This window comes from Carcharodon carcharias, chromosome 19 (assembly GCF_017639515.1).
Source record: "Carcharodon carcharias isolate sCarCar2 chromosome 19, sCarCar2.pri, whole genome shotgun sequence".
NCBI lineage: Eukaryota > Metazoa > Chordata > Chondrichthyes > Lamniformes > Lamnidae > Carcharodon > Carcharodon carcharias.
Window position 1 is genome coordinate 101,360,979 of NC_054485.1, and position 59,236 is coordinate 101,420,214.

At 50.5% G+C, this 59,236-nt stretch overlaps 1 protein-coding gene and 1 pseudogene across 2 annotated transcripts; one reads left to right on the top strand and one right to left on the bottom strand.

The window, feature by feature from the left end:
• Positions 1–20,667: 20,667 nt before the first annotated feature.
• Positions 20,668–20,810, top strand: LOC121292065 (annotated as a pseudogene).
• Positions 20,811–25,731: 4,921 nt separating this feature from the next.
• On the bottom strand, positions 25,732–55,019 carry LOC121291106 (protein FAM102A-like). 2 transcript variants are annotated; one of them, XM_041212164.1, is made up of 12 exons: positions 54,880–55,019; positions 54,509–54,683; positions 43,706–43,826; positions 43,128–43,157; positions 39,883–39,999; positions 38,657–38,703; positions 35,989–36,143; positions 34,143–34,250; positions 31,898–32,090; positions 31,280–31,401; positions 28,447–28,516; positions 25,732–27,553 (listed from the first exon to the last, which is right to left on the bottom strand). In XM_041212164.1, the coding sequence occupies exons 2-12, from the start codon at positions 54,652–54,654 to the stop codon at positions 27,514–27,516; spliced, it is 1,149 nt and encodes a 382-aa protein (XP_041068098.1). In that variant the 5' UTR covers positions 54,655–54,683; positions 54,880–55,019; the 3' UTR covers positions 25,732–27,513. The 2 variants fall into 2 exon arrangements, with proteins under 2 accessions (XP_041068098.1, XP_041068099.1); XM_041212165.1 differs by lacking the exons at positions 54,509–54,683; positions 54,880–55,019 and adding an exon at positions 50,321–50,363.
• Between the last annotated feature and the right edge of the window lie 4,217 nt (positions 55,020–59,236).

Here is a 59,236-nt window from a genome sequence, read left to right on the forward strand (position 1 = left end):
CTGAGGTGGCTGGGTGTCAAATTTCTGTTTGAAAATAAGGAAGAGCCTGGGGTGCCTTTACCGCATTAAAGGTGCTATATAAATGCAGGTTGTGTATATTTAAGGCTGAGAAAAGCGAACTTTGGATTTCCCAGGGATTCAAGGAAGAAGATGGGGCGGGGGTCGGGGGTCGGGGGAGGGGGCGGGGGTCGGGGGTCGGGGGCTGGGGGAGGGGGCGGGGAGGGGGCAAGGGCGAGGGGGAGGGGGTCGGGAGTTGAGGGAGGGGGCGGGGGGAGGGGGTTGGGGGAGGGGGCGGGGGGGAGCGGGAGGGGGCAGGGGGGGTGGTGGGAAAGTGGATGTGAGACAGAAGAGCTACCATGAACGTATGGAGCAGGCTTGAGGGGTCCATATGGTCTGTTCCTGCTCCTATTTCTTACGTCCAGACATGTTGAGACATTCTGAGGTTGTGAAAGGTGCTACATGAATGAAACTTTGTACATTCAAACATGGCAGCCCATGGGGAGACTGGCAACACCCAGGGACAGCAGTCAGAGATTAAGATGGTATGATAAGGCCAATGGGAGTTTAACATTCTTTTCCGATGGCTATAGCTGCTGAGGTATATGCACCGTTCACAAGGGTGGACAGGGTGGGCCTTCTCCGGGCAGGAGACAGGACAACAAATGGGGCTGTTCCACTGTGTGGGCATCACAGGACAATCCGAAGCTACCCGCTCGCAAACTCCACACCGGTGAGGAGGGTTAGCATTTACATTTCAGCCCAAGAACTGGCTGGTGGCAGAGTATTGGATTAGAGGGTAAAGCCAGGTCCTATGGCTGGTATGTGCTAGTTAACCGCTTTCAGTTATGACTCTGGTACTTAACAACCTTGGTCCCATGGTCAGACTAGGGTGGGCTGGTGGGATCGGGGAGCCAGGGAATATTAACAGGCTTTCTTGCTCCTGATTGAAATCCGGTGGGGCCCCACCACACCCTGCTAGGAACTGTGTCAGTCTGTTTTGAGTGTTTGTGTGTATGTATATGTATGTGTGTCTGCATGTAGGTGTGTATATGTGTGTATGGGTATGTGTCTGTGTTTGCATATTTGTGTGCTTGTGTGAGTGTGTATGTGTGTGTACGTGCGTGTGTGTATGCGTGGTGTGTCTGTATGTGGTGTGTGGATACGTGGTGTGTGTGTCTGTGGTGTGTGTATACGTGATGTGTCTGTGTGTGATGTGTGTATGCGTGGTGTGGGTGGTGTGTGTGTGGGGCATGTGTATGTGGGTGTGTGTACGTGGCATGTGTATGTGGGGGTGTGTATGTGGGGGTATGTGTGTGTCTGGTGTGCGCATGTGGGTGTATGTGTCTGTTTGTGTGTGCGTGGGGTGTGTGTGTATGTGGTGCATGTATGTGGGTGTGTTTGTGTGTCTGTGTGGTGTGTGTATATGTGGTGTGTATTGGTGGTTGTGTATGTGGGGTGTGCGTGTGTGGTGTGTGTATGTGATGTGTGTATACGTGGTGTGGGGTGGGTGTCTGTGGGGTGTGTGTGGCATGTGTATATGGGTGTGTGTGTCTGTGTGTGTGGTGTGTGTATACATGGTGGGTGTGTTGTATACGTGGTGGGTGTGTGTGTGTGTGGTGTGTGTATGTGGTGTCTGTGTGTGTGTATATATACATGGTGTATGTGTATATATTGTGTGTGTCTGTGTTTTTATATACATACTGTGTGTGTGTATATACGTGATGTATATGTGGTTGTGTGTCTGTGGTGTATGTATACGTGGTGTGTGTGTTTATGTATACATGGTGTATGTGTGTGTGGTGTGTCAGTGGTGTGTATACGTAGTATGCGTGTATGTGTGTGGTGTGTGTATGTGGTGTGTGTATACATGGTGTGTGTGTGGGGTGGGTCTGTGGGGTGTGTAAGAGGCATGTGTATGTGGGTGTGTGTGTCTGTGTGTGTGGTGTGTGTATACATGGTGGGTGTGTGTGTATGTGGTGTGTGTATGGGGTGTCTGTGTGTGTGTGTATATATACATGGTGTATGTGTATATGTTGTGTGTGTCTGTGTTTTTATATACATGCTGTGTGTGTGTATATACGTGGTGTGGGTGTGGGGTGTTTGTGGTGTATGTATACATGGTGTGTGTGTGTATATATGTGGTGTGTGTGTTTGTATATACGTGGTGTATGGTGTGTCAGTGGTGTGTATATGTACTTGTGTGTGTATACATGGTACATGTGTGGTGTGTCTGTGGTGTGTGTATGTGGTGTGTATATATGTGGTGTGTGTGTGTGGAGTGGGTGTCTGTGGGAGGTGTGTGTCTGTGTGTGTGTATACGTGGTGTGTGTGTGTATAGGTGGTGTGTGTTTGTGATCTGTCTGTGGTGTGTGTATACATGGTGTGTATGTTTGTGGTTTGCGTGGTGTGTGTATGTGGGTGTGTGTGTGTGTATATAGGTGTGTGTCTGTGTGTGCGTATATGTGGTGTGTGTGCGTGAGGGGATGTGTGTGTGTGGTCTATGTATGAGTGCCTGTGATGTGTGTGTGTATATGTGATGTGTGTGTAGACGTGGTGTGTGCTTGTATGTATGATGTGTCTGTGATGTGCATATGTGTTGTGTATGCGTGGTGTACGTATATGGGTGTGTGTATATGTGTGTGTGTGTGTGTGTATGGGGCGTGTGTATGTAGTTGTGTTGTGTGTGGTGTGTATGTATGTGGTGTGTGTGTGTCTGTGTGTGGGTTGTGTGGTGTGTGTATATGTGTGTGTACATGGTGTGTGTATACATTGGGTGTTGGGGGGAGAGGTGGGCAGTGTGTTGGGGGGAGAGGTGAGCAGTGTGTTGGGGGGAGAGGTGGGCAGTGTGTTGGGGGGAGAGGTGGGCAGTGTGTTGGGGGCTGTTGGGGAGTGTGTTGGGGGCTGTTGGGGAGGGGTGTGTGAGGGTGGGGGTTTGTGTCTGAGGCATCGGAAAAAGGAGGGTAAGATTCCATCACCGTGTCTGACATTCCCCACCCTTCCTGCCACTCCCTCCATGATCAAAGATCAGACAGTGAGAAATAGCAAGGTGGTGAATAGGCCTTTCAGCTCCTACAGTTCCTGTACCCCCAACTGTCCCACTACCCACCTCACCCCCCAACTATCCCACGCCACCCCGCCCCCCCCCAACTCTCCCATTCTGGTTAAAAAGTTGCCATAAGAAAATATTTTTGCTTTTTCCAGTCCCTAAGCTCTGGAATTACCTCCTCTGACCCTCTCCACCTCCCTGTCCATCGCTAAGACACACTTTAAAACCTTCCCGCGTCTTAACTCACAGCAAGTCCCATCTCCCTCTCATCCCTGTGTTCACTGACCTACATTGGCTCCCGGTCAAGAATCGTCTCGATGTTAAAATTCCCAACCATGTTTTCGAATCCCCCCACCCCCCACCATGTCCTCACCCCTCCCTATCTCTGCAACCTCCTCCAGCCCCGCAACCCTCCGAGGTACTGCGTTGGTGGCAGTGCCTTCAGCTGCCTGGGCCCCAAGCTCTGGAATATTCCCTCCCTAAACCCCTCTGCCTCACTTTCCCTCTTTAAGACATTCCTTAATACCTACCTCTCTGACCAACCTGTTAGTCACCTTAGAGCCTAATAGCTCCTCCTGTGAGTCAGTATTGTACTTTATTTGATAATGTTCCTGTGAAGCACCTTAGGAGGATTCGCTATCTTAAAGGTGCTAAATAGTGTTTACTAATATCACCACCTTCAACACCTCTTTGTCCTTTTGTCTGTGACATCTTTTGATTATCTCCACCTATGACTGGCCCTCTCTCCAGCTCTACTTGTCCCACTCCCCACCCCACCCTTCCCCTTAAACCAGCTTATATTTCACCTCTCTTCTATTTTTCCTTAGTTCTGTTGAAGAGTCATACGGACTCGTAATGTTAACTGTGTTCCTCTCCGCAAATGCTGCAAGACCTGCTGAGTTTTTCCAGCTATTTTTACTTTTGTTTTGGATTTCCAGCATCCGCAGTTTTTTGCTTTTATCTTAGTGTTTAATTGACTGCCACTCCTCTTCAAGGAATACCTACCTTGGAGAAGTATTGCTCTTCTCTCCGACAGGATTTCTGTATCTCTGTTTTGCCAGAGACGAAGTCCGAATGGTTAATGATTTCTCCACCACACTTGCCTCTCTGCCAGAGACCAAGTCCAAATGGTTAATGATTTCTCATAGCCAAACATGCCTCTCTGCCAGAGACGAAGTCCGAATGTTTTGCCTTCCAATTCTCTCCTGGTGTTTGACAAGGTGTTTACTAATATCACCACCTTCAATACCTCTTTGTCCTTTTGTCTATGGCATCTTTTGGTTATCTCCACCTATCATTGACCCTCTATCCAGCTCTACCTGTCCCACCACCCCTTAAACCAGTTTATACTTCACCTCAACAAAAACAGAATTACCTGGAAAAACTCAGCAGGTCTGGCAGCATCGGCGGAGAAGAAAAGAGTTGACGTTTCGAAACGTCAACTCTTTTCTTCTCCGCCGATGCTGCCAGACCTGCTGAGTTTTTCCAGGTAATTCAGTTTTTGTTTTGGATTTCCAGCAACCGCAGTTTTTTTGTTTTTATACTTCACCTCTTCTATTTTTACTTAATTCTGTTGAAGAGTCATGTGGACTCGAAACGTCAACTCTATTCCTCTCCGCAGATGCTGCCAGACCTGCTGAGTTTTTCCAGGTATTTTGATTTTTGTTTTGGATTTCCAGCAATCAGCAATTTTTTTTGCTTTTATTTAAGTTTAAGTTGCTGTTGAGTCACCAAGCGAGAAGGGAGGAGCAATGCCACGTTTCAGCCAATAGATGGCAATCCCGTGCAGCAGGAGCTCTGAAGCCGCAGGGGATGGGGAACATGACTGGATGGGGAACATGACTGGATGGGGGCTGATGACACGGAGAGGGAAATATTCATTCAAAACCCTCTCCCAGCGGAAATTTTTTTAAAAAAATCTCTCGGTGTATTTATCAGTGTCCCTCAGGCCTCAGCTGGGCAAAATTCCAAAAATTTCAAGAGCTGACCCTGATCTGGCAGCTCCCAGGAAACCACATTGGGAACGTTCTTATCCGGCACCCTCCCAGAGACTGACAGGGTCTCCCGACTCTCCCCGGGGAGGACTCGCCTCCTGTGGACTAGCGGCGAGACCGCTGCCCCCAGTTTCCTGCCCACATCCGGGGATCCGAAACCTTTCCACCAATGTCACACGGTCCCGGGACCTTCACTCGCTCCGTCCAGTGGGGGGAACGATGGAAGCAATTTGGCCAGGGTCACTTGTGGCTGGCTGGCTGCTGCTTTGACCTCCGAGCCCGAGGTGGTGGGTTTGAGCCGTGTCCCAGGGGCCTGACTGTAAAAGCTACACGAGTGCTGTTGGGGTGCTGCACTGGCGGAGGTGCTGGCCTGCGGGCTAAATGCTAAACATGGCCCCACCTGCCCCCCTCAAGGTGCCCACAAAAGACCTTGCGGCACCATTTGAAGAAGAGCAGGGGAGTCCGCCGCTCTGCCCTGGTCCAATATTTATCCCTCAACCCAGCATCAGTAAAAACCAACAGTCTGAACATTGTCACATTGCTATTTGTGGGAGCTTGCTGTGCACCAGGCAGCTGCTGCGCTTCCACCTGACACCAGTGACCATCCTTCAAACTTACTTCATTGGCTCTAAAGCACTTTGACAGATCCTAAGGTCATGAAAGGTGCTACATAAATGCAAGTCTTTCTCAGCGCAATGTATCGGCACCCCAGCCACCACCTTCACTCCCTTCACCCACCGACGCACAGTAGCAGCACTGTGTACCATCTACAAGAGGCACTGCAGGCTCCTTAGGCCGCACCTTCCAAACCCACAACCTCTACCATCTAGAAGGGCAAAGGCAGCAGATACAATAGAACACCACCAGCTGGAAGTTCCCCTCCAAGAGACTCACCATCCTGACTTGGAAATATGTCGCCGTTCCTTCACTGTCACTGGGTCAAAATCCTGGAACTCCATCCCTAACGGCACTGTGGGTGTGCCTACACCACATGGACTGCAGCGGTTCAAGAAGGTAGCTCACCACAAGGGCAATTAGGGATGGGCAATAAAAGCTGGCCTAGCCCAGATCCCGGGAATTAATAAAAGCAATATAAAAGTTGAACATTTTGGATCAGTCTTGTCCAACCTGTGGCCTGGATTATGGCCCCAAAGCTGCAGGGCCTGGGGGAGCAGGTAGAGAACTTGCTGTGGGACCCGGGAGAGAGAGAGAGAGGCTGCAGGGCCCGGGGAGAGAGAGAGAGAGAGGCTGCAGGGCCTGGGGAGAGAGAGAGAGGCTGCAGGGCCCGGGGAGAGAGAGAGAGGCTGCAGGGCCCGGGGAGAGAGAGAGAGAGGCTGCAGGGCCCGGGGAGAGAGAGAGAGGCTGCAGGGCCCAGGGAGAGAGAGCGAGAGGGGCTGTGGAGCCCGGGGAGAGACAGACAGCAAGGGGCCTGGATACTGGGAAGAGAAAGAGAGGCTGCGGGGCCTGGGAGGAGAGGAGGACAGGCTGTTGGGCCTGGAGAGAGAGGAGGACAGGCTGTTGGGCCCAGGGGGAGAGGAGGACAGGCTGTTGGGCCCAGGGGGAGAGGAGGACAGGCTGTTGGGCCTAGGGAGAGAAGGGCAGGTTGTAGGGCCCAGGCGTTTGGGGAAAAAATGCCATGGGGTCCATGTTGGTGAGTGGCAGAGTGAAGAGACTCGGTACCACGCAGGGAGTGTGTGAGAGAGAGAGGGAGTGTGTGTGTATGTGCGTGAGAGAGAGAGAGAAAGAGGGAGAGTGTGTGTGAGAAAGAGGAGAGAGTAATGTGTGTGTGTGTGAGAGGGAGAGTGTGTATGTGAGAGAGATGGAGTGTGTGAGTGAGGGTGTGTGAGAGAGAGGAAGGGAGAGAGTGTGTGTGTGTGAGACTGTGTATGTGTGTGAGAGAGTATGTGTATCTGTGTGTGAAAGAGTGTGTGTGTGTGAGAGAGAGATTATGTATGTGCGTGTGGTTCTGTGTGTGAAAGAGTGTGCATGTCTGTGTGAGAGTGTGTGTGTCCGTATGAGAGGGAGAGTAGATGTGTGTGCCTGTGTGTGTGTGTTAGAGATAGAGAGAGTGTATCTGTGTGAGGGAGAGAGTGTATGTGTGTGTGTGAGGAGTGAGTGTGTGCTTATGTATGTGTGTGTGAGAGCGAGAGAGGGTGTGTGTCAGTGTGTGAGAGGGTGTGTGCCTGTGTAATTGAGAGAGAGAAGGCATGTGTGTGTCAGTGCGTGAGAAGGTGTGTGTGAGAATGGGTGTGTGCATGTGTCTGTGTGTGTGAGAGAGAGGGTGTGTGTATCTCTGTATGAGAGAGAGGGGGTGTGTCTGTGTGTGAGAGAGAGAGGGTGTGTGTGTGTGTGTCTGTGTCTGTATGTTTGAGATAGAGAGGGTGTGTGTGTGTGTGTCTGTGTCTGTATGTTTGAGATAGAGAGGGAGTGTGTGTGTGTGTCTGTGTCTGTATGTTTGAGATAGAGAGGGTGTGTGTGTCTGTGTGTGTGAGAGAGAAAGGGTGTGTTTGTCTGTGTGAGAGAGAGAGTGTCTGTGTATCTGTGTTAGAGAGAGAGGGTGTGTGCTTGTGTCTGTGTGTGAGAGCGAGAGGATGCGTATGTGTGCCTGCATGTGATAGAGGGTGCAGGTGTGTGTCTGTGTATGAGTGAGAGAGAGGGTGTCTGCGTATGTGTCTGTGTGTGTGAGAGAGAAACAGGGTGTGTGTGTGTGTGTGTGTGTGTGAAGGAAGGAGAGGATGTGTGTCTGTGTGTGAGAAAGGGTGTGTGTGCCTGAGTGAGAGAGGGATTGAGAGAGAGGGTGTGCGTCTGGGTGTGTGTTGGAGAGCATGTGTGTATGTGTGTGTGTGTGTGTGTTTGAGAGAGAAGATATGTACGTGTGAGAGAGAGAGGGTGTGTGTATCTGTGTCTGTGTGTGAGAGAAGGTGTGTGTCTGTCTGAGTGTTTGAGAGAGACAAGGTGTGTGTGTGTGTGTGTGTTTGAGAGAGAAGATATGTATGTGTGAGAGAGAGGGGTGTGTGTGTGTCTGTGTGTGTGAGAGAGAGGGGTGTGTGTGTGTGTCTGTGTGTGAGAGAGAGAGTGGTGTGTGTGTCTGTGTGTGAGAGAGAGAGTATGTGTGTGTGTCTGTGTGTGAGAGAGAGGGGTTGCGTGTGTGTGTCTGTGTGTGAGAGAGAGAGTATGTGTGTGTGTCTGTGTACGAGAGAGAGTGAGTGTGTGTGTGTGAGAGGGTGTGTGTGCCTGTGTGCAAGACAGAGAGAAGATGTGTTGTGTGCCTGTGTGCGAGACAGAGAGAGGATGTGTTGTGTGTCTGTGTATGAGAGAGTGTGTGAGAGAGACAGTTCTGCGCGTGTGTGAGAGAGAGCCAGTGTGTATGTGTGTGTGTGTGAGGGAGAGAGAGGGTGTGTGTGAGGGAGAGAGAGAGTATGTGTGAGGGAGAGAGAGGGTGTGTGTGAGGGAGAGAGAGTGAGAGAGAGACAGAGTTGCTTGTGAGCGAGAGAGTGTGTGTGTGTGTGTGAGGGAGAGAGAGGGTGTGTGTGTGTGTGTGTGTGTGTGGGAGAGAGAGGGTGTGTGTGTGTGTGTGTGAGGGAGAGAGAGGGTGTGTGTGTGTGTGTGTGTGAGGGAGAGAGAGGCTGTGTGTGTGTGTGTGTGTGTGTGTGAGGGAGAGAGAGGGTATGTGTGTGTGTGTGTGTGAGGGAGAGAGAGGGTGTGTGTGTGTGTGTGTGTGTGTGTGTGTGTGTCTTGCTCACCCCCAGTATCAGGACTCTCAGTCACCCTCATGCCCACACACCAACACATCCTCTCTCCTGGGTGAGCAAGTAAAGATCTTGAGGCTGTGAGTGAGCCAGACACGCACTCTCTCACCCCCTTACACTCCAATGGCCATTTTTATTGTTTTTTTTTTAATTAGCAATTTACTGCTTTGATGTGGCTTTATTATTGCTCAGCAAGCTGTTTCCTTTCTTCATACTCAACCTTTTTGTGGAATTCATGTATCTTTCCGAAATCTGCTGCTTAGTCACTTGAGTGAGAAAAAAATGGAAATGTGCCCCCTCCTCCCCCTCCCCCCCCACCCCCCCACAAACACACACACACACACACACACAGGTCGGACGAGCCTGTTTTGGGTGAATCCCAGTAATCGGATAGCCCTCGGTTAATTGGCCGATTCACTGAGACAGCCTCCACTTTCAACCATTCACAGAGAGTTTACCGTGAGACTGGAGCAGTGCATTCTCTTAACAAGAGACTACAGGCTGCTGCAAATTGGGGGAGAAAAAGGGGAATATTGGAAATAGTCAGCAGGTACAAATATTACCTTTCCAGCTGAGAGCATACAGATCAGAAATAAACCAAGATTTCTCCACTCGGAGAAGTTGATGGATTCGATGAGCATGTTTTAAGGCAAACTCCCCTCAACCATTCATCCTCCCCCAAATCCACCCCCCCAACACCCCACACCCCCCAACCACCCCCCCACACATCCAACCCCCCAGCCACCCCATATCCCACCCCTCCCACACATCCCATCCCACCCCACATCCCACCCCCCCAAACACATCCCACACCCCAACACATCCCAATCCCCCAAGCACCCCACATCATACGCCACACACCCCCACATCCCACACCCCCACACCCCCATATCCCACTCCCACACCCCCACACCCCACCCCCCAACACATCCCACCTCCCCCAACCACCCCACATCCCACCCCCCCCCCACACCCCCACACATTCCACCCCCCACCCCCACATCCCACCCCCCCTCACATTCCACCCCCCCTCACCCCCACACATCCTACCCCCATACCCCCACATCCCACCCCCCCCACACCCCCGCACATTCCACCCCCCACACCCCCTCACATCCCACCCCCCCAACACATCCCATCCCCAACATATCCCACCCTGCAACCACCCCACATCCCACCCCCCACACCCCCTCACATCCCACCCCCCCCAACACATCCCACCCCCAACATATCCCACCCTCCAACTACCCCACACATCCCACCACCCCCAATGGCCCCAACCCCCCACCCCCACCCCCACGGCTGTTGGGTCCTCTTGGTCTGATTGTTGCTGATGGATTTGCTGCCGTTGGGCAGTCTCCAGAGCCCACTGGGTTACAGCCCATAATCTCCAGATGTTTGCCTTGGCAACGTCACCACAAGTAAGAGTCATCACACGCAAATGAGTTCTGGTGAGGAAGAAGCTGGCCCATCCTATGACGTGTACAGACAAGCTACTGTAGGAAGTCACCCTGGCGATCTGTGATCTCAAACGGCCTGTTTAAAGCAGGAACTCCTGATCCAGGGTCATCATTTATCAGAGAATTGAACAGTGAGGGAAGGTCCCCTGATGCTGCACAGCCAAGTGTGGGACAGTGAGTCAGACATTGTCCTTTCCCCCTCTGGGACTGGGTGGGACAGTGGGTCAGACACTGGCCTTTCCCCCTCTGGGACTGGGTGGGACAGTGGGTCAGACACTGGCCTTTCCCCCTCTGGGACTGGGTGGGACAGTGTGTCAGACACTGTCCTTTCCCCCTCTGGGACTGGGTGGGACAGTGGGTCAGACACTGGCCTTTCCCCCTCTGGGACTGGGTGGGTCAATGGGTCAGACACTGTCCTTTCCCCCTCTGGGACTGGGTGGGACAGTGGGTCAGACACTGGCCTTTCCCCCTCTGGGACTGGGTGGGACAGTGGGTCAGACACTGGCCTTTCCCCCTCTGGGACTGGGTGGGTCAGTGGGACAGACACTGTCCTTTCTCCTTCTGGGACTGGATCGGGCAGTGGGTCAGATAATTTCCCCTCTGGGACTGGGTGGGACAGTGGGTCAGATACTTTCCCCTCTGGGACAGTGGGAGATTGTTTTTAACCTCCCCTAACTGAGTTATGGACCTATCACACTCCAGGTTTCCGGTCAGTGTGTGAATCACAGGAATTCCCACAGTGGGAGCAGATTCCTTTTCTGCAGCACAGGCTGCTGGGGAGGTACAAACTGATCTCCCAGCTCAGCCAGTCACTAAGTGGATTCTGCAAAGTTGTGTTGAGCTCTGCAGGTGAGCCCCCTATTTTGGGCCTGTGGTGCCCCAGCTCCAGCTCCCAGAGAGTGAAACAAGGAAACCCCGGCTGGCAATGCTCATTGAATGAGGTTAGAACCTTAGAATGGTTACAGCAGACTGAGGCCATTTGACCCGTCATGTCTGTGCCAGCTCTGTGTAAGAGCAAATCCAGCCCCACTCCCCCACCCCATTCCTGTAAATCGTTTTCCTTAGGATAATTATCCAAAACTCTTTTGAAATGATTGAATATGCCTCCATCACACTCTCGGGCAGTGCTTTGCACAACTGAACCACTCACTGCCTAAGAAGGTTTTTCCTCATGTCACTTTTGGTTCCTTTGCCAGTCACCTTAAATCAGCCTCCTCTGGTTTTTGACCCTTCAATCAATGGGAACAGTTTCTCCCTATCTACTTCACTAAGGGGAGGGAGGGAGGGAAGGAGGGAAAGAATGAGGGAGGAGGAAGGAGGATAAGGAGGAGAGAGGAAGGGGGAAGGAGGAGCGAAGAGGGAGAGGAAGGAAGGAGGGAGGAGGAAAGAGGAGGGGGAGGAGGAGGAGGGAGGAAGGAGGAGGAGGAGGAAGGAGGAGAAAGAGAACTAGAGAGGGAGTGAGGAAGGAGGAGGGAGGAAGGAGGAAGGAGGGAGGAGGAGGGAGGAGGGAGGAAGGAATGCAGAGGAAGGAGGGAGGGAGGAGGAGGGAGGAGGGAGGGTGGAAGGAGGAGGGTGGAAGGAGGAGGGAGGAAGGAGGAGGGAGGGTGGAAGGAGGAGGGTGGAAGGAGGAAGGAGGGAGGAGGGAGGAAGGAGGAAGGAGGAAGGAACGAGGAGGAAGGAAGGAGGAAGAGGAGGAGGAGGGAGGAAGGAGGAGGGAGGAAGAGGAGGAGGGAGGAAGGCGGAGGAGGAGGGAGGAAGGAGGAAGAGGAGGAGGAGGGAGGAAGGAGGAGGAGGAGGAGCTGTGATGCAGTGAGTTGGATCCCTGCCTCTAAGCCAGAATGAGCGGGTTGTTTTATGAGGACAGGCTGGACTTGTTTCCACTGGGGTTTAGAAGAGTGAGGGATGATTTGATTGATTTACACAAGATCCTGAACGGCCCTGACAAGGTGGATGTGGAAAGGACGCTTCCTCTTGTGGGCGAGTCCAGAACCAGGGGACACTGTTTTAAATTTAGGTGTCGCCCATTTAGGAGAGAGATGAGATGAGGAGAAATGTTTTCTCTGAGGGTTGTGCGACGTTGGAACTCTCAGCCTCAGAAGGCAGTGGAGGCTGGGTCACTGAATATTTTTAAGCCGGAGGTAGATAGATGCTTGTTAGGCAATGGAAGTTTATCGGGGTTAGATGGGAAAGTGCAATTCAAAACACAAGCACATCAGCCATGATCTTACTGAATGGCAGAGCGGGCTCAAAAATGGCCGCCTTCTGCTCCTATTTCGTATGTTCATATGTTCCGGGTTCAAGTCCAACTCCAGGACCTGATGAGCATGAAAGGTGTGTTTGTAACGTGGCCAAGCCGGTTGACTATCAACCTGTAAATCCTTCCAATATGCCTGTGGCAGGCAGTCAGAGCAGGAGTGCCTCCTGGTCAGCCACACTTGATGTAGAGTGGTGCCTCTCAAGCTATACAGGCTCTAGCAACAGACTAGTGACTTGTTCCAAGAAAAACTAGCTACGGAAACAGGAATGTGCTGTACCTGCCTCACGTGCCACTAGATGGGGACAAAAGCTCCAAGCCTACAACTCTATCCAGGCCCATGATTTTGAATTTCTCTATCAAATATCCTCTTGGTCTTCCTTTTTATTTTAAAGAGATCAGCACCAGCTTCTCCGACCCATCCACCTAACTGAAGTTCCTCATCCCTGGAACCATTCTCGTAAATCGTCTCTGCTCCCACTCCAATGTCTTCACGTCCTCCCTCCTGTGCAGTGCCCAGAATTGGACACAATACTCCAGTTGAGGCTGAACCAGGGTTTTACAAAAAAAAAACAGGTCATTCAGCCCAGCAGCTCCGCAGTGATGTTATGTCCACACAAGCCAGAAGAAAAATCAGGTGCGAAAAATTGGAAGAGAATTCAGCTCACTCTCTTCCCGCAATATATCACCCAGCTCCATTTTCAACATTATTGAATGCTCCCCCAACCTCAATGGCAAACATCACTCCGACTGCCATCTCAAACCATCTCAAAGCTGATTTCCAGCCACTTCCATTCCTGAGCCCATGTTCTGGATTTATGGCATTCTGGGAATCTTTTCAAAAATAGGGTCGGCGAGCTGGTCATGGACTGGCTATTCCCGGGAAACTGTATAGCTGCCTGGAAAATTCCCATCCCCCCATAACTGGCCCACTGTGGCAGACAGGGATGCCACGTTCGGGGGTCAGTGTGGTTGAGGTTGAGCTAATGAAACCAAGTTATGTAGTTAGCTGCAGCGGGTACCTGTGCAGACAGTGGGGAGGCAACACTGGGACCTCATCACCACGCAATTCCCAATCACTGTTGTCCAAGCGATTTCTCAGAACTGAACTTCTTCATCCCTGCAAACATTCGCGAGAATCTTCTCTGCTCTCAGTCCAATGTCTTCACATCCTGCCACATGTGTGGTGCCCAGAATTGTAGGAACACAACAAAGAAAACTCAAGACACCTTATCTCAAGGAGCCAGATGTGCTCTTTGGGGTCCACTGCATGGATAACCCCAGCTTTAAAATCAGTTTGCTTTGTAACCCTTTATTCAGAAACCTGAAAAAAAACTCCCGTTCAACTGTATATTCAGTCCCTCCTCTCCCTCTCTTTTCCCACCTGCAAAACACTTACCCTCTTTTCCAATTGACAATTTTTCCTCAAAGATGCATTTAGCGGATGTGGGAGTCACTGGCAACACCAACATTTGTTGCCCATTCCTAATCGCCTGTCTTGCCAGGCCATTACAGAAGGCAATTAAAAGTCAACCAAATTGCTGTGTGTCTGGAATCACATGTAGGCCATGTTTTGTGATGTACTTATAAGGGGATGGATTTTAAACTGCTATCCATCACTGTCCACCAGGAGACAGGATGTGATGTATAATCCCAAGTGCTCTGTAGACAGAATACAGCAGCGGTCCTAAAGGTCAGATGGGTCTCCATAGCCTCCTAGTTCCCAATGTATACATCTAGCCTTAGCTTCAAATAAAGCACCCTCATTACTGTTTTACCAACCCTTTTTGTATGACTGGGGCATTTGCAGCATGTAGAACACAACATGGTGGCAGCAGTGAAATTATAAATCACATCTAGTCTCGTGGTAGATAGTGATGGACAGCAATTTAAGGCACGCTCCCTTAAAGGTACATCACGCAGGCCAGACCAGTGAAGGATAGCATGAAAGGGTGGTAGAAGCAGAAACACTCATCCCTTATATAAAAAAAACGCACTTGGATAGACACTTCAGGGCTATGAACGATGAGCCGGAAAGTGGGTTTGGCCGAATTGCTGTTTCCGGCCAGACACAAACACAACAGGCCGAATGGCTGTAAATTTTCCATGTGCCAATTTCCATCCCTAAAGAAAAAAAAGTCAATGAACCAGTGGTGTTTTTACAACAATCTGGTAGCTCAATGGTCACCATTACCAAAGCTGGATATATTATTTTAAAGACTCCAGATTTTTTTTTAATTAACTCAATTTAAAATCTGTCCAGCTGCCAGAGTGGGATTTGAACTCATGTCTCTGGATCATTAGTCCAGGCTCCTGTATGATTATTCCAGTACCATAATCAACGTGCTACTTCTCTCCTTTCTGCACCTTTCAAAAGCCTTGTCCCACCTATTGCTTTCAGAAGTTCCTTCCCCCTCTACTACAACCTAGTTTCCAAACGTTAAGCTGTCTAAAAATATGGTGTCAAGACAGGAAAAAAAGTGACTTTTGTTTAATATTGGACACCAAAACCGCACCAAAAATTAAACATCCCTCAGCCCCTACCCCTAACTGTGGCAGGATAAATCGTCCATTATGCTCCCATCAGAAAGTTCAGCCGAGGATTCATTCACGGAGCCAGCAAGTCAGTCAGTTCATCCACTTCTGCTGGAAGGCGATACTATTTCATGTCGGCGAGAGCCTTTTAGGGCCCAGGAGGCCATTCAGCCGATCGAGTCCATGCTGACTCTTGGCAGAGCGATCGTGTCAGTCGCACCCTCCCGCTCGATCCCCGCAGGTTTTATTTCCTCCAAGTGCTCATCCAATTTCCTTTTGAGATCATCGATTAACATTTCCACCAGCCTCGAGTGCACGTTGAGTTTCAGGTCATTCCCAATCACAGTGTTGAAAAAGAAAGTTCTCACTCACAATACCCCCACATCTCCTGCCCAAAATCTTAAACCTGTGTCCCCAAGTCTTTGGATCATCGGCCACTGGGAACAATTTGGACTCATTTACCTTATCTAAGCCTGTCGTAGTTTTATACGTTTTTAATCAAATCTCCCCTCAATCTCCTTTGCAGCAAGGATAAAACCCCATCTTTCCCAACCTAAACCCCCCCCCCCCCTCACCTATCCATGGAACCATTCTGGTAATACACCCTCTCAAAGATCCTCATATCCTTCCTAAAGTGTGGTGGTCAGAATTAGACACAATACTCTAGTTGGGGCCGAACCAGAGTTTTTTAAAAACCTTCCAGCTTTCGTACTCAATAGCTAACTTGTTACCTGCCCCCACCTTGTTTGTTTTTCTTCACCCACCTTACAAAGCCTTCACACTCCTCAGAGCCCCCCCCCCACTCCGAACCCTCCCACACCCCTCACCCCACCCGCACCTTCCCCATTCTGGATATCTCACAGAATCACAGAATTGTTATGGTGCAGAAGGAGGCCATTCGGCCCATCGTGTCTGCACCGGCTCTCTGAGCATTGTAACTTGGTGCCACTCTCCTGCCTTTTCCCTGTAACCCTGCACATTGTTTCTATATAAATAATCATCTATTGCCCTCTTGAATGCCTCAGTTGAACCTGCCTCCACCACAATTCCAGGCAGTGCATTCCTGACTCAAACCAGTCGCTGTGTGAAAAAGTTTTTTCTCACATCACATTTAATTCTGTTGCAAATCACTTTAAATCTGTGACCTCTCGTTCCCTCAATGAGTTTCTCCCTATTTACTCTATCGAGCCCCCTCATGATTTTGAACAGCTCAATCAAATCTCCTCTTCACCTTCTCCTCTCCAGAGGAACAGTCCCAACCTCTCCAAACTATCTTCATAACTCAAGTGTCGCAAGGTGTTTTCCTGGAACCATTCTTGTAAGCCTCCTCTATGCTTTCTCCAATGCGATCACAACCTTCCTATAATGTGGCGCCCAGAACTGTACACAATATTCCAGCTGAGACTGAACGAGTGTCTTATATTGAGGGAACAGCGCCCCTAATTGGAGAATGCCAAAATTGCAGTCAACCTTCTAGGAAAGTGGCTTCTTTCCTTTTAAGGCAATAGGCAAATATTATAAATATAGGGCACCTTTTCTCCAAGTAGAGGGATGGTTAAGTATGTTCTACAAGGCATGAGAAAAACTGACCTGTTTAATGGAACAATATTATGAACATGGTGGCGCTATGAGAGGTAGTGCTTGATGTCGGCTGGCAGCGCGTGAGAGTTTTTTTAAGTATACCAGCGCACCCCAACTTTGCCCACAACCCGAAGAGGCCAGTGTACCACAGCCCCAGGAACGTGGGAACAGTGAGGCGCTCAGCGCACCCCAGCTCCAGGAAGCCGGGAGCAGCAACGCCCCAGAGGGGGTGAGGATTGGAGAAGCTTCTCCAACAGAGGACATTTCAAACCCCGCTCTCTGCACGGACCCCCAGATGTCACCCGAGCAGAACACCGCCAATGGGGAGGTTCAGGACGCTTTCCTCAGCCCATCCAAAGTGAAGCAATTTGAGCACACCACGGGCATGAAGGAGCAGACCAAAGGTCTGGAACTCTCAGAGACAACAGGTTTGGTAAGCAACTAAATACTTTAAAATGGGTGTAAAGTTTGTATCCATAAATGTGTGTAGCATTAAATCTACTACGCGATGTGTTGCGACCTTGGACTACCTTGCCAATGTCAAAGCTGACCTGTTGTTTCTGCAGGAGTGTGCGATACCGCACCTCAGCTCCTACAGGCAATGGTTATGATGGTGGTCCCATGGGCCATCGATCTGGTCAGGAGGAAACGACTCTCGTTCCTCCGGCCTGGGTATTCTGCTGCGGGGAGGCTGCTTCACCGTCTCCCAGGTTAAGGAGGTGGTGGGCGGGCGCCTCCTCGTAGCAGACGTAATGTACAAGAATGCTCCACTCTGGTTTATTAAAGTCTACGCCCCGTCACAAGGGGCTGAGCGGCTGGAGGTTTATCAGCAGCTCCCACTGCTGCTGGTGACCTCCAGGCCGGTCATTCTGGGCGGTGACTTCAACTGCATCATCAATGCGGCTGGACGATCCGGCAGGGCTGACAGCAGATTGGACGCTACGTCCAGATCCCTGATGGAAACAGTTAAGGATGCCAAGCTGCACGACGTCTTCAGCAACCCTGCAGACGGAGCGCAGCGTCGATACACCTGGTCGCGGCCAGACGGGTCCGTCTGTTCCAGGATAGACTTCCTGTTTGTGTCCCGTGCATTCACAGTCAGATCCACCGACATCAAGCCGGTGTTCTTCTCTGACCACTGCCTCCTACTGGCTGACTGTCACTTACAGAAGGACCAGAGGGTGGGCAGGGGGGCACGGAAGCTAAACGTGAAACTGCTGACCCCAGAGAACTTTGAGGAGCTCAAGAGGGGTTACAAAGGTTGGAGAACTGTGAAACCCCACTTTGAGTCCCTGACACACTGGTGGGAAGCGATCAAGGGAAACATCAAGAGGTTTTTCATCCTCAAAGGCACCCAGAAAGCTATAAAGGAACAGAGGGAAATGTCCCGACTCCAGAAAAACATGCAGATCTGCTCCGGCTGCAGTCGATGGGGTCAATGTCAAGGGGGAACTCCAGGAGGTGAAGAGCCAGCAAGCCTCGCTCTTTGCCTCGGAGGCCTCCAAGATCATCTTCCATTCCAGAGTCCGCTCCGTGGAGCAGAATGAGACATGCTCACGTTTCTTCTTCCAAAAGGTACACAGAGAGAGCTCTGTGATCAGCAGCCTGAAGGAAGAAGATGGCTCAGTTAAGTCATCACAGTCCGACATTTTGAGGATCAGCAAATCCTTTTATGCCGGATTGTAAAATGTGAAGCCCACAGACAGCACGGCCTCCCAGTCCTTCCTGTCCTCTATCACGGAGGTCTTAGACGACAGTACACGGGAGAGTCTGGACAAAGCGCTAACTCCTGATGAACTGACTAAGGCCCTTGAGTCCTTTGAGAAGAGTAAAACTTCCGGAAGCGACGGCTTGCCGGTGGAGTTGTATTCGGCTCTGTGGGACTGGATCGGCCTGGACCTGCTAGAAGTGTACGAGAGTATGCTCCTGGCCAGCAGCATGTCAGAATCCATGAGGAAAGGCATCATCACCCTCATCTACAAGCACAAGGGGGAAAGGGAGGAAATTAGAAATTGGCGACCCATTTCACTGTTGAATGTGGACTATAAGATTCTGTCCAAGGACATCACCAATCGGGTCAAATCGCTCTGGAATTGGTGATCTACCCTGACCAGACCTGCACTGTGCCGGGCAGGAAGATCTCTGACAGCCTCGCGCTGCTCAGGGATACGATTGCCTATGTACAGGACAGGGATGTGGATACCTGCCTCATCAGCCTGGATCAGGAGTATGCCTTTGACAGAATATCGCACACCTACATGGTTTGGGGAGGGAATTCGCAATTGGATCCAACTGCTTTACACTAATATCAGTAGCGCAGTCTCTATCAATGGGTGGGAATCAGATAGCTTTCCGATTAAAGTTTTTATTGGAGTCAGGCAGGTCTGCCCTCTCTCGCCTCTTCTTTTCATGTGTTGCATAGAACCCTTTGCAGAGTCCATCAGGAAGGATCCGGACATAAGAGAAGTGATGATCCCAGGCAGTAGAGGCACTCAGACTAAAGCCTCCCTGTACATGGACGATGTCACTGTCTTCTGCTCGGATCCCCTGTCGGTGCACAGACTGATCCACATCTGCGACCAGTTCGAACTGGCCTCGGGAGCCAAGGTAAATCGTGGGAAGAGCGAGGCCATGTTCTTTGGGAACTGGGCTGACCGATCCTTTGTCCCCTTCACTGTCAGGGCTGACGGCCTGAAGGTGCTGGGGATATGGTTCGGAGGGACCAGGGCACGCGTTAGAAACTGGAAGGAGCGAGTATCTATGGTGAAAAGGAAACTGGGCATGTGGGAGCGACGCTTCGTCTCCATTGCGGGTAAGAACCTGGTCATCAGGTGTGAGGCACTCTCACTGTTGCTGTACGTGGCGCAGGTAAGGCCCATTCCACACTCCTGTGTGGTGGCGATCACCCGAGCCTTCTTCCGCTTTGTCTGGAGATCGAAAATGGATCATGTCCTCAGGGACACGATGTACAAGCCTCTAGATAAAGGGGGAAAAAACGTGCCCAACATCGCCCTCACACTGATGGCCACCTTTGTGTGCAGCTGCATCAAGCGGTGCGTAGACCCTCAGTACGCAAACACCAAGTGTCACTACGTGCTGAGGTTCTACCTGTCCCCAGTGTTGCGAAGGATGGGTCTGGCCACACTGCTGCGGAACGCTCCAAGTAGTTGGACCGTGCTGTACCATCTGTCCCTCGTGGAAAAATTTATGCAGAGAAACACCTTTGACCACAAGTCCATCAGGCAGTAACGTCTTAGAGACCCTGAGGGAAAAGAAGAGGGTGGATCCTGTGGGATGGTTCCCCGAGCAGACTGTCAAAGTCATTTGGCAGAATGCCTCATCGCCAGAACTTTCCAACAAGCACCAAGATGTAGCTTAGTTGCTGGTGAGAAAGGCCCTCCCCATCAGATCCTTCCAATACGCCAGGAGTCTCACCCCCTCAGCATGTTGCCCTTGAGGTGGCTGTGGTGGGGAAGAGACCGTTGTTCACCTCCTTGTAGATTGTGTCTTTGTAAAGAAGGCCTGGAGAGAGATACAGTGCTTTCTGTCGAGGTTCATCCCGAGCAGTTCTGTGACAGAGGACTCTGTGCTCTATGGGCTGTTCCCAGGGACACACACCGAGACAAACATCAACTGCAGCTGGAGGATCATCAACTCAGTGAAAGACGCTCTTTGGTCTGCCCGAAACTTGTTGGTCTTCCAGCGCAAAGAGTTGTCCCTGACCGAGTGTTGCAGACTGGCACATTCCAAGGTCCAGGACTACGTGCTGAGGGACACACTAAAGCTTGGGGCAGCTGCCGCAAAGGCGCAATGGGGAAGGGTCGCTGCCTAAGACCTTTCTGCCCACAATGCATCGAGGGACTGGGAACTGTGTAGAGCCCTTTGGGCTGTACAGCTCAAAATGAATGTCTGTAAATGATTGTAATATTCATTGTTTGTACTGATACACCTTGTGATTCATGTTGTAAAAGTTAAACCTGATTGTATTTTTGTGATGGTGATTTTGAAATGGTTTGAAATGTTGTTGAAGATATTTTATGAATAAAGTATATTTTTGCAAAAAAAAGGTTCTCCCAGGATGAGGCTAGCCCATTGCACTTCGGGTGTGCTGACGCCTGCGATGTCCCCAAATGCGGGATACTCGACTGCAAAATTTGTGGTAGTGGGGGACTGCGTTCGTGCTCTCCCCTGATTTACAATTCAAAAAAGAGATTTCAACTTTTTGTTCAAGCATGTTCTTTATTATACCTTATCCAATACAAGCAATATAGGCCACAGAATACTCTTTCCAAATCTAGACTCTTTTGTTTTCCCTCCCGCAGCTATCCAGGCCCCCACTCTTTTCCTCCCTGCGATTATCAACAGGCGATTATTCCATCTCCGCATTATTTTATCGCTGCCATTTTTGTGGCCGCCAAATTCCACGCGCCATTTTTAACCCTGCATTTGCCCACTCCAATATTGTCTCTCAAACCCGAATATAATACCCAACCCACCATCAAAACAGTCCCTGCACTCCTTCCAGCACAACCCTCCACCTCCCAACCCACCCGTATCTCTCTGGACTTCTGTATAATATCATCAGTCAGCTATTCATTCATTTACATTCACCATTTAAAACATGCAGCTGTGAACCCTCACTACTTCAAACATGTACAAACACCCTGTCCCCATGTTCATTCTAATTACCCCCCTCTGAAATCAACAGCAGCCTCCCAGCCCCTCTGTATAATCTTCCCCTTCAACAGCCCCCTCTGTGATTCCTACCTTCTCAAACTCTGCCCCCCTCTCCCCATGTGTAAAGTCTTTCCCTGCCCCTTCTGCAGCTCACTTCCCCTGCTGTGGATTTATCTCATGCCTCATGCCTCTGTAGTTGCCTTTATTCAACTGTAATACCGTTATTCAGATGTAATACCGTTACATCTGATTCCAGCTTTTTCCTCTCAAATTGCAGGGTAAATTCTATCTTATTATGGTCACTTCCTCCCAAGGGCTCCTTCACCTTAAGCTCCCTTATCAAATCTGCCTCATTACACATCACTAAATCTAGAATTGCCTGTTCCCTAGTGGGCTCCACCACAAGCTGCTCCAAAAAGCCATCTCGTAGACATTCCACAAATTCCTTTTCTTGGGATTCACTACCAACCTGATTTTCCCAGTCTACCTGCATATTGAAATCCCCCATGATCACTGTAACCTTGCCTTTCTTACACGCCTTTTCTATCTCCTGGTGTATCTTGTACCCCACATCCTGACTACTGTTCGGAGGCCTGTACATAACTCCCATTATGGTTTTTTTTTACCTTTGCGGTTCCTCAACTCTACCCACACAGATTCTACATCATCTGACCCTACGGCGTTTCTTCCTATCGATTTAATTACATTTCTTACTAACAAAGCAACCCCACCCCCTCTGCCAACCTGCCTATCTTTTCGATAGGATGTATATCCTTGGATATTTAGCTCCCAGTCCTGATCCCCTTGCAGCCATGTCTCCGTAATGCCCACCACATCATACCTGCCAATTTCAATCTGCGCCACAAGCTCATTTACCTTATTTCGTATACTGCGTGCATTCAGATACAACACCTTCAGTCCTATATTTACCATCCCCTTTCTCATTGTCGTCCCTTTATCTGATGTGCTTGAAGTTAGATTCCTAGCCCTTTCCAAATACTCAGAATTGACTGGGAGAAGAGCCTAACAGGAAAGAAATGGAACAGCAACGGCAGGAGTTTCTGGGACTAATTTGGGAGACACAGCAAAAATTCATCCTTAGGAAGGAGAAGCATACTAAAGGGAGGATGAGGCAACCATGGCTGACAAGGGAAGTCAGGGACAACATAAAAGCTAAAGAGAAAGCATACAATGCAGCGAAGAGCAGTGGGAAACCAGGGGATTGGGAAGCCTACAAAGACCAACAGAGGACAACTAAAAAAGAAATAAGGAGGGAGAAGATTAAATATGAGGGTAAACTAGCCAGTAATATAAAAGAAGACTGCAAGAGTATTTTTAGATATATAAAGGGTAAGAGAGAGGCAAAAGTTGACAATGGGCCACTGGAAAATGGCGCTGGAGAAGTAGTAGTGGGGAACAAAGAAATGGCGGAGGAACTGAATAGATACTTTGCGTCAGTCTTCACAGTGGAAGACACGAGTAACATCCCCAAAGTTCAAGAGAGTCGGGGGGGCAGAGGTGAGGATGGTGGCCACTACCAAGGAGAAGGTGCTAGGAAAACTGAAAGGTCTGAAGGTGGATAAATCACCTGGACCAGATGGATTACACCCCAGAGTTCTGAAGGAGATAGCTGAAGAGATAGTGGAGGTGTTAGTGGTGATCTCTCAGGAATCACTGGAGCCAGGGAGGGTCCCAGAAACTGGAAAATCACTAATGTAACCCTCCTGTTTAAGAAGGGAGTGAGGAAAAAGACAGGAAATTACAGGTCGATTAGCCTGACCACGGTCGTTGGTAAGATTTTAGAGTCCATTATTAAGGATGAGATTTCAGAATACTTGGAAGTGTATGGTAAAATAGGGCAAAGTCAGCATGGTTTCATCAAGGGGAGGTCATGCCTGACAAATCTGTTAGAATTTTTTGAGGAGGTAACAAGTAGGTTAGACAAAGGAGAGCCAATGGATGTTATCTACTTGGACTTCCAGAAGGCCTTTGACAAGGTGCCGCACAGGAGGCTGCTCAGTAAGGTAAGAGCCCATGGTGTTAGAGGCAAGGTACTAGCATGGATAGAAGATTGGCTGTCTGGCAGGAGGCAGAGAGTGGGGATAAGGGGGTCCTTCTCAGGATGGCAGCCAGTGACTAGTGGAGTTCCGCAGGGGTCAGTGTTGGGACCACAACTTTTCACTTTATACATTAATGATCTAGATGAAGGAACTGAGGGCATCCTGGCTAAGTTTGCAGATGATGCAAAGATAGGTGGAGGGACAGGTAGTATTGAGGAGGCGGGGAGGCTGCAGAAGGATTTGGACAGGTTTGGAGAATGGGCAAAGAAGTGGCAGATGGAATACAACGTGGGGAAGTGTGAGGTCATGCACTTTGGTAGGAAGAATAGAGGCGTGTACTATTTTCTAAATGGGGAGAGAATTCAGAAATCTGGAGTGCAAAGGGACTTGGGAGTCCTAGTCCAGGATTCTCTTAAGGTTAACTTGCAGGTTCAGTCAGTAGTTAGGAAGGCAAATGCAATGTTGGCATTTATTTTAAGAGGACTAGAACATAAAAGCAGGGATATGCTGCTGAGGCTTTATAAGGCTCTGGTCAGACCACATTTAGAACATTGAGAGCAATTTTGGGCCCTGTATCTCAGGAAGGACGTGCTGGCCCTGGAGAGGGTCCAGAGGAGGTTCACGAGAATGACCCCAGGAATGAAAGGCTTAACATATGAGGAACGTTTGAGGACTCTGGGTTTATACTCGATGGAGTTTAGAAGGATGAGGGGGGATCTGATTGAAACTTACAGAATACTGAAAGGCCTGGATAGAGTGGATGTGGGGAAGATGTTTCCATTAGTAGGAGAGACTAGGACCTGAGGGCACAGCCTCAGAGTAAAGGGAAGACCTTTTAGAACAGAGATGAGGAGAAACTTCTTTAGCCAGAGAATGGTGGATCTATGGAATTCATTGCCACAGAAGGCGGTGGAGGCCAGGTCATTGAGTGTATTTAAGACCGAGATAGATAGGTTCTTGACTGGTAAGGGGATCAAAGGTTACGGGGAGAAGGCGGGAGAATGGGGTTGAGAAACTTATCAGCCATGATTGAATGGCACGGCAGACTCGATGGACCGAATGGCCTAATTTCTGCTCCTATGTCTTATGGTCTTATAGAAAATGACCAACGGGAATCCCGTTTAACGGTCATCTCCCAGGTAACTCTCATCATCTCTGCCTCAACTCTTACGCATTTACAATGCTTCTGAACACAATCCAGCAGCCAACATTGAAGGTTCCAGATCCCGAGTGAAATGAAATGATCATGTCTGGTTTTTAAAAAATGTTTTATTGAAAATTATCCATATTTTAAAAAAAAATCCACACAGAAACCACCCCGTAAACATGGAGACAGATTACAGTCACTGTACGAGAGCCTGTAGAAATATTCAGCACCAGTGGAGCCCACACAGGCTGCTCCACTTCACAGAAACAGGTTTAAAATATAAAAATACATACCATTTAAAGGGGCTGCTAACTCCATAAGAAAGGGTCCCCAAGTAAACGCTCAAGAAAAACCTGATGCCTAAATTGCTCAAGAGTCATCACCTCATTTGCGCCAGAGGAAGATAACCTCACAGGTTTCCTAGAAACACTCCCTCCCATCCACCTCCTCCGAAGGTTCGTTATGTTTTCTTCCTGAAACTGCCACAGCCCCTTTAAGAATGGCACCTTTCCCATCATTTCCCCCCCACCCCCCCCTACCTTTGGAAGGTAAAAGTAACCAGCTCGCTCAACTAGCACCTCTTTAATTGCCCCTCTTGGCTGTAATTTTTTTTTTAAAAAACATATTTTATATCTTTCGCACGATGTTTATAAACATTTAGCACCGATCCCACCATCCAGGTATTTGATATTTGGGTAAAAACAAAAAAACTGCGGATGCTGGAAATCCAAAACAAAAACAGAATTACCTGGAAAAACTCAGCAGGTCTGGCAGCATCGGCGGAGAAGAAAAGAGTTGACGTTTCGAGTCCTCATGACCCTTCGACAGAACTTGAGTTCGAGTCCAGGAAAGAGCTGAAATATAAGCTGGTTTAAGGTGTGTGTGTGGGGGGCGGAGAGATAGAGAGACAGGGAGGTGGAGGGGGTTGGTGTGGTTGTAGCGACAAACAAGCAGTGATAGAAGCAGATCATCAAAAGATGTCAACAACATGTTGACATCTTTTGATGATCTGCTTCTATCACTGCTTGTTTGTCGCTACAACCACACCAACCCCCTCCACCTCTCTGTCTCTCTATCTCTCCGCCCCCCACACACACACCTTAAACCAGCTTATATTTCAGCTCTTTCCTGGACTCGAACTCAAGTTCTGTCGAAGGGTCATGAGGACTCGAAACGTCAACTCTTTTCTTCTCCGCCGATGCTGCCAGACCTGCTGAGTTTTTCCAGGTAATTCTGTTTTTGATTTGATATTTGGGAACAGATTGGAGAGAGCACGGGCTGGAGATTAGAGATAGTTTTTATATTTTTTAAAAAAGAGTATAGTTTAAATACTGGGCCAAGTATTGGAAAAGTGCATCACAGAAGCATCTCTCCATATCTTCACAAATTAAAAATAAATTGCTATCTTGCCCTTTGACCTCCTCAATACCAAACAGTTTTGCCTCACAAAATGGCTTCCCAACATCTTTTAATCGATAATTGATGAGTATTTGATTTCAAAATTTTCTTTTAAAAAAGGATGAGAAAGATGTACAGCTTGGGAACAGTAGCTAGCACTCTCAACCCAAGTTCATTTTTGCCTTTGTTTTTAAAATATATAAACCATCTGGTGAGACCTTTAACTCACTCTCTCGAAGATTAGATCTCATCTCCCAGCCTCCCCTCCATCTCCCTGCTGCACTTTAAAACACATTACACTGAACCAAGAAAAAGGCCAAAAACGTGGGTCAAGGGATCTGAAACAAGCCTGGAGTCTTTGGGAATTGGGGTAGAGCCTTTCTGGACACCACTGAGAGCACAATCAGGAGGAAGAAAAGCCCTGGAGACATTTTTCATTTAAAAGAAATAAGAGTCTGGTATTCTTTTTCCATCTTCTTTGGGCCTGGTTTACAATTTATTTATAAAAACATTGGAGATGGGAGGGGAGGAGGCAGAAGAGTTCGAGGGACACATGCAAGCCAAGTTGGAAACCCAAGTCCTAAATGTTAGGAAGCAACATTAACATGTTGATCACTCATGTTAGGTTTGTAAAACTACCCCAGCTTGCACTGAACTTGCCCCTAATATGACATCTGAACGGGGTTGAGGTAGCTCTGAGTAACACCTTCCCCATTGGTCATATCAGAACAGAATGACAAGATGGCTATTCGGGCCAACTCTAACCAGTAGTCTAGGATTTGCCAGTCCCCCAGAATGAGCCTGGGATCAAACATGCATCTCCAAGACACTTCGCCCACCAACACCTTGGGGTAAAAGTCACAGGGGGCATCAAAGAGAGATTTCTTTTCCCCCTCATTTTCCTCAAACACGAATTAGCCCTAAAAGTACTGGGAGATGGGATTGTGTTAAACAACATGACAGACACTAGTAACCGTGCAGCCAATCTCCTCTCGACCATTCAGGAAATTGGCACCAATTCCCTGTCATCCACATCGCTCCCCCCACTTCCGCCTCCCCCCTTCCTGAACAAGCAGTCCAAACAAAACAAGAGTTCGATAAACATTAGAGTCAATTCCCTTGAGTCATAGAGAAGCACTTGGTTCCCGGACCAAATCCCATGTTCAGGGCTAAATGGTCCCTGTTGCGTTTCATTAAAAGATATAAAATAAATAGAAGGGAATAATTAACGATTATCATTGAGCTAAAGGTCTGAACCTATGCAATGCCCAGAACGCCCAGTACCACTTATTAACATGTACATCCATTAATACTCATCGCCAACGTGTGTGCCCCCAAAGATGCATCTTGATGTCAGGAACCGTTTTAACCCAAAGCCAAGGATGGCAGGGAATCCAACCACACAGTTCACTGGGAAAGATGGATGTCATCTTTCTCCTAATAATTCCTCAATATGAATTATTTTTTTTTATAAAAAAATTGACACTGATTTTCCCCAGTGAGAAATGCTCCTCCATGTATAGTGCCAGCCAGCAATTCCTGATCCTCTGGAATATTCTCTACTGGAATGGCAGGAGTCTGCAACCTGCTGCTTCGTCCTTTTATCTCTAGCTCAATGGCCCTCGATAACAACGGGCTTGTAGTCACACCATCTGCGAGACAGAGAGAGAGAGAGAGAGAGAGAGAGAGAGAGAGAGAGTGAAAGTGAGAGTGAGTGTGAGGGAATGTTCAATACTAGGCAGGCACGAGGCCTATTTTCCAATGGCAAAGCCACAGGCTGCCTCCAGCTTAAAAAAAAACTATCGCTCTAGCTCCGACCCCGTCATTGAGAATTCCTGCAGGGACTTTGTTGGTGAAGTAGGATGAGGTTGGGGGAGGGGAAGGGATGGGTTAAAATAGATGGGAGGATAGTCCCACTCCTTCCCCCACGTCTCGATCTGTCCCGCTAAATTACAGGTCCAAACCGAGGGGTGGCCCTTCCCCACCCCCTTTCTCTAGAATATTCTGATGGAGCTCTTCCACAACATCGGAGGACTCCCTCGTCATCACCACCCACCCACCACCGTCCCACCCAAAACCCTTCCACCCCTGGCTGCTGCCTCAGACTGGCACACATTTCACCACAGCGCTGTCAGCCATTTCCTGACAGAAGTTGGCAAAGCAGCCCGAGGCATTGGCACATTTAAAAAAATAATAAATCGGCGCATTCTGCCAATTGTGGCTCACCTCAGCGGTTTCCCGCTCAGTGACAAAGCAAAATGGACTCCCCAGAGCGGGAATAAATGTTATACCCAACTCTCCCCATCCCTTTCAATGAATTTGATTATTCATTCTCATCTCTCATCTTTCAGGATAAAGCGCTTTCCAGTGTTTATCCTTAAGCGTGGTCATTGTTAGAACAGAGGGAAATGTGGCCAGAGACCCAGCGCCTCTGACACTACAGCACTCTAGGAGTGGATCTTGAACCGACTACCCTCCCACCCCACTCCCTCCGACCTCCCCAGTCATGACTGTCTCTAAGGCCAACGTCTCCTTTCCTCTTTACCTGTTGTCACTCTGCAGGCCACCCAGTCTGGTGGTCCCATCTCGACCCACATAGAGCTGCAGTCCACTGTCTGAAACAACAAAAAAACAGGAAGGAGACAAAGAGAGAGAGAATATCAGTGTCTGGCCTAGGAGTTGAGGCAATTGCTTAAACTACAACATGCATTTACAAGACACCTTTAAACACAGAAGACATCCCAAGAAGCTTCAGAGGAGCCTTAAGTCAAAATGTGACACTGTGCCACATAAAGGGATGTTAGCTGGTCAGATGGTCAAACGCTTTGGTCAAAGGAGGCAGACTTTAACAAGTGGTTCAAAAAGAGGAAAACGAGGCAGGGAGGCAGAGAGGAGTTTGGCAGGGAATCCAGAGCTTGGGGCCTAGACAACTGAAGGCATGGTCGCCAATGGAGGTGTGAAGAAACCAGGACTGTAAATAGTTCTAGTCTTCATGTCAGGGAGAAAAAAAAAATAGATTACAGACACCCTGGAGAAGGTGAAAAAATGTTTTATTTATTCATTCACAGGATGTGGGCTTCACTGACTGGGCCAGCATTTATTGCCCATCCCTAATTGCCCTTGAGAAGATGGTAGTGAGCTGCCTTCTTGAACCGCTGCAGTCCATGTGGTGTAGGTACACCCACAGTGCTGTTAGGGAGGGAGTTCCACTGACCCAGCAACAGTGAAGGAACGGCGATATATTTCCAAGTCAGGTGGCTTGGAGGGGAACTTCCAGGTGCTGGTTCCCATGTGTCTGCTGCCCTTGTCCTTCTAGATGGTAATGGTCATGGGTTTGAAAGGATGACAGCGAAACCTAGTGGAAAGTTTGAAAGGTTGGGCTCTCTTTCCAAGGAAGGAAAAGGCCAAGGATGCTGACCTGATCATGATCTGTAAGATTCAAAGGTTATAAAAGTTAGAAATCTGACAGGGAATTCAGGAGGAACTTCTTTACCCAGAGAGTGGTGAGAATGTGCAACTCATTACCACAGGGGAGTTGAGGCAAATAGTGTCAAGGGGAAGCTAGATAAATGAACAAGGGAGAAAGGAATAAAAGCGCTTTCCACAGGGCTGTGTTGGGGCCCTTGCTGTTTATTGTCCATATACAAAAACAGGGATGTAGTGGTGAAACTGTGTAAAATGCTGGTTAGACCACAGCTGGGATTTTGTGCACAGTTCTGGTCACCACATTACAGGAAGGACATAATTGCTCTGGAGACAGTACAGAGGAGATTTACAATAATGTTGCCAGGGCTTGAAAATTGCAGCTACGAGAAAATTTGAATAGGCTAGGGTTGTTTTCCTTAGAACAGAGGAGGCTGAGGGATGACCTGACTGAGGTGTACAAAACTTTGAGGGGCCTAGATAGGAGCGACAGGAACGATGGAGGGGTCAATTACCAGGAGACACAGATTTAAGGGTATCAGTAGAAGGATTAGAGGGGACATGAGAAGAAACCTCTTCAAACAGATGGTGAAGGGCATCTGGAATTCACTGTATGGTTTGGTGGTGGAGGCTGAAACCCTCAACGCATTTAAAAGGCACCTGGATCTGCACCTGAAGTGCTGTAACCTGCAAGGCTATGGACCAGGTGCTGGAGGGTGGGATTGGTTCGGGCAGCTAGTTTTTCATTCTTTTCTTTTTCAGCCAGCACAGACAATGGGCTCAATGGCCTCTTTCGGTGCCCTCAAATTTCTATGGTTCCATGATATAGCGATAGGCTTCGATGAAGGGAAGTGAGAGGGAGGCTCATGTGGAACATAAACACCAGATTATGCCTGGAGGGTTCCTGTAAAACCAGCGTTCACCGGAATCCTGTCAGTCGAGCTCCTCAGTGAGCAGCTTCCCTCCTGGCATACACGCTGGGCTGGGGGTTGGGGGAGGCGGGGAGCAGGGGGGGGTGCAGTTTTGAGCTGGCTCTATTCCTGACCCTCCTGAATGGTTCAGGGAATCCTATACATCGTCCAGATGGCCACTGGCGGGGAAAAGAAATTCGAGCAGTCACTGTGAATTCACGGGCACGCGTTGCAAGACATGGTGATAGAAGGGCAGGGGATTTCATGTAGGGGCATCACAAAGCCCAACAGATCTAACAATTCACTCAGGCCACGCAGGAGAATTCTGGGAATGTTGGGGGGGTGGGGGGGGGCCATACAAGAAGATGAAAGGTCAAAAGGGTCAGAGTTCAGGACAGCAGCAAAGCAAGTCACAAGTCGTCCCGGGCAAAACCAGGTTTGGAATTTGGGAGGAATAGGGAGAAAAGCCCACCTGCTTCACCCATACCCTTCGGGGGAGGGAAATCTGCCATCTTTACCCGGTCTGGCCTACATGTGACTCCAGAGCTGCAGCAATGTGGTTGACTCTCAGCTGCCCCCTGAGATGCAAGCCTCTACAAAAGAGCTGATCTAGACCAGGTGGTGTGCAGCAGGGAGCTCACTACCACCTTGTCGAGGGCAATTAAGGACAGGCTAAAAAAAAAAAACCACTGGCCTCGCCAATGATGCCCCACATCTGCTGAAAAGAATAATGGAAACCAATGGAATAGCAGAGTTTAAGCTCACAATCGACACTTATGTCCCAGGCTTTAATGGCTTTGGCACAGCACCGGGGCCACATTATTGTTCACGGCCTGGCTCCCCTCCCTCCCCAACCCCTCCCCCTCCCCCACCCCCTCCCCCGCCTCCTCCCCTCCTCGCCTCCTCCCCCTCCCCGCCTCCTCCCCCTCACCTCGTCCTCCTTCTCCCCACCCTGGCTCCAGATCCTCTCCGTTCCCCCCACCCCCTCGCTGCCTCCTTCTCCTCCTTCTCCCCCTCCCCCTTCCCCCCGACCCCGTCCCTCACCCTCAGTGTTGCTGGACTGGCTGAAGTCCTGGCTCCGCACAATCTCCTCCACAATGTCATCTGCGTCCACTCGCGTGTCGTCCACTCGTGAGGGTCGGCTCTCAGCCGCTTCCTTCTTCCGCCTGCAGCAGAGGGTCAGTGTCAGCGTAAAATAAACCAACTCACCCAGTCTCTCCCTCACCCTCAGGCACATTTCTGGGAAGTGCCTTTCACAGTTTTTCGGACAGTGAATTAATCCGTCTTCAAACGTAGTTTATCACAAATATAAGAATCACAGGATTCAGTGGGTCAGACACTGTCTTCTCCCCCCTCTGGGACTGGGTGGGACAGGGGGTCAGACACTTGATGGGACCTTATCGGACTGAGTGCATCTGACAGGTGGCACCTCTGACAGTGCGGCACTCCCTCAGTTCTGCACTGGAAAGTTGGCCTGGATTGTTATGCGCCAATCCCTGGAGTGGGACCTGAAGCCCAGAACCTCTGACTCTCGAGAGGCGAGAGCGTTACCCACTCGAGCCACAGCAGACGGGACGTCATTCCGGCCGGCTGGGCAGATAATACCCCGAAGAGCCAGCCCCCCCACCCGGGGGCATTCCCGCAGTCACCGGCCCGGCCTACCTCGACAACCGTTCCGAGCGCAGCAGGGGCCTGAAGGGCTGCGCCAGCTTCTCCAGGCCGGGATCCTTGGCTCCCTCCCAGATGTCGGCCATGCTCCCGATCCCGGAGGACAGGCCGCTGCTGCCGGACGAGCCATCCCGCCGGTGGGTCAGTTCGAAGTGGGAGACGGAGGGGGAGCACTCGGAGCTGTAGCCTGCGGGAGGGAAGAGGCAGAGTCTGGGTTAGCGACACCACCCGCTCGGAGCTCACACCATCCCCAACGCCACGGTGGGGGCCCTGACTACACCACAGGGGGAGCGTTAAAGGTGATAGTAAATTGGGTGGGGGGGGGGGGGGTGGGGGAAAGCAATCTTATCCTACCCCCACCCATCAGTAAAGTAACAGGATCAGGTGCCACACAACACCCCACCCAAACCCCCAATTTCACCGGCTGTGGTATACCAGCATTGTGCCTGGTGGGATCCCCGCTTAGCGGCTCAGATTTCAAACCAAACCCCCTACTGCCCCAAATTTTAACCAGAATTCCCACACACTCCACCCCCCCGCCCCCCACCCCCCCCACAAACTCCCCTGGTGTCCCACGATAGGAACAGGAGGCAGCCCATGAAGACCCCACCAACACCCCCTCCTCCCAACCCTGTTCCACCATTCGATGAGATCGTGGCTGATCTGCAACCTCACTCCATACGCCTGCCTTTGACCCCCCCCTCCCACCCTAACCCTTCACACCTTCGGTTAACAAAAATCTAATGATCTCCGATTTAAAATCGACAATTGGTTCAGCCTCAATTGCCGTTTGTGGAAGAGAGCGTTCCAAATTAATGCCATCATTTTTGCTCCTCGAAAGGGGTTTTTAATGTCCTTGGCCCCCCCCCAAGTCCAAGACTCCCCAGCCAGAGGTAATTTCCCTCTCTCTCTTTCTCTCTGTTCTCCTTAATATCTTAACCTTCAGTCAAACAGCTGCTTCGCTTTCTAAATTCTAGCATTCACAACCCAGCGACTGAAGCGAGACTGCATAAAACTGGGCAAATTCCAGGTTTAATCCCCACTCTGGTCTCCGAGTTAGCCAGTCCCAGTCTGTACATTAATTGAGGAGGTGCATTGGCCTCAGTGCCCTGGGCTTCTCCCAGGTTGATGGGTGGGGGGGTGGGGGGCGGATGCTTGGGATACCAGTTTGGAACAGGTCGCTCTCCGGAGTGCTTGCAGTCACCCTCCCGAAAGGCGGGTGTAAGAAAATAGAATCTGGGATCAGCTGTGATGCCCCACACAGTTCAACAGCCACGCATTGCCTGGACCGGCTGGAGGTCCTGGAGGGGAACTAACAGCCACGACCTCTCTGAAAAAGCTGCACCCCGGCACATTTCTTTCTACCGAATCGTTTTGGTACAATAGATAACAACGTGACAACTGGCCCATTGCTTTTTGTGTTTGTGACTCCTGTCCTGTCACCCGGGCACTAACCCCCTATTAACTCGCACGTCCGCCTTCACCTTATGCTGAAAGCTGTTAAACATTCTGTTATTGCTCGCATCCTCAAAACCGCCACTTTTAGCGGCAACAGGACCTCAATTTCTCTCTGTGACCAAAATGTGAACCGAGTCATCGTTTTTATTAACAAGCAACAAGCCTTTTCCCGTCTCCGGGGCTGGGCCAGTATGGGGAGCACTCCCCCACCGCCCCTCCCCCAACAGCCCCACCGCCCCCACACCCCCCCAACAGCCCCACCCCCCCCACCACACCCCCCCACCCCCCACCACCCCACCCCCCCAACCACCCCCACACCCCCCCCAACAGCCCCACCCCCTCCACCCCACCCACCACACCCCCCCACCCCACCCCCCCCACCCCCCCACAACCCCCAACCCACCCACCACCCCCCATCACCCCCCCACCCCACCCACTACCCCCACCAACCCCCACCACCCATCACCCCCCCACCCCACCCACTACCCCCACCAACCCCCACTACCCACCAACCCTACCACCCCCCACCACCCCCACCCCCCAACCACCCCCAACCCACCCACCACCCCTATCACCCACCACCCCCCCACCACACCCCCACCCCCCAACCACCCCCAACAGCCCCACCCCCCCAACCACCACCCCCCCCACACCACCCCACAACCCCCAACCCACCCACCACCCCCCTCCCACCCCACCCACTACCCCCCATCACCCACCACCCCCCCCCCCCAACACCCCAGCACCCCCCCCCCACCCCCCACAGGAACCCCCTGCTCACCCGAGAACTTCGACACCTGGCTGGAGCCGCTGGAGTGGCGGGAATGCCTCTTCCGGATCGACTCCTCCGGAGCTTGCAGCGCATTGTCCGGATCCTCGGATCCCCCTCCTGGAAAACGAGCGAGAGCGCGGGATCAGTAAATACACAGGGGAGACGTCCCGAAGGCATCGTCCTTCCGGCCGCCGTGAGATGCTAGAAACCCCCCTCGCCCCCTCCCCCAGATCCATGCGGCCCATCCGACAGCGCATGGGGTTGATGTGCCGGGGTGAGGTTAAAAGGGGGCAGGGAACCGATCAGGAATCAATCCACATTCTCAGGGCAGCCCAATGAGTGTAGCCATTCTTGTAATAGTTTACTGCAAGTGGACTGGCGCCCCAGGGGGAAGGGGGGGGTGGGGTCCCCGGAGCCCCAGGGGGAAGGGGGGGGGTGGGGTCCCCGGAGCCCCAGGGGGAAGGGGGGGGTGGGGTCCCCGGAGCCCCAGGGGGAAGGGGGGGGGTGGGGTCCCCGGAGCCCCAGGGGGAAGGGGGTTCTCACCTGGAATGCTGTGTGCAGTTTTGGTTTCCATATTTAAAGGAAGGTGCATTTGCGACAGAGGCGTTACACTGAAGGTTCACCAGATTGATCCCTGGGACAAGAGGCAGAGTAAAATCGGGCCTATACTGATGGGAGTTCAGAAGACTCGAGTGGCGATCTAATTAAAACATTCAAGATTCTGAAGGGGCTTTACAGGGTAGGCACAGGGGTGGTTTGCTCTGATGGGAGGAGTCTAGAACACGGGGGGTGGGGGAGAGATCGGGGGGTGTCTAGAACCCAGCCAGAGCTGTGAAAGGGCCCATATTGCGGGTGCACGAGATTTATACATCCAGATTATGGGCCAATCCAGGACGGAGGACATTGGGCTCCATTGCGGGACAATCCCATAAAATAAGGGAAGGTCGGTCACCCTGACACCCTCTCGGGATCGGGGGCGGATCATTTAAGGCTGAGATAAGGAGGAATTTCTTCACTCAAGGAGTTGGGAGTCTATGGTATCCTCTACCCCAAAGAGCTGTGGATGCTCCATCTCGTTTAAAACCGAGACACAGATTTTTGATGTCTCAGGGAATCGAGGGATATTGGGAGCGGAGTTGAGGCAGAGGATAAGCCACGATCATGCTGAATGGGGAGCAGCCTCCTACTCCTGCTCCTGCTCCGATTCCTCATCTTATGCGATGTGGGCAAGCCCAGCAACTAAATTTACACTCAGTAAACTCCCACGTACGACAGTATGAGCATGGCCAGATAATCTACCGTCATAAAGTGATGTTAATTGTGAAATGCCAGTTCACCGGGCTGAACCCCCACCCGCCCCCCTTCAGTTCTTCTCTGAAAGTAGCTTACAGCCACTGGAGAGGGCAGACAAGGCCTCCCTTGGGGTTAAGCTTCTCGACAGTGCAGCACTCCCTCAGCCTGCTCTCCACGTTCAAGCCAGCTGGAGCAGGACTCCAAACCACAACCTTCTGAGTTGGAGGTGGGAGTGCTGCCCGCTGAGCCATGGCTGACGTCTGGCTTCTGCCTTGGGGCACCAGCTAACTTATCCCGAATCATAAGAACACAATAAATAGGGACAGGAGTAGACCATTCGGCCCCTCGAGCCTGCTCCTCCATTCGGCAAGGTCATGGCTGATCTGCTGGCGTTTCTATCTCCACGTTCCCATCTGACCTCGATAACTTTGATTCCCTTGCCTCTGTGGACGTTAAAAGGAGTTCCTCAGGTGTAGCAACTTTGAAGGGTCGGTGGGGGTGGGGTGGGGAATAAAAATGAAAAAAAAGAGGTATCTAAGTGACCGGTCTTTAGAGTTTTTACCTGAAGTCAGGAGGGACCTGCACCTCGATAGCTTGGAAAAGCTCGGCCTGCTGCGCACAGAGGTGGGGCTTTCTTTCCCGTCGTCCCCTTTGCAATCCGGCGCCAGGGAATTCTGCCGACTCAAGAACTCAATTGGCTTGGCTGTGGACGGTGGCCTGTAACGAGCAAGAAGAACAGGTAGAAATGAGACCCCACCCCAGACTAGACAAAGGGAATCAAGCAGCCTCCCATCAACAGTAGGCCGAGACAACAAGATGGTCTCCACTCCAGGTTGCACCAGCCTGTCCTGGAATCCCATTATAAACTTAAACGGTACAATTAAAAAAAGAGAGAGAGAACACAAGACCCAAGGGTTCACATTCAAGAACCTTTGGAGGTGGCAGGACAAAGTGAGAACTGTTTGGGGAAAAAAAAAAGCAGATGGAATCTCTATCAATAGGGCCGGAAAGCAAGAAAGTGAACACTAAACCTACATAAAACGCTGTCCTGGCCTCATTTGGAGTATTGCATTCAATTCTGGGCACCAGACTTTAGGAAGGTTGTCAAGGCCTTGGAGAGGGTGCAGTGGAGATTTGCTGGCACGGGACCAGGGACTGGGGAAGCTGGGGTTGTTCTCCTGGAGAGCAGAGAAGCTAAAGAGGAGATTGAATCGAGGCGTTCAACATTACGAGGAGGTTTTGATCGGGAGACTGGAGCGGCGAATCTAGGCCCAGTGAGGACTGTGGGAGGGCTGCACTGCTGGAGGTGCCGTCTTTCGGATGAGATACGGGAGGGCGAGCGGGCGGACGTGATGGGAAGGCAAACGAACCAGAGATAGTCAGGCTCTTGATTTCCAGCGGCATTTGGTGGAAAGCGCGGCTCCATAGGAGACTCTTGTCTTGCCTGTGATAGGCTGACAGACACGTACACAAAAGCTCAACTGGAACATTGGAACTGGGGTAGGGGGGGGAGGGTCGGGGGGAAAGAGGCCATTCAGCCCATCAAACCTGCTACGTCCATCCAGCAGATCGCGGCTGCTCGGAGGGGCGCCCCCTGGGGATGGGAGGAAGCTATATATACCAGCCGGAGGCCACAGCTTCAGGGACAGAGAGAGGGGGTGGTGTAACATTACTGCTTTTAGGCAGTATCGCCCACTGCTATGTCATGCATCAGATTGTTCCTGAATGAGGTCAGCAATATTAAAAAAGGTGGAAAACATGCAAATACATCGCTGTCAGTTCGTGACGGGGTCACTGCAGACGGGTTCGATCAACTCCCAAGGCCATTCCATTCTGAGGAGGCACCTCGTATAGCGCAGCAGCCACACTGACCACTCCACTGGTCAGTAACTGGAAGGGCGGGCAGGATGGAGAAAAGACATTGCGCCCCCCCCACCAAGGCTCAGTTGGTTAAAAAAAAAGGTACCAGCCGCCGAGATACTGGGCCTCAAGGTGAGCGAGAATGGCACAGGATCGATCCAGGGCCTGTGTCAGAGGGAGGAGGGGGTGTTAGAAATGGGGTGAGCCTACAATTGGTCTCAGGTCTCCTGGGTTAAAAAAAAAGGGTGGGAAATCCCAGCCAGGGATCTGGCTTTGTAGCAGCGGCTGTGAATCCCCATCCAGTGCCTGGTTCTGACTGCCTCATCTCCCAGGTCGAAGTCTTTAATCATCACTGGGAGTTGGTTGGGGCAGGGGGGGGGGGGTGTCGGTGTGGGGTGAGGAGGCAGGGTGGTGGTTGGGGTGGGGGGGGGTCGGGGGTGCAGAGGGAGGGTGGTGGTTGGGGTGGTGGTTGTGGGGGGTGCAGAGGGAGGGTGGTGGTTGGGGTGGGGGGGGGGATCGGGGGTGCAGAGGGAGGGTGGTGGTTGGGGTGGTGGTTGGGGGGGGGGTGCAGAGGGAGGATGGTGGTTGGGGTGGGGGGGGGGGTCGGGGGTGCAGAGGGAGGGTGGTGGTTGGGGTGGTGGTTGGGGGGGGGGTGCAGAGGGAGGATGGTGGTTGGGGTGGGGGGGGGGTCGGGGGTGCAGAGGGAGGGTGGTGGTTGGGGTGGGTGGGGGGTCGGGGGTGCAGAGGGAGGGTGGTGGTTGGGGTGGTGGTTGTGGGGGGTGCAGAGGGAGGGTGGTGGTTGGGGTGGTGGTTGTGGGGGGTGCAGAGGGAGGGTGGTGGTTGGGGGGGGTGCAGAGGGAGGGTGGTGGTTGGGGTGGGGGGGTCGGGGGTGCAGAGGGAGGGTGGTGGTTGTGGGGGGTGCAGAGGGAGGGTGGTGGTTGGGGTGGGGGGGGGGGTCGGGGGTGCAGAGGGAGGGTGGTGGTTGGGGTGGGGGGGGGGTCGGGGGTGCAGAGGGAGGGTGGTGGTTGGGGTGGTGGTTGTGGGGGGTGCAGAGGGAGGGTGGTGGTTGGGGTGGTGGTTGTGGGGGGTGCAGAGGGAGGGTGGTGGTTGGGGGGGGTGCAGAGGGAGGGTGGTGGTTGGGGTGGGGGGGGGTCGGGGGTGCAGAGGGAGGGTGGTGGTTGGGGTGGGGGGGGGATCGGGGGTGCAGAGGGAGGGTGGTGGTTGGGGTGGTGTCGGTGTGGGGTGCAGAGGCAGGGATGGGTGGGGGGCCGGGTAGGAAAAAAACAGCATCAGAACCCAACCAAATCCCAGAAACGCCTGTAAGAGAGAGGAAGGAAAAACACCCGACAATACCCACGGCAACTACTCACCTCTTGAAGCAGGGGTCACCGGACAACAACTGCAGACTGATAGAGACCTGAGGACGACACAGAGAGAGAGAGAGAGAGAGAGAGAATCGTCAGTGCCTAGGGCCAGGGAAGGTCAGGCTGCCCCAAGGCAGCAAATCCCTGGCAGGAATTCCAGGGTTTCTACCTCTCAGGATTTTGGGAAGGGGTCTCTGGAACACGAACGGAAGAGGATGCGCTCACACGGCAAGCCTCCAGATGCATCTTCCCATCATTCTGGGCCTGCAGCCTCTGCCTTGGCCTCTCTCTCCTCAAGGCCCAGCCGGCTGGGATTCATTTGCTGTCTGGCGAGAGACAAAAACCAGGGATTGCTCCAAGGAGCCAGAGTCATTCCAGAGAGCCGGAGATTGTAAATACATTTCTTGGACAGAACCGCTGTGCTCAGACTGGTTTCCTCATTGAGAGAGAGAGAGAGAGAGAGAGAGAGGGGGCCGCACAGACAGAGAGGCCGGGAGTTTCCTCTGGAGGGAATCCCGACCCAGAAGGAGAAACAACAGTAAAAACTGGGAAAGAAGAATACTGGTCCGAGCTGTTTTTCCTCCTGGGGAATAAGAGGAACGTTATAGCTAGGCCATTCAGGGTGATGTTGGGCAGCTCAGTGGGTTAATTTATATTTTTTCTCCACCACAGTGAATACCTGATCCCAGACACCGATTTCCCAGCCTAAGAGCCAGGCTGTTTAAAGGAGGCCCAGGTCATGGATTCAATGCTGGGGCCTTTTATTTCACCAGACAACGGCGATAAGCACCAAGCGTATCAATAATACTTAAGTCCTCTGTGCCCCAATGGGGAGTCACTCGCGCCTCAGAGTCACTTGTTCCTGGGTGCAAGGTCTAGCCCAGGACTTCAGCACAGAGACCAGGCCAAGGCTCCTGGTTCCGAGCCCAGGGAGTGACATACGGGAAGAACTCCCTTGTACTTCTTCCTGAGAAGAATAAACCATGCAGAATGTCTAACATCTCATCCGAAAGACTGCCTTTCCAGAGCTGCGGCCCTCCCTCGGCCCTGCACTGGGGGCATCAGCTGAGACCACGTGCCTGGAGTGGGACTTGAACCCACTGACTGCGAGTCACTGGTCACCGAGCCACGGTTGATGTGGAATCAGCAATGGGGGAGGTGCAGCGAGATGTGGCGGCTCACCTTTCTCGCCGCCTTGCCCCTCGCCACCCCACCCCACCGGCCACGCGTACCTTCAGAATGGAGTTATCCTGCCGTGTGTTCTTGGTGTCGTAACCCTCCAGGATGTAGCACCGAGCAGTGGAACCAGCCCCAGCAAACTCCGCCAGATTCAGGTCCACGAATCCCAACTGTGGGGAAAGATGACAAATCAGCAACCAGCAGTCGGGAAGGCGAGAACAGGTGATGGCACTGGGCTAAGCAGCCGGAGACACCCGGCCTGTTACAGACTGGGACCAAACTGGAGAGTCCACGACCAGAGGGCATAACCTTAGAGTAAGGGGTCATCCGTTTAAAACAAAGATGAGGAGGAATTTCTTCTCTCAGATGGAAGTGAATCTGAGGAATTCTTTACCGCAGAGGGCTGTGGAGGCTGGGTCACTAAGTCTATTCAAGACTGAGATAGACAGATTTTTAATCAGTAAGGGAATCAAGGGTTATGGGGGAAAAGGCAGGAAAGTGGAGTTAAGTGTTATCAGATCAGCCATGATCTACTGAATGGCAGAGCAGACTCGATGGGCTGAATGGCCTTCTTCTGCTCCTACATCTTAAGGTCTAACGGGGCACAAGAGCACTAGAAATTGGCCTACTCCTGTTCCTTGCACCCCCTCAAGCCCTGCTCTGCCATAAGTTTGTGGCTGATCGGCCATCTCAACTCCACCTCCCTTATTGATCCCTGAACAAAACCCATCAAACTCAGTCTTGAATATACTCGAGCACTGAGCAGCCACAATTCCCTGGGTTAGAGATTTCGCAACCCTTTAAGTGAAGAAATTTCTCCTCATCTCAGTCTGAAATGATCGGACGCTTATCCCGAGACTGTGCCCCCGTGTTTTAGATTCCCCCCGTCAAGTGATGGAGGGGGGAAACAACCTCCCTGTCCATCATTTCAAGCCCCTTCAGAATCTCTTATGTTGCAATGAGATCGGCTCTTTCATCTAAACTCCAGAGAGTTTGGGCCCAATATACTCAACCTCTCACAAAAGGACAACCCCCTCATCTCAGGAACCAACCTTTGTTGCACTCCCGCGAAGTATGGCCTTCCTTAGGCAAGGAGGCCAGTACTGTGCACACTACTCCTCAAAACGTTCACTCACTGATGTCCGGTATCATGGCTAGAACTTTCCAGCCATGACCTCTGGACGTTGGCAAGAACAGAGCTGGTCAATTGACCAAAAATAATCAAACCTCCAACATTCGTTCATCAATTGAATCAAATTTTAATCGAGTCCCTAGGTTCATCAAGAGCCCAAGATGTTGATTTAGGAATAAATATTAGTCAGGACACTGGGGGGTGGGGAGGGAACTCCCCCTGCTCTTAAAAATAGTGCCACAGGATATCTTACACCCACCCCAGAGGGTAGATTAAACACCTCAGCTGCACAGACAGTGAAGCTCTCCCTCAGTACTGCCCTCAACTGGCACATTAAGGGCATTGCCAAGATTCTGGGCAGCACACAGCCCATTATTTTAATTCATTCATCGCTGGCTAGGCCAGCATTTATTACCCATCCCTAATTACCCTTGTTCAGAGGGCATTTAAGAGCCAACCACATTGCTGAGGGTAGGGGGTCACATGCAGACCAGGTAAGGACAGCAGATTTCCTTCCCTAAAGGGCATTAGTGAACCAGATGGGTTTTTACAACAATCAGCAATGGTTTCACGCTCATCGTTAGTCTTTTAATTCCAGATTTTTATTAGTCAGTTGTGGTGGGATTCGAACCCAGGTCCCCAGAGGATTACCTGGGTCCTCTGGATTACTAGTCCAGCGACAATACCACTACACCATCATCATCTCCCCATTAGCGGTCATGCCCACAGGGCCCTGGCTTGACATTCTAAGCTTGGCAGCTTAGAAATTTAAAGGGGATTTGGTAGGAGAGCGAGCGAGCGAGGGTGAGAGAACCTGTTCCCTCTGATGGAAGGAGTCCAGAACAAGGGGGCATAACCTTGAAGTTAGAGCGAGGACGTTCAGGGGTGCTATCAAGGAACACTTTTGGAATCCTCAAAAAGCCTTTGAGGGCAAGGGGTTAAATTAAAAACTACCAAACTGAAGATTGATAGGAGGTGTGATAGGTTTGTGTTAGGCAAGGGTTATAAGGATTACAGAAACAAGGCGGGTTGAGATACAGATCAGCCATGACCTCATTGAAAGAAGCACTGATTGAATAAAAAGTGACGGGGGTGTGCGCGTATGAATAAAAAAGGAGGAATCTGCTGATGGACCAATGTTGCTATAGCAACAGGGACAACAACAACAACAAAAAAAAGCTAGTGCCACAGATGGTGCACTGTATGGGTGCCTGCAGGGCTCAGTTTTCATGTACCGACTGATGCGTGTCGACCTGGAACATTACTAATAGTTGACACGGCCCCTCAAAAACACAGGAAGGCCACGCTGAAAGGTATAGGAATTAAGCTGTAGTCATCATCCACAATCTTTTGCTTACATTAAAATTTAAAAGAAAACACAAGTACATGAAAGGCTGAGGGGCAAATTCAAAGGACGAAGAAACGATTTGATGGTCAAATCCAAGGGGTAACTGGAGGGCAATGCTGAATTTTTAATGAGTGCTTTTACACGTTAGGCTTTTAATCCTAAAATGCTATTTTGCTATCTTAATAGACGTGGACTATTTATTCTCCAAATATTGACCCAGTACTCACCATGGCACTTAAAGGAAATAAACTTGTAAGGCTATGGGAAGAGAGTGGGGGGCGGGGGGGTGGGGGGGGGGGGGGGGTGGTTGCTGGGATCAATTGGATTGCTCTACGGAGCTGGCATGGGCTCAATGGGCCAAATGGCCTCCTTCTGCTCTGTTATGATCATGCTGTCTCTGTTCATAGGGACGTTGCATCCCAATCCAACACCCCTACCCTTCTGATAGAGACTCTCTACTCACACTGAAGCTCCTCTTCTAACTCATGCTCCCATTCAAACCGACACCCGCTTCAACCTGGCATCTTTCCTCTTGGGGTCCTCGTCCTCCTCCTCAGCACCTTTCCAGTTGCTGGTGTTCTCCCATCCCAATCAATCAATGTGGGAAATCACACTCCTCTCCCCTGCCCCAAAAGCACCACCACCCTCTTCTCTATCTCCTCACTCGTACCAACCTCCTCATCCCTCATTGCCAATCGTCCCCTCATCCCTCAGTGCCACTGCTAGCTATGCAAGGTCAGCAACTGGCCTCGATGCGAGTGCCTGGAACCCCACACAACACATCAGTAGACCTGACAACGACAGAACGTCTCGCTCACCTTGAGAAATGTTTTCCCACCCTTCAGCTCCTATGGAGAGATCAGAAGATAACACATTAGTGAGGTTTTTTTTTTAATTTCATGGGACATGGGCATCATTGGCAAGGCCAGCAGCATTCTTTGCTTCATCCCTAATTGCCCTTGAGGGAGTGGTCTTGAGCCATTACTGTCCAATCGGCTAGCTGGACCATTTCAGAGGGCAGTTCAGGGGCAACCGCTATGCTGGGAGTCTAGAATCATATGTAGGCCAGACCAGGTAAGAATGGCAGAATTCCTTCCCTCACAAGGGGATCAGTGAACCAGATGGGTCTTCACAAACAAATAATCTGATAGTTTCATGGTCACTGTTAACTGAAACTAGCTTTCAATTCCAGATTGACTGATAGAATATTTTTATTCATTTAAATTAGTTCAAATTCCACCAGCTGCCGGGGTGGAATTTGAACCCGTGCCCCCAGAACATTAGCCTGGGTGGGAGGGGAGAGGTGTGCCGAGACACTGAATGAATCACCATTGCCCCAGGTCAGAGGTCAAAAGAGAGAGAGAGAGAGAGAGAGAGAGAGAGAGAGCTCACAAACCTTGCGGACAGACACTCGGCAGATGCTGGGGTCGAGGATCCCCGTGACCGAGCTGGCGCTCATCTTGCACATGAAACGGGATTCCTTCCGCCATTGCACGCAGTTTTCCTGCACCTCTTCCCTGGGAATGGCAAGGAGGAAAAGAAATTTATGTATGTATTTTCTTTTCAAATTAGCACCCACTTGGAGGAAGGCGCGGGGATCGAGGGACAGCGAGACCAGCCAGCCTCCCCTGCATTACCACCACGGCTACACTCCAAAGCTAACTCATCGCCCTGGAAAAGCACTTTGGAACGTCAACGTTTGGAAGGTTTCAGTGGAAGAGAAAATAATTGATGAGCAAGGCGGGTTCATCTCCCTGGAGGGCAGTTCAGAGAAAATAAAAAACACTAGCAAGTCAAATTCACCAGGCAGCTGATTCACCCATTCTGCCTGGCCCAATGCCAACACATACACTTTCATTCCCAACACATCAACATGTGAAAATACACAGATACACCCTCACCAGATAGGTTGGAGCCATCGAATGAAAATTTCACACAGTTTGAAAAGAGGCCCTGCAAAAATCATTTGGCTTTCCAAACGTACCACCTATGGGCCATGTTTTGAATTCCAGTTGGTACATTGACCGCTCAGCTCGGGAGGGTGGGATTTAGGGCATGGATGACAGACCTGGCCTGCTTGGTTGGGGGGGCGGTGGGGGGTGGGGGGGGTTGTGGTTAATGAGGCAGATAATTGAAGAAGATTGTCAGCCAAAGAGTCAACTCTCGATCAGCTCTGAAGAAGAGTCATACGGACTTGAAACGTTAACTCCGATTCTCTCTCCGCAGGTGCTGTCAGACCTGCTGAGTTTTTCCAGCACTTTGATTTTGTCTTGATCCCTGGTCCTAGTGAGTCCGGGATTCCCTACTTCCAACCTGCGTCGGATCTAATACCTTCGTTCAAGCGAATGAGGGCTGCTCAACTCACATTCACAGGAGAGCTTTCAACAGCCAAACATAAATAAAAAGAAAAGCCTTTCACAGTCACCAGACTGGGCTGGATTTAGGGCTGATTGAAGCGGGCTCAGTAGTTAGCAGTCTTGCCCGAGTCACGAGGTCCCACTCCAGGACCAAAAACCCAGGCCGACTCTCCAGTGCAGTCCTGAAGGAGCACTGCATGGTCAGAGGTGCCGTCTTTCAGACGAGGCCCCATCTGCCTGGCTGGGTGGATGTAAAAGATTCCACGGCGCTATTTCAATGAAGAGTTAAATCACTGGTCTCCTGGCCAATATTTATCCCTCAAATCAACATCACCCCACACACAAAAAAAAACAGATTAACTGGTCACTGTCACGTAGTTATTTGTGGGAGTTTGCAGTGCACAAAATCGATTGCTGCATTTCCTACCTTACAACAGAGGCTACACTTCACTGGTTGTAAAACGCTTTGAGAAATTTGGTCACGAGGAGCGCAATACAAGTGCAAGTCTTTCTTTTTATCCCTCAAAAGGATGTTTTCCCTGGTCTCGGGTACTCTTGTCCTCACCTGCTACTCAAACCATGTCTCAGGAGGGGGCAGGGGGAGGAGTTTGGCAATCTCCCACCAAAACGTCAGGGCCTCCACGGTTAGGCTCACGACAGAAGAGGGGGTAGGGGGGTGGTGGACAGGAGTGAAAACACCCTCGGCCCCAGCTGGAGTAGTGTTCAATTCTGGGGCACCGCACATCCCTAAAGCTTTGAGGATGATACTAAAAAGGGACTTATCAGAACAGCTTCGGGGATGAGGGGTTAGAGAGTTACATGGAGAGAATGGAGAATTTAGGGTTGCTCTCCCCAGAGCACAAAAGGCTAAAAAAAGTGTTCAAGAGCATGAGAAGTAAATAAAGAGAAACAGTTTCCAAAGGTGGGGGGGTGGGGAAACAGATTTGAGGCAACTGGCAAAAAAAAGACAACATGAGGAAAAACTTGTGTCACGATGTTTACATCCTGGAATGCACTGCCTCACGTGATATGATGCACGTGTACCTTTAGAGGGATTGTATCTTAAACTGCTATCAGTAACTACCACCGAGACAGGATGCGACGTATCAGTCCCATGACTAGAACTCAGTCTACACACAGCAGTGGTCACAAAGTCAGACATGTGCCTCACAGACTCCCAGTGAACATTATAGCCTTATCTCCTCAAAGAACCCACATTATTGTTTTACCAATCCTCATCATATGATTGGTACATTTACGTCAAATGAACGACATAATACCTCACAGCATGGCGGACAGATAGAATAATGACCTGCAAAAGGGAACTGGGATAGATACTCGAGAGAGAAAATGATTTCAGGATTATGGGGAAAGAGAGCGAGCGTGGTGGGGGAGGTAGTGAAGATAATTGGATTGAGCCTCGAAAGAGTTGACACAGACGCAATGACCTCCGGTTGTACTGAGCTTGTCATCGATTTTAATGAGCCGAATGTCACCAGGGATGGTAGCAGGCACCAAGCTGGATTTCAAACACCTACCGGTGCCCCATGACAATGAATTACACATCAAACCACCAGCTTCACGGAACAAATATGCAACACCACCCAGAGTCCCAAATGGCATTGTAATCCCGTTAATAGCTGCTTAAATTATATACAATTAAAGAGAAAAGGAGGCACCGGCACCAGGAATGCTTGGCTCGCAAGGAAGGGATTGACAAGAAAACCGGCCACAAGCTCCCAGCACCATAAGCAGTGTGACAGCATTCATCCATTCAGTTTGCAAGGAATTTGGTAATGAAGGGAATGTGAAATGTGAAGGGGGTGGAATTAAATCGATCACCCCACCGGACCAGGCCTTCAGTCAGTCCATCAGAGACAGTCTGAGGGGGCACGTAGGGAATACATTGAGTGACACAAAGAGGCTCATAGAGGCAGAAAATGCCATCTCGTCCCTCACGGGTCTCCAACGCGAGTCCATGTCTTATTGGGAGGTTTCACCTGGACGCTTCAGACCGTCCAGGGAGGGGAAGGGGGTGAAGGAGAGAGGTTGAAGGTCGAGTTGATTTTTTGGAGGTTCATGGACTGTGGGTGGCCAGTTCCAGTTCATCTGGTCACCCTGTGGTTCCATATCTTCAGTAACATTCCAGCCAATTATGGTAGTGCTGTTGGGGGTGGTTGGTGTGGAGGGAAAAAGGAGGGTGCTGATGGAAGACAAAGAAAGATAATTTCCTGAAAACAAATTAAACCTAAAAACAGTCCCTAAGACTCCACACACCCTGAAGAGAAGCACAATGCTGGGGCAGTGACACAGCAGACAGTGGCAGTTTTGGGATTACAATGCTGCAGACAGTGCTAAAGAATTATGCTCTTTCCATTTTGGACTTATATATTTTTGTGGCAGGTATAGCACGGGGCTAGATACAGAGTAAACTCCCTCTACACTCCGATGCTGCCAGACCTGCTGAGTTTTTCCAGGTAATTCTGTTTTTGTTTTGGATTTCCAGCATCCGCAGTTTTTTTGTTTTTATCCCTCTACACTGTCCAATCAAACACTCCCAGGACAGGTACAGCACGGGTTAGATACAGAGTAAAGCTCCCTCTACACTGTGCAATCAAACACTCCCAGGACAGATACAACATGGGTTAGATACAGAATAAAGCTCCCTCTACATTAACAAGATAACCAAGAAGCCCACTTCTTACTGCATCAGTTCCACCTAAATCTTCCTCATCCCAATCCTAACTTCCCAGTCACAATACTGGTAGTTTTGACCTTTACCCGTTGGTAAGGAAACTTCAGTACCATTACCCTGGATACATTACCACCCTGTTAGGACAGTGACCATGCCACCCAGTCATGGTGGGGGGAGGGGGGGTACAAAACAAAAACCCCAGATAGTTCTGGCAGGAAAGGACAGTGTCTGACCCACTGTCCCAGAGGGGGAAAGGACAGTGTCTGACCCACTGTCCCAGAGGGGGAAAGGACAGTGTCTGACCCACTGTCCCAGAGGGGGAAAGGACAGTGTCTGACCCACTGTCCCAGAGGGGGAAAGGACAGTGTCTGACCCACTGTCCCAGAGGGGGAAAGGACAGTGTCTGACCCACTGTCCCAGAGGGGGAAAGGACAGTGTCTGACCCACTGTCCCAGAGGGGGAAAGGACAGTGTCTGACCCACTGTCCCAGAGGGGGAAAGGACAGTGTCTGACCCACTGTCCTGCACTGTCCCAGAGGGGGAAAGGACAGTGTCTGACCCACTGTCCCACACTTGGCTGTGCAGCATCAGGGGACCTTCCCTCACTGTTTAATTCTCTGATAACTGATGACCCTGGATCAGGAGTTCCTGTTTTAAACAGGCCGTTTGAGATCACAGATCGCCAGGGTGACTTCCTACAGTAGCTTGTCTGTACACGTCATAGGATGGGCCAGCTTCCTCCTCACCAGAACTCATTTGCGTGTGATGACTCTTACTTGTGGTGACGTTGCCAAGGCAAACATCTGGAGATTATGGGCTGTAACCCAGTGGGCCCTGGAGACTGCCCAATGGCAGCAAACCCATCAGCAACAATCAGACCAAGAGGAGCCAACAGCCGTGGGGGTGGGGGTGGGGGTGGGGGTAGGCAACTGGAGCTTTCATCACGTGACTTGCCCACACGCTCCTGCCACTAGGTCAGCCAACACATCCATTCTTGTGACACACTGCCTTCCTATGCCAATTGGAAAAGGGAAAAGAATTGGATGATGATGTGAGACCATTAGCCAAACAGCCCTTGTTTTCCACACCATTGCAAAGCAACAAAAAAAAACTCAATGATTTTTCTGAGATTGTGCACAGCAGTGTCCTGGAGACTTAACTTCAATTCCTGGGAGGCTCCCGGATTGGCCTGGAGAGTTGGCCCTAATGGGAGAGATGGGGGTAACAGATGAGGGAGAGTTTGCCTTGAACAGAGTAACTCGGCCTCATCGATTCCAGTCAATACAACAAACAAAAATCAGTCAGTCAGTTAATCAACCAAGGGCAGTTATCGTTACAATCTACCCACAGCCCACGGTAGAACAATAAGTGATACGTATGTTCAAAAGACAAAACACGGATACCAGGCCAATAAGGGGGTCAGCAGAGAAGGAATTAGTTGCCAACTCTCCAGGCCAATCCTGGAGCCTCCCAGGAATTGAAGTTCAGTCTCCAGGACACTGCTGTGCGCAATCCCGGAGAAAAATCATTGGGTTTTTTTTTTGTTTTGTTTTGCATCTTTGTCATTTTTTTTGAATTTGGTGAAGAGAAATGGGCTGGGGGGGGCGGTTTGGCTGTTCGGCTGACAGTCACGCATCATCCGATTGGGCAATGGGTCACTTTTGCCCTTTCCGATTGGCTCGGGAAGGCAGCGTGTCACAGGATGGACGTGTCGGCCGACCTAATGGACCAAAACAACATGAATTCCGATCTCACTGAGCTGTGGCCCCGGATGTTCATTCAACCTTCGATCGCCAGGCCTACTGTCGGCTCAGGAGACACCAGGAGATCGTCCAGAGACCGGAATGGGGAGTTGACGGAAATATCCATTGGGCTTGAACCCAGCAACCACGCCTTTTGAGGGAAAGCATCCCCCACCCCCATTGCCGTACAGCAGAGGCACAATCGGTTGGCCCCTCATGCCTATGCCAGCTCAGAGCACCCTAATTCAGCCCTGCTCCCCAAAAGGCACCCGAGCCTGAAAGTGGCTCTCACCGCACCCCCTGCACTGCCAAGACACTTATCAATCCCCACATGGCCGCAAGGCCAATCTGACACCTCCTGCCTTCCTCCTTGCGATGCTGCCTCTTCCAGGTCCGTCAAGGCCAATCCCAAAACGTTCACTGCTAGCCCCCCGGCTCAAACCAGCAACAGCTTGCATTTCTATAGCACCCTAACGCCAGGGGCACAGGAATCAGCACAAGAGGCAGATCGGGACAAATCTGACAGGAGAAGTGTAGGGGTCTCGGAGGTTCTTAAATGATCACTCACAGAAGTGTAGAAACTTACAACACAGACAGAGGCTCTGCAGCCCATCATGCCTGTGCTGGCACTTTGCAAGAACATTCGTGATTAGAGCCACATCACTGCTTTTTGTCTGACACCCTGTAAGCTCCTCCTCAAGGACCTGTCCAACACCCTCCTACACTTATTAATGGAATCAGCTTCCACCACCTTTTCCAGGTTAGATCTGGAACACTCCAAGTTGCAAAACCAATCCCTTGCGGCTCAGTGGTGGGTCAGAGTATCGTGGCTACAAGAGCAGGTCAGAGGCTAGGAATCCTGCAACGAGTAACTCACCTCCTGACTCCCCAAAGCCTGTCCACCATCTACAAGGCACAAGTCAGGAGTGTGATGGGATACTCCCCACTTGCCTGGATGAGTGCAGCTCCCACAACACTCAAGAAGCTTGACACCATCCAGGACAAAGTGGCCCGCTCGATTGGCATCCCATCCACAAACATTCAATCCCTCCACACTGACAGTAACAGCAGTGTGTACCATCTACAAGATGCACTGCAGGAATTCACCAAGGCTCCTTAAATAGCACCTTCCAAACCTGCGACCACTTCCATCTAGAAGGACAAGGGCAGCAGAAAGATGGGAACACCACCTGCAAGTTCTCCTACAAAGTCACTTACCATCCTGACTTGGAAACATATCACTGTTCCTTCACTGTCGCTGGGTCAAAATCCTGGAACTCCCTTCCTAACAGCACTGTGGGTGTACCTACACCACATGGACTGCAGCAGGTTCAGGAAGACAGCTCACCACCACCTTCCAGGGCAATTTGGGCTGGGCAACAAATGCTGGCCTTGCCAATGACACTTACATCAGAGGAATGAATAAAGGAAAACCCTATATTTCCCTACCCAACACCATAGTGGGAGCACCAGCACATGGGCTGCAGTGGTTCAAAGCTCTGGCCCACTACTTTCTCAGAGTTACAGTATTATTACAGTGCAGAAGGACAATCAAGTCTTCACTGGCTCAAAGAGCATTCCACCTAGTCCCACTCCCCAGCCTTATCCCCATAACCTCACACATTCGCTCCTTTCAGGTAGCAATCCAATTCCCTTTTGAATACCCCAATCGAACCTGCCTCCTCAGGAAGTTTGTTCCACACTCCAACCACCCCCTGGGTGAAAAATTTTCTTCACATCACATTTACGTCTTTGCCAACTATGTTGAATCTGTGCCCTCTAGTTCTTGATGTTCTCTTGAGTGAGAACAGTTTCTCACTAATTACCCTGTCCATACGCCTCAAGATCTTGAATAGCTCCATCAAGTCTCCTCTCAGCCTTCTGTTCTCAAAGGAAAACAGTCCCAACCTCTCCAATCAGGAGAGGTTAGAGTTCTCATGGCTAGAGTTCTTTATCCCTGGAATCATTCTTGTGAATCTCCTCTGTACTCTCTCCAATGCCTTTCCATCCTTCAAGTATGGCGCACAGAACTGGACGCAGTACTCTAGATGAAGCCTAACTAGTGTCTTATAAAAAACGGTCAACATGACTTCCTTATTCTTGTGCTCAATGCCCCTATTAATAAAGCCTAAGAAACTGTATGCTTTATTAACTGCTCACTCAACTTGCCCTGCCATCTTCAATGACCGATATATGTATACACTGAGGTCCCTCTCTTGCTGCACCTCCTTTAGAGACGCTCCCTTTATTTTGTAAAGTCTCACCATATCGTTCCTGCCAAAACGAATCACCTCACACTTCTCTGCATTGAACTTCATCTGCCACTTGTTTGCCCAATCCACCAACATGTCTATGTCCTTTTGAAGTTTAAGACTATCCCCATCACAGTTGACAACAATCTTCGTATCATCTGCAAATTTTGAAATCATGCCCTGAACACCACAGTCTAGGTTATTAATATATATCAGGAGGAGTAAGGGTCCCAACACTGACCCCTGAGGATATCCACTACAAACCTCCCTTCAATCTGAAAAACAACCATTTATCAATACAAACAGCCACTGACTGGCAGTTTATCCCAGATGCATTGAACCAATTTTTAAATTAAACAAGAAACCAAAAAATATATATATAACAGCAGCCACATGAACATCCATTGGGGGAAAGATAAATGGCATCTCTGCCCAGTAGTTGTCCCGTTGGGGGGAGAACAGGAAGAGAGAGAGAGAGAGAGAGAGATGGAGCAGTCATGGTCAAGAGAGGAAAGCAAAGGGAGGAACTGATTTGCATTGAAACACCACTGCTCAGGTCCTCAGCACATTTTAAAGAGCAATCATTGTGGGGGGGGGGGGGGGGGGGGGGGGGGGGGGGGGGGTAAAACATCGCAGCCAATTTACAACACGGCGTAAGAGTTGCCAACTGTGACTAAGTGTATTCCTGGAGGTTTCATCATGACTTGTCCCCACTGTCCAGCCATTAGACAGCCAACACATCCATCCTTGTGACGCACTGCTTTCCTACACCAACTGGAAAGCAAAAAGACTCCGTATCCACTTGGACGTTGCTTGACTGTGAACCAAACAGCCACCCACACCCCACCCACTGTCAATATTTTTATACCTGCTGGAGAGAAACGTCTGTAGTTTATTCGTGTCCGAATGATTTTTTTTTTCTCTCCAGGGCTGCACACAGCAGAGTCCTGGGGATCGATCCTCAATTCCCGGAGACCCCAGGCCAATCCTGGAGGGCTGGCGAACCCTAAACCACAGCAAGCTCCCACCAGCAGCGCGATGAAGTAACGGCCGCTCTGGTGGCAACGGTGGCCAATGACCTCAAGCCCTCAAACTGATCGTTCATTCAGGGTCTCAGTTTAAAACCCACCTCGGTGCTGCACTCAGTGCCAGTCTCACACACCCCAGGAGTGGTGGGGGCGTTGGGGGGGGTTGGGGGGGGGAGGGTGATGTGAAACCCTGCGGCCTTCTGTCCTCAGAGGCCAGTGTGCCAACGGCCTGACAACTGTGGAAGGAGTGGAAAGGGTGGGAAGACACACACACACACACACCCCACCCACCACCACAACTGCCAAAAAAGCACAAGGAGATCTGCAAAACCGATGTAGAGCACAGCAAGGAATGGACTTCGGAGCGAGCGCAGTATCAGAAGCAAACAGGAACCCTCGGGACTGGAATCACTCGTGGCTGAGTGTCCTGACACGACAGAAACTTACACTTACATACGCCTTCAACGTAATAAAAGCACAGGAGCAATTCTAAAGCACAACGTGACGCGCAAGGAGCTAAGCAGAGTGGATAGCGAGAGGTGCGGTGAACGAAGGAGGTTAAGAGGCAGGGAGGGAATTCTAGAGTGACAGGAAGAAAGGCTGTGGCCACTTAACGCACGAGTGAGATCGACGACCTCCCTCACAGGTGCCCAACCCGCGGTTGTATCGTTCAGCTGTCGGCACTCTGAATCACAAGGCTGCGGCTTTGAGTGCCATTTCGGGACTCGAACGCAGTAACCAAGGCACTCACTCCACCCAGTGCAGTACAGAGGGAGTGCTGCACTGTCAAGGCGGGGTGGTGCCATCTTTTGGTGGGTGGAGACATTAAAACCAAGGTCCCCATTTCCCTGCTCAGGTGGACGTAAAAGAAATTCCCTGGCACTATTTAGGAGAAGAACAGGGAGAGTTATCGCCGGTGTCCTGGCCGATATTTATCCCTCAATCAACATCACAAACACTAATGGTCTGGTCATTATCAGGTTGCTGTTTTAGGAAGTTAGCTGTGCATATTGCTGCTGTATTACCTACATTTTGAAGTGTCCTCACTGTTGTAAAGTACTGCATTGGTTCTAAAGGTCTTTGAGAAGTCCAGTGGTTGTGAAAAGTGCTACATAAGTGCGAGTCTCTTTTTTTAAAAATAAAATTAGCAACAAAAAAAAAAAGCAGATGTTGTGGAAGACGAGGAGAATTTTTTATTCAGCAAGTTGCTCTCAGCACAGAAGGAGGCCATTCAGCCCATCAGGCTCTCTGTAGGGAAATCCAGTCAGACCCACTCCCCCGCTCTAATCCCCGTAGCCCTGCAAGTTTATTTCCTTCAAGCGCCCACCCCCAAGCTGCTTTTAAAAATCGTTGATGGCCTCTGCTTCGGACACCCCCACCGTGGGGTGCGAGTTCCAGGTTATTATTTTTAATTAAACACGAGTGGTGAAGATCTTCTACACAACCCACCCCCACACACTTCGCCCCCGCCTGTGTCTCTTGCCCAAAAAGCTTACATCTGTTCCCAAGGGCAGGGTTTAAAATGGAGGAGGGGGGGGGGGTTCTCTCCCCTCCACCTTTAAAGGGAAGGGGGGGGGGTAAGGAATGGGGGCTCCATTGCAAACTCAAATGCGCTGCCCGAAAGGGCGGTGGAAGCGGATTCAACGGGAGCTTTCGAGAAGGAATTGGGTAACTACCCGATAAAGGGGGAGAAACAAGAGCTGCCGAGGGAACGAGAAGAATAGGAATGAGATTTAGCTGAGCACTTGAAATGCCATCACACACACACAGGGCTAGGGGCCAAGTGCTGGAGAGTGGGAGTAGAGTAGATAGGTAGGTGCTGGATGACCGGCACGGACACGGTGGGCTGAGAGGCCAGTTTCTGTGCTGTGTGACTCTCATGGAGGAGAAGCAGGAGTAATTGATAGCTCTTCCCAGCAAAAAAAAGGGGGGGGGAGTGGGCCAGCACGGCACGACGGGCGGAACGGCCTCCGTCTGCATTGTAGCATTCTCTGAACTTGGCGAGTGGGGAGTCAGGGAATAAAATGACCAGAAAAAGGCACGGGGTGGGGTGGGAAGGAAGGGGAAAGGGCACGTTATGAAAGAGCGACATTAGGGTAGAAAAGCCTCGGGCTGGTGGAGCTCACCGGCTGGACAGGTCGGTGAAGGATCCCCCGTGGAGAAGGCGGATCTTGCAGAAGAGAATCCCATTGACGAAGGGCACGGCCGAGAGGTCCACCACTTCCAAAGTGACCAGGAACTTAAATTTTTTCTTCTTCACTAAGAAAGCCATCGGGGAACCAGCACCTTGAGGAGCCAAACCTGAGCAATAATAATGACACATAAAACCCATTAGAAAAGAAACACCAGAAAAGTTAGCAAGTGACCTTCCTTTTTTTTTTAAAAACAAATTAAATATAAATGACACGATTATGAACTAAACGGTTTATTTCCTCATTCCATTCCCATTGAAATCTAACTTCTGCCGTTTTACAAATGAAAGGCACGTCCACGTTACCTAGTGCAGGGGAGAACTCCTCTGTGAAAATATGAAATGAATAATGTTAAATCAGCTTTCCCGGAGATGTGGAGAGGAAAGTTATTCCTCCCTCGAGTGAGGAGCGCCGGTTGGCCAACTTCTTGATTATGGGGCGTGAGGGAAGCCAACATTTCACAATCAGGAAAAAGCCCAAGTCACTCCACTCGTCAGCTCCCCGAGCAGCTGACTTAGTCTGCAGCGAGGGACTTGCCCTCCCCTCGCTCACTGAGCTGCCACCTCGCTTTAAAACAACCCTTTCTCCGGGAGGGATTGTTTTTTTTTGAAAAAAAACCCGGGCTGACCCTGACTGTGTCACTGTTCAGACTCAGGCCTCGCTTATCCAGGTGCCAGTCATGTGAGCTCTTTAATAGCCCAGCACAACAACATCAAGAAGGGGGCTCGGTCACTTGTGAGATTGTTCCCCTCTTTTAAAGGGGTCTTCGCCACCTACATTTTCACCGGGGGGGGGGGGTCAGAGAGGGCATCTGCGGTATCTCTATCCCCCTTTTTTTGGTCTTCCCGCCTTCAGACTCAAAGCACTTTACAGCCGATGAAGTACTCCCCGAAGTGTTGTAGGGAACGCAGCAGCCAATTTGCACAAAGCAAGCTCCCACAAACAACACTGAGGTGACGACCAGATAACCTGTTTGAGCAATGCTGATTGAGGGGGGAGAACACTCCCCCTGCTCTTCTTTGAAACAGTGCATCTTTCACACATCCGCCCGAGATTGGGGGGGGGGGGGGGGGGGGGGCTCAGTTTAACATCTGATCCAGGAGACTCCTTCAGTACTGCACCAGGTTTGTCAAGCCTAGATTGTTTTATGCTCAATGTCCTGAGCGCAGGACTGGAACCCAGAACCTTGTGGTTCAGGGGCGGGTGTGCTACCCCACTGAGCTGCGGCTAACGCCATCGTGAGCGTAGGGCAGCTTTGATGGTCCAGCTGGGCTTTTTCTACCTGGCTATTTCCTATGTGTGATCGTTCCTTTTCAACAATGGGTTAACCATTGATGATCCTAACCCTACTTGGGAACATGGCAAGGGGGAGATGCTGGCATAGTGGTAAGGTCACTGGGTTGGTTATCTGGAAGCCCAGGCTATTTGCCCGTGGGGGGTGGGGTGGGGTGGGGTGGGGTGGGGGGAGGTCATAGGTTCAAATCCCATCACAGCAGCTCATGGAACTTAAATTCCAGAAATAAATTAAAATGTGGATCTGAAAGTTCAGTGACTAGAAAACGACCACTAATTGTCATATGTCCCCTGTAAAAAGCCTTCAGACCTACACGTGACTCCAGAACCACAGCAAGCTGACTCTTAACTGCCCTCTTGCCTAGCAGGGCACAAAATTCTAGGGGGATCAGCAACCAAATGCTGGGTTTGCCAGCGACACCCACATACCCACGAAAGAATGGAGGAGAAGAAAATCAAGCTGAGGTGCTGCCTGACCTCCGAGGGCAGCGGTTGCAAAGCCAAAGGGACCCTCAGCGATTTGTTCCGGGTTGTGGAAAGTATAAGTGGGGACCGGGCCCGAGTCGTTCTCTCCTCTTAGCAAATATCGGTGAGAGCTTGCGATATTATGAGACATGTGTTCAAACAGTTCCCCTTCCTATTTCAAAATTACAAAGTCATGCAACATACGGGCTTCTGTCAACCTCGATCAACAATAACAGCTTGCATTTGTCTAGCGCCTTCAACATGGTAAAAAAATGCCGCAAGGGCGTTCCACGAATGTGCTGGCCAAACAAAAGCCTGGCACTGAACCGATTTAAAGATATATTAGGGCAGCAGACCAAAATGCTCGGTCAAAGAGCTGGCTTTTAAGGAGCATCTTAAAGGAGGACAGGCAGGAGGAGAGGTTTAGGGGAAGGGATCCCAGAACGCAGGGCCTGGGCTGCTAAAGGCATGGCCACCAACGGTGGGGCAAAAGAAAACCGGGATGTGCCAGAGGCCAGAACTGGGCGGGGGGTGAGGGGGTGGGGGTGGGGGGAGGTGGGGGGAGGAGGTGTGGGGGGAGGGGGTGTGCAGAAATAGCAAGGGTGAAGCCACTGAGGGATTTGAAAATAAGGTTGATCATTTTAAAACTAGACTTGCACTACGGTGTAGTGCTTCAGATGAGATATTAAACACCAAACGGAGACAGGGTTGCAACGAGAGAACCAATAAATATGCATCGGAATGGATACTTCAGCACAGAAGTTAACAGATTATGGCTGAAAAAAGACATTTGGTCAAAGCTTTTCATCTTTCACTAGTCAGGACAATCGCAATAAACCAGTGTCAGGGGAAGTAACTACTTTATACTGTATGAGAAAAGAGTGCTGATTGGTTGGCAGGTGGACTCTGAATAGTAGAGGTGTTGTCATGGAGAATGCACCAGTTAATGGTAACTGACAGTTAACTGCCAAGCATTGTTTGAAATTTAAACCAGGCGGTTTGACTCTAATTGGTCAAGGCATTGCCCTGAGGAAAGAATCAGCGAATGGCTGTCACTTATTTTGTTTAGCTGAAATAGGCGCAATGTGTGTACATGTTCTTTCTGTCTGCAAAGAACAGGCCCTGTGTATTAATATATGTAGCTTCCAGTGTATGTAAATGCGTCACATTGGAAGCCCGACTGACAATCTTAGATTGGTTGTCAGTGTAATTCTGAGTACACTGAGGATTATTTAGTAAATGTTATCCAGTCAAGGAATCACATCTAATATTGGACACTATGTTTTGAGTTTTGCAGGTTTTGAGGTTGGGTATGGTCTGTACCTTGCGCGTTGCAAACAGCAGCTGGGACATGCTGTTTGATATGATCCACTAGTCTTTGGGACATACAGCCTACATACCTAGCATCACACTGCCACTGAAATTCATATACCACATTATTCATTTGTGTGATGGGCAGAACATCTTTTTGGCGTGACAGCAGCATCCTGTTAGTGGCGAATACCACTCGTGTTGCTATTGCATAGTAGCAGCGTGAAACCTCTAGCTTCACCTGTTGCTCAAATTTTTGAGATACCTTGCCCTTCCAGGGTAAGCTGAAGCAGACTGGGCCCTTTTCAGGGCCAAAAGTGACAGCGTTAGCCCTGTTCATGGGTTTGGGCGATATACAGTGTGAAATGATCAGGTCAGGGTAACCATTATCCTGCAGGATGTCTTTGATGTGCCCTATTCCAGCATCACCCTTGTCAGTGTGTTAGGGTTGGACCTGAGAGAACAGAGTGCTGCCAGTTCAGAGGGAGACACATTAGAGTGAGAACAATTGAGGTGGTGATGTTATGTCAGCAGCTCTCAACAAAAAGACTCAGAGGGAAAGAGACCAGAAAGGGATGGTTCAAGTGGCTCCTGGCCAAAGATGTGAGTACAGAGGTGGTGAGGACAGAAGAAGAGCTCGAAATTCATTGAGGTGGGGGCATAAGGGGATGAAGAGGAGGTGATGGTGTAGTGGCATTGTCACTGGACTAGTAATCCAGACACCCAAGGTGAAGCTTTGGGGACCTGGGTTTGAATCTTGCCATGGCAGATGGTGGCATTTGAATTCAATAAAAATCTGGAATTAAAAGTTTAATGGTGACCATGAAACCATTGTTGATTTTTGTTAAAAAGCTATTTGGTTCACTAATACCCTAAAGGGAAAGAAATCTGCCGTCCTTACCTGGTCTGGCCTACATGTGACTCCAGACCCACTGCAATGCCCTCTAAACAAGGCCAATTAGGGGTGGGCAATAAACACTGGCCCAGCCAGCGATGCACACAACCCATGAATCAGTAAAAGAAGCTGGTGCCTTTGCTGAGGACAGAGCATTCAAAGTGAGAGAAGGAAAGCTCAGCCGGGAATGGGAAAACATAGCAAGGGGTGGAATTGGAAGACCGGATGGGGTGAGATGGATTGTCCAGCGAGGCACTGGTAATCCATGAGTTATTAAAGCTAGCCACCCGTGGGCACACAAAAGGAAGACAAAAAAGTTTCTTTGTTAAAGTGCTGGACAATTTGAAGGATGAAATGGAACTGGGGACCAGGACAGCTTTGAGAAGAGGGGAGTCGGTGCTGTTGAAGGGAGGTCAAAAGTGCATGCATGACTTTTAATGCTTTTTTGTGCATAAACTTGACTTGTATTCCACTGAGTTTAGAAGATCAGGGAGAGATCTGATCAAGGATTCAAAATAATAAAACTGTTCAAACAGGTAAGTAAATGGAAATGATTTCCTGTGCTGAGGGAGTCCAGGGCAGGGTGTTGGCGAGGGTAAAGAATCTTAAAATTAGAGCTGGGTCCTTCCGGGATGTACTTACGGAAGCACTTTTCCCTCAAAGAGGGTAGTGTAATGGTGGAATTCCCTCCTTCAGGA

What these genes read in the sequence shown, in the direction of transcription:
- LOC121291106 (XM_041212164.1), bottom strand. Translation starts at nt 54,654, where the DNA reads ATGGCTTTCTTAGTGAAGAAGAAAAAATTTAAGTTCCTGGTCACTTTG. An exon ending in GCCGAGTGTCTGTCCGCAAG is followed by an intron (nt 43,158 to 43,705) that starts GTTTGTGAGCTC and finishes ATCTCTCCATAG; the next exon opens with GAGCTGAAGGGTGGGAAAAC. An exon ending in CAGGTCCCTCCTGACTTCAG is followed by an intron (nt 34,251 to 35,988) that starts GTAAAAACTCTA and finishes CTCGTTTTCCAG; the next exon opens with GAGGGGGATCCGAGGATCCG.